Here is a 72,089-nt window from a genome sequence, read left to right as displayed (position 1 = left end):
TACAGCTGCACATGGAACACATCAGGAGCAGACACAACACGGAGGACAAATGTAGAAAGGGAGAAGTCAGTAGATGGGGGAAACAATCCCAATTTCTTTTGTCTTCCAGGAGAGCCATTGTGGAATTGGAATAGGAAATTCAGCTATCCGGAACAGGCTGTGCCTGTGAGTCAAAAAGCCACCTGATGCCCATTTTCTGAATGTTTTCCCTGTCCCACGAGGACTCTTCCTCTCTTATCTGTCTGTGTGATTCTCCTAATAAACCTTGTGTGGTGCTGCCTTTGCCTAAGTGTCTGCTTCCGGGAGGGCCACTTGATCCCCCTGGGGTGGACACCATGTGATTCACACAGCCCAAATCTGGGCAGAAACTGTGGTGCTGCAGGCTGGAGTGGGGTAGCCATTCCTGGTGGTAATGACCATGAGGGTGCAACCAGTGGTCCAGGCTTTGTCAGGAGCCTGACTTCATCTTGCCAGCTGTCCCTCAGTGGCACCAACTCCAAGAGGCCTCTAAGAGAAGCTGAAGTTGAAACAGATTGATTGACAAGCCCTGTGAGTCCCAAAGTCCTGCAGTTTCTTTATTGAGAAATGGGCAGAGGTGAATTTTCAGGGGAACCACGGACAAGACTAAAGTGGAATAGAGAGCCTGGAGGCCTGAGTCACAGAAAAGTCCAGGGAGTTGATGCAAGAGAATCCCAGAGGGAGAGGGAGGGGGAGGGAGGAGGGGGGCAGATGGAGGGAGAGAAAGGGGGAGGGAGATTGAGGGAAACATCATGGGAACAAAGATGTGTGGGGTGCAGAAAAGAAGAAATCCTAGAGTCAAAGGGAGAGAGAATGATGAAGAGAGTGATTTGTGCAGAGGAAGGGAGGAGAGACTGAGGAGCAAAAGGCAAGAAGCAGCATTCACAGGCTGGGCTTTGGGTCAGCCCAGCTCCAGCTGTTGTGGCCATTTGAGAGTGAACCAGAGGATGGAAGACCTCTCTCACTCTCTGTAACTCTTCTTTTCAAGTAAAATAAATCTTTAAAAAACCACTAAGATAACTTTATGATATATGTACCTTAGCAAAATAACTTTAAAAGAGAATTCTTCTTTTCACTCCATTATGGCTCATTTCTTTTAATTTCATGAAAGTTGTTCCTGTAGATTGCAGCAGAAATCCACATGAATAAGGCTGGAGTCTTCTCATTGATGTCAGTCATGGTGAAGGGTAGATCCATGTGCTCAGCCTTTGCAGCATGGCCACTTGGAAGTGAGCTGCAGTCCTTTCAATGGAGATAATTTAAATGAATCACACATTGACTAAAATTATGTAGTGCCTGGTGCAGATTGGAGGTTAAAATACAGTTTATGTGCATGTTGCAATTGTTATGGTCTGTGCTGGTTGTGACTTTTTCTCACATTAGTACATTAGTGAATATTACCTCTAAAACAAATGCTTCACAGGTTTTTAATACTTCTTAGCAAAATTCCATGAAGATATGAAAATTATTTTTGCTGGATATAGTCAACAATTAGACACAAGGATGGCTAATATGCCAGTATTGATTTCAATGTTTTGCTAAAGATCCAGTCTTTCATATTGGTAGCCTTGATAATTATCTAATGTATCCATGATTCCATCTAATGTAATAGAAACATTTCTTTACCCATTTCAATAATACATGGGCTCTCTAGCTCCTGTACCTCGGTCTCCTGCAGGACTGGGGATCTTCTCCATCTTAAAACAGGAATCATGTGGTGGACATCTGGCCCAGCAGTTAAGTCACTGGTTAGGACACTCATTAAACTGCCTGGGTTTGGGGCCAGTGCCATGGTGTGGTAGGCTAAGCCTCTGCCTGTGGCACCCACATTCTATAAGAGTGCCAGTTGTGTTTTGGCTGCTCCTCTTCCCATCAACCTCTCTGCTAATGCCCTGAGAAAGCAGTGGAAGATGGTTCAAGTGCTTGGGCCCCTACAACTATAGGGGAGACACAGAAGAAGCTCCTGTTTGCTAGCTTTGATTCAGCCCAGCTCCAACCATTATGGCCATTTGGGGGAGTGAATCAGTGGATGGAAGACTTTCCTCTCTGTGCCTCTCTTTTGAGTGTAACTCTGCCTCAAATAAATACAAATATTAAAAAAAAAAAACTACATTGCTGCATTCCGAGTAGCAGCCCATGAGTCTAGCTTCCTGCTAATATGGACCCAGGGAGGTTGTGGTGATGGCCCAGGCTCTTGGGTTCTTGCCACCAACATAAGAGACCTGGATAGAACTTCCAGCTCCCAGTTTCAGCCCTTGGCTGGAGGCAGGCTTTGGGGAGCAATGCAGCAGAGGGCAGCTCTTGTTCTGTCTCTGTGGGTGTGTGTCTGTCCATTGTGTATGTCTTTCTGTCTGTCAGATAAATTTGAAAAAAAAATAGGAATCAGTTTTCATTTTAAAAATTGCTACAGAGATATAGAAAATGTTGTGAAATGCAGTAGCTGAATTACCCGATTTAAATTTCCTCAACTAGAAAAGACAACTTAGCAAAAGCTTAATATTAAATCTTTGCACAAACCTGTACGTACCATAACCATCATTCCTGCCACCACCAAAATGAGGGTTCATGCTCTTCCTCTGGATTGAATCATGTTGTATTCTGGATTTAGTCATTCTTTATTTCTACCCCAAGTCTTGATTTCTAATAAACCTGGTAAATCTTGGCTTCATATGGGTGACAGGAGTGAATGTAGAATTGGGGGGGGGGGAGGCATACAATGAACTCTTGGAGCCGCTAAGCACTGGTGCTCTCTTGTTTCCCTCTCACCCTGTGTCTCAAAAATATAAACAAATCTTATTTAAAAGAATGAAAAGTGCACCCCAGGCAGGAGGGAAAACAAGTTTTTTAAAGAGGGCTTGTGTGGGGCACTGTCTTCTAACATTGCTTGGAATTCAGAAAGCATGCAACAACAGGAAGTGCTGCACACAGCAGAAGTCACCTGGGCCTGTTTGGGGGACACTAGGGTGGTTAAGTCAGCTAAGGGCTGCCTTTGGGTGACAGCTGGTGGTGTTAGCGCCACTTCATCAGGGGAGGGGGTGGGACAACTCCTGGGCAGCCGACTCCATGGCGCCCCCTGCTGGGGATGCGTCCTTTGCTTTCAGATCTGCAGGGGGTGGGTTCAACCCCAGAGGCTCAGTGAGGAGCCTGGATCCTGACTGGTCTGGTGAGGGCTGTTGGCTTCCCGGAGGGCACAGCTCTGGTTCCTGAGGGGATTCATTATTGTTTCAGTGGCATCTAATTTTCTGGTTTTGCGTTGATCTTGAAAACATATGTTGTGTAACTGCGGGGGTTAACTGAAATACTGTTTTTTTAAACAATTCAAGATTTTAGCTGATTTTCCTTATACATACTGGGGTATAATTTTGGCAACCACTTGGAGTTTTCACGAAACACCCTTTGAAACGCCTTTCTCCCCAACACTGGTCTGATAGAAGATGCGTGTTGTGGAAGCTGCTTTGACTTGCTTGTGCCTGACAACATAATCTCAGGAGCACTGAGCAACCCCAGTGGTGAGCCCCCACCCAGGAGGAGCAGGGCTGTGCATTTGCATCTGGTTCCTCCCTGTGGATGTCCCCAGCCTGGCTTCTCTTAGAGAAAGGATACATTCTTGCTGTGTGTTCATGTTTGCAGGGTGGAGTGTAGCTTTCTCTTTACAAGTCCTTGCTCCTGGTGGGAGCTGGTGGGGGTGGATTGGAGGAGTGCCCCTCTCTTTCCCCTCCAGCCCTAGTGAAGCAGAAATCAACAGGAAGAGAGAAGCCAGTTGAGGAGTTTGATTGAAACTGTTTAACTTTTGCTCTGCCTGTGGAATGCACATTCTCATGTGTGAAAACTTAACCCAGATGGTAGACTACTGAATTATAGGATGACAATTTTCAATTTTAGACTCCACTTTTAAACATTCCTCTAGAAAGAAAATATGTCCTTAAAATACAGTTGTCATTGGCCAGCACTGTGGCTCACTAGGCTAATCCTCCACCTGCAGCTCCAGCAACCTGGGTTCTAGTCCCGGTTGGGGTGCTGGATTCTGTCCCGGTTGCTCCTCTTGCAGTCCATCTCTCTGCTGTAGCCCGGGAGGGCAGTCAAGGATGGCCCAGGTCCTTGGGCCCTGCACCCTCATGGGAGACTAGGAGGAAGCACCTGGCTCCTGGCTTTGGATCGGCACATTTGCCAGCTGTAGGGGCCATTTGGGGGGTGAACCAACGGAAAAAGGAAGACCTTTCTCTCTGTCTCTCTCTCTCTCACTAACTCTGCCTGCCAAAAAAAAATACAGTTGTCATAGTTTAGGTCACATAATGTGCAGAAAGCATGTCACAAGAGGACTAGCACAGAGTCTTACTTTCCCTGCCAGATGATTTTCTGCCGTCTTCCTTCTGGTTGCTATTGCACAAGTCTGTGAGGGAATCACAGGTGTTGCTCATGTGTTTCCTAGCAGAGAAGTAGCTGAGGGTGCTGCTTATGGATTAAAGGACCTCACTGTGTGCTTCAAAGTGTTTCAGATGATTGAATCCTTGCTGCAGTCTCTCTAATGGAGGGACTGATCGTGATGAAGAGCAGCAGTGCTAGGTAAACTGTGTGAGTATGGGCAGTAGTTCATACAGTGTGAACAAACCTTAGTCATTCAAGTATATTGTTGTTTATACATTTACCTAGATGAGCCCTTTAAAATATTAACATAATAGCACTGTGAAAAAATTCCCTTATATAGTCACAGGAAGATTACAATTTTTGAACTGCATTTTACAATATGGTACAGATATTTTATACTGCACACTTATCTTCAAATCTCTGGCATTCTAAATTGGCAAGAGATATGACATTATTTCTTTACTGACAAAGTGCTTTTATTTTTATTGAAAATATTTATGAATATTTTAGGAATGGTCAAACCTTCACCTTTTTTGTTGATATTTAAATTCTTCCTGCTTATTTTGATGCTAGCTTAGATGAAATAGTGTTCATGCAATTTAAAAAATTAGAATGTATTTTCAAGATTTTGTTTTAATTTTACATTTTTGTCTTCACTGGCATTAAATTTTGGCCTGTTTTTCATTAACATATATAAACAGCTAAGTAATGAAGGGAAGTAGTCTTCAGTATGATGTGTGCTGCACTACCATATATATGGAGTGGGTGCACAAAGACAGTCCTGGGCACTATGCTAGAAGATTTATGAAAATCGGTGAAACTGCACCTATAATTGTGTTCTTAATGTCTCTAAGTCACAACTCTAATGTCTTGTACTTGATCAATGAATGTGTTTACTATGATCATAGTTTGGTTTAAATATCTAAATAATATCTGAAGGATTTTTGTGTTTGGGATTTATAGTATTGATGGGGGATATTCTTGGACCACAAGAGTTATTGTCAATGTGTTATTTGTGTTTAATAGAATAATTTCAAATGAGAAACTAATTTTATAGGTAATATTTAGAGAATTCTATAACTGTATATTTCACAAACTATTGAAATATTTTTGTATTGGAGCTTTTTTACATTGTTTAATCATGCAGCAGACACTTGGTAGTTTCAAAAGAATTCATTCATTCAATAAATGCTTCATGTTATGGACCAGAAACCACAAGACTCTTTATGGATTCACAGAAAAGACACGGTGTGTGTTGAAAGACACCTAAACATTAGAAATGGGAAATGTGAATTATCTTCTACAAATATTTCTTCCTTTAATTATTTGAACAAAAATCTTGGATTCACCCTAGAGCACAGATACAAATTGACTACGAATAATTGCTATATATACTATAATTTGACAACTGAAGAAGTGGACCAGTGGGTGATGGACACAACAGGTGAGTTCATGGACATGAAGAGTCTCCTTGGGACAAGGACACTGGTGGCCTGTCTTGTGCAGAGACACTGGAAGTGCAATCCATGGAGACACTGGACACTGTGGGCTCAGTTCCCAGGCAAGCTGTGAGCTCACAGGAGGTCAGCACAAGGAGGACCATGATGGAATGATGTGGAATTGTCAGGCAGGGGTGTACTGGGATCCAAGACTAAGCGCAGGTTCAGTGAGACCTGAATGTCCTGGCAGGAGCAGGGCTGGGATGCTTCAGGCTGTTCTATGTAGGAGGAGCTGTGTCATTTCCTTAACCCTGATGGTCACATGCCCTGGCCATGGTGTGGGGTTATCACAACATGAGTCAGGGTTAAGGAGCAGGGGGTGGGACCAGGTGGGGCCTCAGGAGGGTAGGACAGGCTGCAGGGACATGTCCACCACTACTCCCTCCTGTTTAGTCTCCAATGATGAGGGTGGATGGCAGAGGAGGGGATGACAGATGGGAGGTGCCCCCGTATGACCCCTTGAGTGACAGAAGCAATGTCCCTCAAGTGAGTTCTCCCAGTTCTCATCTTGTATTACTCAACCCATGGCCTGGTCAGCAACACCTGGTAACCCAGCTGCCCTGAGACCTTGGGAAGTGGTTCATCCTTGGAGCCCCTGAATGTGGTGATGTCTGGGGCAGGGTGGGGATCCCTGCTCTTCAGATCACACCCAGCACCACACCACACTCACCTCCACTAGCCAGAGCCCAGCTTCCTTACAGGACCATGCCCTTGGCCTCCCTCCATCCTCACCTCCAGGAGAGACCAGACAAGGGTGGTGAGGAGACTGGTGAATACAACAGCAGCAATGGAACCTGCAGAGCTAGGAACACACATGGGCTTGTGCACATGCACGTGCACACACAGGCTCACACTTGTCCCCAGTGGGATATTACAGCTCAGGCCCCCGGGACAGGGAGAGTAGTGAGGAACTTGGCCATAGCAAGACCCAGGAGGCTCCACAAATCCTGCAAGGCATTCACTGTCCCTGCAGGAGCCAGAGGTAACCATGCCCACCTGAGGAGCTGGAAGGGGCCTAGTGGTGCTGAAGTGAAGGTGTCCCCAGACATGGATGTCCCTCATCTGGGAGCCCTAGGGATTGTGGATGCTCCTGACTCCCACATGCTTACAGACACCGTCAGCCTCTGTGTGGTCAGCACCAGTGTCAGGGGCTGGTGGTGAAGTCACAGCAACTCAATCCTTAACCTCTTGCCTGTGTCCAGGACAGAGTCCCTGTCCCTCATGCAGAGAGTCTGGTCCCTGCTGGCTCAAGGTCCCAGAAAGGTGGCAGGCAGCCTGACTGACCCCTCCCCTAGTCTCTGGACTCTCTGAGGCACAACAGCAACTGCAGCAGCAAGGAGAAGCCAGGAGGAGGGCAAGAAGCACAGCCTGAATCTGCAGTGCTAGGGTAAGCCTGTCATGTGGCAGGAGGTTGTGGCCACTGGGAGTCCCCAGTTCTGGTCATTGCAAGGGTGGACAAAGTACGGGGACCTCAGGTAGTTGTATGCCAATTGTGAGGTCACCCATTGCACTCATATTAATCCAAAATGCAAATGCTCAAAAGTCAAAATATAATTGTAGAGGAGGAAAAGGAGGATGGAGGGTGGCAGGGACCTGGGACATTGTCCAGCAGGTGACAGAGGGCACCGGGACATCTGAGCCCATGACACACCTCCCACACATCTGCCCTTTTCTCTTGATCCAAGGATGACCACAGGCCCCACTGCTAGGGGATTCTGATTCCTCAGGGGGTTGGGAACCCTGACCCTGACACCTGCTGATCTAGGAGGGCGCCATTGTGACTGCACTCCATGATGTCATCATTGCCAAGCACTGCTCCTTCCATATTCTACAGCAGTTAGAGGCCACTCCTGTGTCAAGTGACTGGCTGAGCTGGACTTTGTTTTCTAGGCAAGAAGGAAGTTCAGGAGATGTGGATGGATTCAGGTCCAGGTGAGTGGGACTTGCTCTCTTCATGTCATGATGCTTTGGGGACAGGTGGTCCCAGCTGTGTGGGCCTAGACTACTGCAAAGGGCCATGCTGCCTGAGCCCCTCCCCCTCTCCCTAGCACGTTTTCCAGCTACAAAACATAAAAAAACTTGATTCTCTCTCTGAATACTAACAATCGAGATGTAGAACCTGAAATTAACTATACCACTTTCAACTAATCTGAGAAAATGAAATGCTTATGTATAGTACTAACAAAATATGTATAATGTTGTACACTCTAAATAACAAAATACTGATTTAAAAAGGCAAAGTACATCTAAAGAACTGGAAACCATACTGTGCCTATGGATTACAGGATAAACATACTAAAGGTGCTGGTTTCACCAAATTAGTTAATAACTCTAATGCAATTCCTTCATTATCCCAGGAAGATTTTTGTAGGTCTTGGTGAACTTATTCTAAAATCCATATGGATAGTTAAGACAGTCTTGGGATAGTGGGAAGAGCAAAGTGGAAAGATTCACTGCAGTCAGTGTCAAGTCTCACTATGTCGATGCAGTAATCAAGAGTTTGTGACACTGGAAAAAGGACAGACATAGACAACAGAACAGAGAACCCAAATAGACCACACAAATATGCCCAATTGAATTTTTTTTTTACTCAGTACCACAGGGAATTCAAAAAAGAAAGGATAACTTATTCAAAAAGTGGAGTTTCCCTGCCTCTGTTACACATCAGAGTGCCTGTGTTTGATGCCCAGCTCTGCTCCTGACTCCAGCTTCCTGCCAATGCAGACCCTGGGAGGCAATGCCAAGGGCCCAAGTAATTGGGTTCCTGCCACCCACATGGGAGGCCTGGAATGAGTCCCTGGCTCACTGCTCTAGCCTGGCCCTGCCCCATCTGTTGCGAGAATTTCAGGAATCTATCAGTGGATGGAACATATCTCTGTCTCTCACTCCTGTGCTGTCACTCTGCCTTTCAAATAAATATATAGATCTTTAAAATATCTTTTAAAAGAAAATACAGGACTCCAAAATGAATTTTCTCAACAGTTGACCAATGCATAATTTGTGAGTTTATTTAACATTCTATGCAATATTTAGATGCATTTGCATTTCTGATCAACTCAGATCAATTCACATGTCAGATGAATGGGAAAAAAACTTTTAACAAATATATTGCACTCCATGGAACATTTGGGATATGATTACACTAAGGGGTCATTCAATGACTATCTAGCATGCAAATGGAACTGGGCATTTGGGTGTTATTTTTTCAGGTACTTCTGTTTTTTTCTTGGCTAAATCTGGCAGCCTTATCAGGCTAAACTTGGATGTAGGGCTTTCTCTATACCAATTTCACCTATGGCAAGTGTCAGACTGTCCTTTTTCCCTCTCTGTAAAGTGGGGGTGATGACTTATTTTGCAAGGCTGCAAGCTTCCCAAATCACACAGCTCCACTAGCTGTTTTTGGTGGTGAATGCTTAGCAATCAACATGCATGTCTGGGGATGATGGTTGGATCACTGAATCTTTTTTTTAAAAAAGATTATTTATTTAAAATGGAGGGAGAGGGAGAAAGAGGGATTGGGGTAGGGAGGGATGAAGAGAGAGAGAGAGAGAGAGAGAGAGAGAGAGAGAATCTTCCTTTTGCTGGTTCACTCCTCAAATGGCTGAAACAGGGTTGAACTAGGCCTGGAGCCAGGAACTCCACTAGGGTCTCCCATGTGGGTGGTAGGGAGCCAAGCACTCAGGCCATACCTCACTGCTCTCCCAGATACACACCAGCTGGATCAGACACAGAGCATCAAAACTTGAGCCAGTGCTCTGACATGGGATGCTGGCATCACAGGTGGTGCTTTAACCTGCTGCTTCACAACAGAAGCCCCTAATTAAACACATCTTGCTTGTTACTGTATTCCTGGGTTAAAGCAAGTGCCTACTAGCAATATTATGGGAAAATTTATTTTTTACTTAAATTTTGCATGTAGACATTTATTTGAACAGCAGAGAGCCAGCAAGGTTTCATCTGATGGTTCACTCTCCAAATACCCACCACGGCTAGGGCTCGGCCAAGCCAAAGCCAGGAGCCAAGATCTCTGTTCAGGGCTCCAATCACTTGAGCCATCACTGTTGGTCCCCAGGCTGTGTACTGGCAGGAATCTGGAGTCAAGAGCCAATTGCAGTACTTTACTCAAGCACTCCAGAGTGGGACATGGGCTTCTTAAGCTCCAATTAAACACCTGCCCCATAGGTAAACCTAAATGGCCTGTGGAGTTGGCAGGGCAGTGTGATCACACCATGTGTGACATGACAAGTGATAGAAGTGGAGGAGGCAGCTCCAACATCCTGTCTTTGCCTTCACTTTAACCACCCAGCTGGCTTTTCTGGGCTCACCTGGGTGCTCATTTCCTCCACTAACTGAGCTGGGACATTTCCTAGATGCCTCCAGGCTGGTTTTAGAAGAGATGACAATGTAAGCATAGGTGCAAGTGCCTGTATCTGTGGTTACTGTTTGCTGAAATTCTAGGAATGAACTTTTGCCAACACCTGCTCAGTGTCAGGGTTTAGGCTTTTTATTATGTTACTCATTTATTATTATTATTAGAAAGGGAGACATAGATATCTTCCAACTGCTGGCTCAATATCCAATGCCTGTAAGAGCCAGGCCATGGCAGGCAACACCCAGGAGCCTGGAACTCCATCTGGGTCTCCCAGGTTGTTGAGCATAATCTGCTGCTTGCCGGGGTGTGCACTAGCAGGAACCTAGGATTGGAGGCAGAACCAGGATTCAAACCAAGGACTCCAATATGGGACATGCATGTCCCAAGCAGTGTCTTAACCTCTAAGCCAAATGCCCACCCCCAAGTGTGTCTCTTACACCACTCTAATGAGAATCAGAGAAGGGAGGTGCAAAGGAAAAAGCCTGCGTTTAGAGTGAGATGGGCGCAGGTTCTCAATTTTGTTTCACTGGTAGCAGCATCTTACCAATGTCAACTCACTTCACCACTGAGCCTCAATATCCCCATTAAATGAGACAGAAAACCTATTGGCGGGCACCTTTTTCAAAGAGTTTGTTCCTGCTTGTATGGTTTACATGTTTCAGGTGCCACACAGAACATTCTAGGTTCATTCATGGCCTGAATTGTATAGACAGGCTCTTAGATAGCCACTGTTGATCCCCACCTCCTGGTACAATCTGTTTTTTTTTTTTAATATTTGTTGTTATTTATATGAAAGACGGAGTCTTCTCTCTTTCTCTCCCTCATTCTCTCTCTCTCTCTAACACACACACACACACACACACACACAAACACATTTTCCATTCACTGGTTCACTCCCCACACAGACAAAATTGCTGATGCTGGGCCAAGATGAAGCTAAGATCCCAGAATTCCATCTGTCTTTCCCACATGGTAGGGGCCCAAGCTCTTTGGCCATCACCTGCTACCTTCCCAGAGTGTGCTTCAATAGGGAACTGCATAGGAAGTGGAGTAGCCAGGACTTGAACTGGCCCTCTGATATGGGATCCTTCTGTTGCAAATAGAACCTTAACCCTGAAGTGGGGTCTAATTTTATTCCGGGTCCTTGCCTTCTACTGAGAAAAGCATTTGAAACACAGAAACATGTACAGTACACAAAATGATAACATTTATTTAAGGGATGATAAAGTAAGGAAATATGAGCGTGGGTGGGGAGTGGGCCAGAAGGAGAAAACGGATGGGAGAGGAGTGGAGAGAGCACCTCAGCATCCGTCTCCCAAGATCAGGACACACTTCTTCCAGTGCTGGCTGCTTTTGAGGTAGAAGTGTGGTGGCTATTCACATGGCACGTGCCCCACCCAGAAGGAAACATGCCCAGTAAGGGGCAGTTTATTGGACAAGTAGGATAGAATTACATGGGGCAAGGGCTTCTGACTTGGGACTTCCAGCTCTGTGGCCCTAACCTTATCCCATCTCATCTCCCCTCAGAGATTTCCGACCCTTAATCTTTAGGGGGTGCTGAAGGATGATGATCCGTCTTCTGTAGCTACTTCCTGCTGGCCAGGGGCGTTGTCCCTACCTATCCAGGGTTCGGAAACCTCTTCTTATCTAATCGATCCATCTCATGAGCTGGAAAATGTTCATCTGTCACGGCCAATCGCTGTTGCCCCACATGGTCATCATCATTTTGAGAAGCTGTCAAATTCTGAAATAGAAAAGTTTGTCAATCAGGATGAGCATAATTGGAAAAAAGGTAAATTTAAAGTTGAATCCCCTTCAAGATAGGAGGAGTATATTCCACTGTTTCCCAAAACATGGGCATTGATAGATTGTCTTTGTCCAGATTATAAAACCATCTAGCATAGCCATAAAGACTGCTAGTATCCTTTTCAGTGAATATACAACTGTTAGAGCAGATGCCGCAGTTCCATTAATCACTGCACATGCTCCTAATTTTGCCAGTATGCATTTTATGGCCAGCTAGTTGTCCATGACTGTCTTAGAGCACCCACGGACTCAAGCAATTGCTGTAAAATCTGGCCTGAAGTGTAGGCTCTAGTTTGGCCCACACAATGAACAGATTTTTAAATGGTTTTCTATGGCCTAGCAGGATCTCCTACTATCATACTACAAGAACTATGGAGTTTTCCTCACAACAGCAGCCTCCTGAGAGAATGAAAGATAGGTAAAACATGTGTGTCATTAAGTGTAGCAGGTTCTATATAATAAAAGCAAATATTTTTACTCACCCTTTTGCCCTTTGAAGATGTATTCGAGATCTTCAATGCATTCACAAGAGTGAGCAGACTTGTTCTCTGTGTGCACCTGTGAAGACTAAAGAGGTAGAACTGAGATCCTTGACAAAGGTACCCAGCTTGGGATGCCCTGAATTTGCCTTCAGTAGGAGTGCTGGGTAGCACCTTGTAGGATTCCTTTCATTTAGGCTGCAATTGATCAGAGTTAGAGTCTTTGCTGCAAGTGTCTCTTCAGCCTTGGTCTCCTGGGGACAGGCTGTCATGACTTTTGGGACCTGGCACTGTGAGAATTTTATTACCACAGTTCATTAACCTCTTGTATAGGAAAAAGATTAATAATAAACTTTTATCTGATCCTGTATCCCTGAGTCAAAGAGAGTGTCAGAGGTGAAGAAGACCTTTTTATATAGCATTTTAGTCAGGCAGCCTTAGGTGCCACTTTGATCCTGAGGGCAATAGGTAAGAATTTAAGCCATGTTTCTGAGGTCTCTTGGCAAAGCTTAGCCAAGATTATCTTAAGAATATGACTAGCTTTTTGAGTTTATATGATGACTAAGGTCTCCAAGGGGCATGGAGATAAGAAAAACCTAAAGCAGTCACCACATGCTGAGGTATTGTCTTTATGACAGTATGCAGCCTTTACCCTCCAAACACCCAAGGAACTCGTGGCATTAAACCGCCTCTTCCAAAACAGTGAGAGTCATATATTAATAATCCTCCATTCAGCACATGGCCTTATGACTGAACGGCCACCTCCACTAGCATCCTTCATGTAGCCTGGTTGAGGAGAACATTCTATGACAGGGCTCGTGTAGTGAGGATATTTAGTGACCAAAAAGCTCAGGTACTAAAGCTATTTCTAGAACTGCTGTGCAGCAGTGACTTTTGCTGCCTTATCTGCTAGCACATTTCTCTGAATAGCATGGCTATCTGTCTTCTTGTGTCCCCTGCAGTGGATGACAACCACTTTCTAAAGACTCCAGTGCTCCTGAAGGAGAGCCAACATCTCTTCTCCTTATTTAATGGGAGAGTTCTTTGCAGTCAGGAGGGCTCTTCCTTTCAAAATGGCTCCATGTGCATGGAACTCAAGGAAAACAAACTGGAGCCTGTACATGTTAACTCATTAGCTCTTCCTCATTGCAAGGCTCTAGTTAAAGCAGTGAGTTTGGCCTTTTTCAATCAAGTGCTAGATGGCAATGTCTGAGATTCTATCACTTGAGTAAGATCCACCATGGCATAACCTGCCTTTTTAACTCCTTACTTCATGCAACTACTGCTGTCAGTAAACCGCTTTGTATCTTGATTTTCTAGAGGTTTTTTAAAACTGTACCCTTAGGAGTGAGTCCACAGGGATGAATGAGGAATCATATACAGCTGAAGTTTCTGTAGAACCTGAGAAGCCGAAAGTGATAATGGCTCTCCACAAGCCCTGTTATACTTATACATGTGATTCAGATCCCTTGTACTAGTTGTATTGGATACATTACAATGTTTTTATACCCCAATTTGAGGTTCTCAGTTTTAAGCAGCCTGCCTCCAGGGCCCCTGTGGGTTGATCTTTATCTAAGGGCATCTTCATTGCTCAATGCCCCTATTAAATTGTTTGAATGAACATGCCTTACATAATCTGGCCATGTGAAGAGTGCTGCTGCTTTCTCAATGGTGCCAACCCACTTGGCAGCAAACACATGTATAGTGGGGCATTTTCCCAGCATCCAACATGAACTTATGGGATGTCATCTCTGCAAGAAACCGATCTCTAGTGGGGCACTGTTCCTCATGCCAGGAGGAAAAGCTCCTGGGTTGTAAAAATAACACAGCTTATGCCTGAAGACCAGCTGCTAGAATTTGTAAGCCCTGAAGCTTCTGTGCCCTGGACATTCTCTGGGGCTAAGACCAGCATATCTAGAGCTTGTGACCTCAGGTGGCATTGAAACCCATACCTGGCTGCGTATTCCAGGGTAGGAAAAACCAGCATAAAGCTAAGATAAATTGTAGGGCTGCTGACTAGGTACGTGGCTTGTCCTAGCTATGGGGTCCACCATGGTCAAGTGGGGTCCATTTCCATCTTCTACTGAAAAGCTGAAGCCACACTTGAGGCTTCCATGGTTGGCAAAATCCCTCCCTCAGCTCCTGATGAGGAACTCCTGCCATGTTAGGAAGTACCGCCTGCTGACAGGGGGTGTGGCACATATACACTGCACACCTGTTTTGAGGACCATGCCAGTCAGATGAAGAGAAGTTTGCTAGCACAAGGTGAGTTGTTTGGGCCACCTGCCCATCTTAATAAGGAAAGCACCATGATTCAAAATCTTAAGACCAAACTTTTCAGCCAGGTGTATTGCATCCAGTAGAAACTAAATGCAAGTTCCAGGTTTTTCAGCAGTGAGAATGAATCTAAAATTTAAAAAACATACTACACACTAGAAACAAAGAATTTGGGCACAAGTCCACAAACTGGCCCACTCTCTTCCCGTTTCTCTGTCCAGATCCTCCTTACTAAGACATCTCATAGCCACCTTTCATCCGCTAATGCTATAACTTAGGAACAAGGTGCCCACAACTGCATCTTAACAGATCTGCCTGAGATCAACAGCAGTGAGACTGAGGGAGACACTTTTGAATTTTCACAAGGAGGTAAAAGCTTAGTACAGCTGAGACAGGGACAAATTAAATTCCACTTGCCACTGTTGCTTTTTCAGTTCCCTGTTGGGTTTTCTCAGACACCTGGATGGCTCACCCATAAGAAGTGAAGTAAGTGGGGTGGCTGAATGTGTATTCCAGGTCTGTACCTTCTATTTAGAGAGGCATTCTAAGTACAGGCACATATACACTGCCCAGAATGATGAAGTTTATTAAAAGGAGAAAGAACACACATGCATGAGCATAGGTGGGGAGTGGCCAGCAGCATAAACAGCTGGGGGAGGGGAATGGGAGAGGCAGCACCTCCTTCTGTCCTGGTCTCCAGCTGAAGAGCTTGCTTTTCCCAGTGTTGCTGGTGTATGAGGTCAGAAGGTAAGTGGCTACTCACTTGGCCCCTCACCCTCAGATCACAGGGAAAGGAGACATGTCCCAGGAAGGGTTGTTTGGTGGACAAGTAGGCTAGAACTGCATGGGGCAGGGGCTCAGTGACTTCCAGCTCCATGGTCTGAACCTGGCTACATGCTTTGTCCCATCACTTTTTCAACCCCCCACCCTTGAGTTTGTAGGACCTGGGATGTGCTCCTAACAAATATAAAACAGAAAGCTATGGGATGCAGTTCACCAAATAATCAAACATTGTGGCAGGCAAATGGGCCGAGCAGCCAAAACACTACTTGGGAGGTCTGCATCCACATCCAAGTGCCTGGACTCTAGACTAAGTTAAGGTCCCCAGTCCATCTTTCTGCTCATGTGCACCCTGGAAGGCAGCAGGTGAAGGCTCAAATACTTGAGTTCTTTTCACTCCCTTGAGGGACCAGGATGGAGATCCAAGTTCTGGGCTTCAGCCTGGTCCAGCCACGGCTGTTGTGAGCATTTGGGGAGTGCAGCAGAAGATGGAAGATACCTCTCTCTCTCTCTCTCTGTCTCCCTTTCACTCTCTGCTTTTGCCTCTGCACATTTGCCTTTCAAATCAATATTTTTTAAAATTAAATATAAATATAGATTCTGGTTATTAACCCTTTATCTGTTGCATAGTTTGCAAATATTTTTTCCCATTCTGTTGGTTGTCTCTTCACTCTCCTGTTTCTTTTGCAGTACAGAAACTTCTCAATTTGATGCAATCCCAATAGTTGATTTTGGCTTTGACTGCCTGTGCCTCCCGGGTCTTTTCCAGAAATTCTTTGCCTGTGCCAATATCTTGAAGGGTTTCTCCAATGTTCTCCAGTAACTTGATGGTGTCAGGTCGTAGATTTAGGTCTTTAATCCATGTTGAGTGGATTTTTGTAACCAACAACCCAATTAAGAGATGGGCCAAGGACCTCAATAGACATTTTTCAAAAGAGGAAATCCAAATGACCAACAGGCACATGAAAAAATGTTCAAGGTCATTAGCAATCAGGGAAATGCAAATCAAAACCACAATGAGGTTTCACCTCACCCCTGTTAGAATGGCTCACATGCAGAAATCTACCAACAACAGATGCTGGCGAGGATGTGGGGAGAAAGGGACACTAACCCACTGTTGGTGGGAATGCAAACTGGTCAAGCCACTTTGGAAGTCAGTCTGGAGATTCCTCAGAAACCTGAAGATAACCCTACCGTTCGACCCAGCCATCCCACTCCTTGGAATTTACCCAAAGGAATTTAAATAGGCAAACAAAAAAGCGGTCTGCACCCTAATGTTTATTGCAGCTCAATTCACAATAGCTAAGACCTGGAACCAACCTAAATGCCCATCAACGATAGACTGCATAAAGAAATTATGGGATATGTACTCTTTAGAATACTATACTGCAGTAAGAAAGAACGAAATCCAGTCATTTGCAACAAAATGGAGGAATCTGGAACACATCATGCTGAGTGAAATAAGCCAGTCCCAAAGGGACAAATACCATATGTTCTCCCTGATTGGTGACGACTGACTGGACACCAAGAGGGAAACCTGTTGGAGTGAGGTGGACACTATGGGAAACGGTGGCTTGATCAGCATAGCCCTGACTGTTAATGAACAACTTAATACATTATCCCTCTTAGTAGTTTTTTTTTTATCTGTTCTACTTAACATGACTGATTTAGTTCTGTAATTGATGCACAGTTATTCTTAAGTGTTGAAAATTAACTGAAATGTGATCCCTGTTGAACATGGGAGTGGGAATGGGAGAGGGAAGAGATGTATAATTTGGGACATGCTCAGGCTGACTTGCCCCAAGTGGTGGAGTTGGAAGCATACCAGGGGATTCCAATTCAATCCCATCGAGGTGGCATGTACCAATGCCATCTCACTGTTCCAGGTGATCAATTTCAGTTCACAGTTGGTCATGGTGGAGGGACTGGGAGTCAAAGGGAGCACATAGACAAGTCTAGTACCTGCTAACGCTAACCAATGGAGTAAATAAAGGGGAGAGTGATCCAACATGGGAAGTGAGATACTCAGCAGACTCATAGAATGGCGCATGTCCTAAATAGCACTCTGGCCTCAGAATCAGCCCTAAAGGCAGTCGGATCTGGCTGAAAAGCCCATCAGAGTATTTCAGGCATGGAAAGCCAAGACACTCTGGCAAAAGATCTCTGCGAGTGAGATCCCAGTGGAAAGAACAGGTCTTCAAAGAAGGAGGTACCTTTCTCTGAAGGGAGGAGAGAACCTCCACTTTGACTATGACCTTGTCTAAACAAGATAAGAGTCGGAGAACTCAGAGGGCTTCCATAGCCTTGGAAACTCATGACTGGAGCATGGGGAGATTACTGATGCCATAGACAGGAGTGTCAATTGGTAAAGTCAACAACAGGAGTCACGGTGCATTTACTCCTCATGTAGGATCTCTGTCCTTAATGTGCTGTGCATTGAGATTTAATGCTATAACGAGTACTCAAACAATATATTTCACTTTGTGTTTCTACGGGGGTGCAAACTGTTGAAATCCTTACTTAATGCATACTAAACTGATCCTCTGTAAAAAAAAAAAAGATATTATCAATTCCCAACTTGACTCTCACTGGGATTAAACATGACAATAGGTCTGCTCTGATTTCATCATCATTTAAAAAAATCATCTATTATTTTTCACTTTATGTTTCTGTGTGGGAGCAAACTGTTGAAATCCATACTTAATGTATACCAAAGCTGATCTTCTGTATATTGAGATAATCGAAAATGAATCTTGATGTGAATGGAAGGGGAGAGGGAGTGGGAAAGGGGAGGGTTGTGGGTGGGAGGGACGGTATCGGGGGGGAAGCCATTGTAATCCATAAGTCGTACTTTGGAAATTTATATTCATTAAATAAAAGTTTAAAAAAAATAAATATAAGCTATTTCCTTATAACCAAAAAAAGATTTATTGATTTGAAAGGCAAAGCCTGTGGCAGGCAGTGGGAGGAGAGTGACAGAGACAGGGACAAGAGAGAGACTCCTCCATCTACTGCTTCACCTCCCGAATGACCAGAACAGATAGGCTGGGCCAGGCCAGAGGCAGGAACTTCTGAGTTTCCCATGTAGGTGACAGGGGCCCAAGTACTTGAGACAACCTTCATGCCTTTCCCAGATGCATTAGTGGGGAGCTGGATTGGAAGTAGAGCAGCTGGAACATAAACTGACTCCAATATGGAGTGTGGGTGTTCCAAGTGGTGGCTTAACCTGCTACACGACAAAAGAGAACTGCCACCCAAATTTTTAAACATTGAATTATCAAGTAGTCCATCTAGGTATGTATACATCTAGGTGTATATATATCTAGGCATATGACTCCAAGAATTGGAAACGGGGGTGGGTGTTGAGGTGTAGCCAATTAAACTGCCACTTGGGAGGTCCACATCCCATACTAGAGTGGCTGGTTCCAGTCTTGGCTAATAGGCTTTCAATTCAGCTTCCTGCTAACACTCATGGGAAGGCAACAGATTATGGCTCCAGTTCTTGGCCTCTGTCAACTATGTGGGAGACCTAGATGGAGTGCAGGGCTCCTGGCTTTATCCTGGCCTGCCTTCATTGTTGTGACCATCTGGAGAGTGAGGCAGAGCTCTCTTTCAGTCACTGTGTCTTTCAAATATGTAAGCACATATATAATAAAAGAATTGAAGACAGGGGCTCAAGGAGTAATTTGTACCCATGTTCACAGTAGCATTATTCACATTACCCCAATATGCAAACAACCCATGGGACCATCCAAAGAAAATGAGTGTGGAAAAACAATGTGGTCCATCTGAACCACAGAGTATTATTCAACCTTTCAAAGGCAGGATATTCTGACACTTACTACTGCACGCATGAATCCTGAGGACTGGATAATACAAGCCAGCCACAGAAAGACAAACACCAAGGGCAGGCAGTTAAGATGCTTGCATACCATGTCAGAGTTACTGGGTTTCACTCTCAGCTCTGGCTCCTGACTCCAACTTTCTGCTGTTGCAGACAGGGAAGTAGCAGCTGATGGCTCATGTGATTGGCTTCATTCCATGCACATGAGAGGCCTGAATTGATTTCCCAGCTCCTGGCTTCAGCCCAGTCCAGTACTCACCATTACAGGCCTGCAAGGAGTGAACCAGCTGATGGGAGCTCTGCCTGTCTCTCTGCCTCTCAAAGACCAAATACAATGACATTTTAAAGAGAGAGCAAATACTGCATAATACTTGAGATAGAGTTGTCCCATTCATTGAGACAGGAGTAGACCTGGGGGTGCCAGAGGCTGGGGAGGGGGATGGGGAGTGTTTCATGTGGAGGAGAGGAGTGTTGGTGATGTGCACACAACCCTGTGAATGCTCTTCATGCCACTACTGTATACTTTAAAAGGGTTAAAATAGTAACATTTGTGTTTTGTTTTATTAGAATAATTTAAAAGGTAAAAGAATCCCCACCCAATATCTATCAATGCAGACCAAAGTTACTCAATTTGACTATAGCTGCCAATACTAGCCTGGACTTGACAGTGACCCCAGACTTCATATACCTAAGTGGGCCACTGGGGCCAGCAGCTGCCAGTCATCCCCCAAGCAGCCAGTGGCCCCTGCACACATCCCAAAACAGGATGGGGGACCATTTGAGTATAACCTGAGAGTCCAGTACATTCATGCTAGAAGGCAGGCTTATCTTCCACACGTACCTGGGGATGGATGCATCCAAGCAGGGTTTCCCTGAGCAAGCACATGGCTGGATTTGTCATCCCAGAAACTCCAGACCTCACTGTGTCACAAGGACTTTTCAGAGCCTCCTCCCAAACTTTTTTAGTAGTAACCAGGGCTCAGAATGTGGGAGTTACTTGCCCAGTGAAGGCAAGGTTTGTACAGCTCTTGGAAGTCCCAGGGCCTGGTCTCTTTGTTCCTTTTTTCTACTTTTTATAGAATCAGGGAGATGTTTATGCATACGGTTCCTGCTGAATGCACACAGTGTGACTCTGTCCTCAGAATCCAGATAGAGAAAGGCCCCTGAGGCTGGCACTGTGCCCCAGTATGTTATGCCTCTTCTAAAGGAGCTTCTATAGTAAGTCCTTATACGTAGATACATTCACTACAGTGTTTCAATATCAGGTGTCTGTTTTTCTGGTGGCTAGCATATGGTTATGGAGGCTAACCAATAAAAATGTCATTCTGCTGACTACTTGAACCATGTGACAACCGAGAAATGCACTGACCTGACCACTGAAATGAGGTTATGCTCACCTGATCAGCTGCTAAGCACGTGAGACACAGGACCTTGTGATGTGGTCTGGTCTCACACCTGATCCTAGCTCCTCCTATGAGACCCATTGCCTTCACTCCCTGCCTGTTATATCTTACTGCCTCCCCACAATCCCTCCTGCCAGACAGGGATCATAACTTCCTCTTGGGCATTTCCAGTGAATAAAGCCATGGGGCCACCATTCTCCTCTGAATTCAGAGGTCTTCCTCTGGGTCTGGCAGGATACAACACACCCGCAGAAGGCAGTTCACCATCCTCCTGCAGAACCCCTGGCGGCCCTTGCTCTTGGCAGCTTTAGCAAGCGAGGTCCCTGCCTCCTCGTCCTGTTGGTTTTCTGGGAGGCTCTCATTCTCTGCCACTCCCTGGGAACAGCTCCTGTCTGCCAAGTGGTCCTCACTGCTGCTGGAGCTGAGAGTGGATATGGAGGACACGGGGCTGTTGTACCTGAGGACTGGCCAGGGAATGTAGGTCTTCCTCCTTATCCCAGGTTGGGGACCATCTGTCTTCTCAGCCTCACTGCTGGTGATGCTGATGGTGGCTATGGAGGACAAGGAGCTGTTGTAGCTGAGGACTGGCCCAGGAATGTAGGTCCTCCTCCTTATGACAGGGTGGGGACTATCTGACCTGTGGGCCTCACTGCTGCTGGTGTTGAGAGTGGACACAGAGGACACGGGGCTGTTGTACCTGAGGACTGGGCATGGAGTGTGGATCATCATGATGCCAGGTGGGGAACCGTCCATCCTGCGGGCTCTGTGGCAGGCATTTAGCCCTGACGACTGGTCACCTTCGGGCAGCACTGGGGACATGGCGCTGGCTTGGAGACTGGGTGTTAGGGAGGCTGCTTTATGGCTCAGCTGAAAGCCCAGCTCCACCAGGTAGTGTTGGGCCTCAGCATCCTCCGGAGATGCTAGAAGCTCCACTTCAGTAAGCTCAGGTCTTGCTGCTCCACGGAAGCCCTCCTGGGATTTCCCCCAGCTCAGAGCAGGGGACAAGCAGCCATCCTCCTCCTCACGGCCCAGCTGGAAGAGAAGGCCTGAGAGGTATTTCGGACCTTCAATAACATGCGAAGGACCAGGGAGCCCCATGTAAATTTCACTTCCTCCTCCTCTGAGGTCAGCCTGTAGCTGGGCTTTTCCCCACAGGGGGCCGTCCTGTTCTCTGAGGCCCTCCTGGGAGCTCAGGCTCTCCACACTGTCACTGAGGTTCTCGTCCTCGGTTGAACTGAGAGACTGTTCAGCTGTGTCCTCATTCAGTTTGGGCCCTTTCTGCTCCATGCTGAGCCACTTGTGGCCCATAGCATCTGCCACCGTGGGCCTCTCAGCAGGGTCGTAGGTCATCAGCCAGTCCAGCAGCTGCTCCAGTTCCCCGCTTATAGAGGAGGGGACTAGGTAAGAGCCAGCCAAGATGGCTTCCTTCAGGCAGGCAAAGCTCTCCCCTTCAAAGGGCAGCCACCCTTTCACCATGGTGTATAGGAGCACGCCCAGGCTCCACACGTCCGCCTTGCACCCATCGAATTCCTTACCTAAGAATTCTTCCGGGGCACAGTATTGAAGGCTGCCACACAATGAATTGAGTTGTTGGCCTTCAGTCAGCTTTTGGCTTAAGCCAAAGTCAATTAGTTTAATGCACATGTTTCTGTCCACAAGGAGATTTTCTAATTTTAGATCTCTGTGGACAATGTGCTGCTTATGGCAGTATTCCACAGCTTCTAGGGTCTGACTGAAGTACCAACACGCCTCTTGTTCCTGCAGGTGACCGCGCACTGCCACTAACTTTCCAAGGTCCCCCACGCTAATATATTCCATGAACAGGTAGGCCTTTTCTGCAGTGTAGTCTACCTGCATTAGCTTGACAATGTGAGGGTGATGCAGAGAATTCATAATCTCTGCTTCTACCCTTGCCTGTGGGAACTCGGAGGAATCCCCGTGCCCTCTGGCAATGATCTTCACAGCCAACATGGTCCCACTCTCCATATGGCGGGCCAGCTTCACCTTGCCGAAGCTGCCCTTGCCAAGGGTTCTGAGGACCTCATATCCCCGGAACACCTCCTCCTCTGTGTGCGAGGATCTGTCACCACTCATTGTGGGGGTATCTTTGTGTCTAGTGTACTGGGAGTAACACTAGCTAGTCTCCTACAGCACCTACGGTGACCTGGCAATCCAATGAAAAAGAAACAAATGAATAAGTCAATATGTTAATACTACTAACAGGTAACACTACATTTACTATACTACAGACTAATTCGATTCACTATACTCATATTACTAATATAACAAGAAAAATAGAAAAATAAAAGATATTTAAATTAAATACACAGAGATAAAAAGAAAAAAATTGAGTTGGGGGAGGAAAACTAACATAAAAATTAAAAAATAAAGCTCTTAAAGAACAAATAGACAAAAAAACTGTATATGAACTTCACTGTACTAATCAATAAGACCAATTCTAATTCACTATGTGATATTATGAACACAACAAGAGAAATGAAAAAAGAAATGAGAATTTTAAATAAAGTACACACAGATAAAAAAGCAAAAATTTGAGGGGGAGAAAAGAGGAAAAACCAAAAAAAAAAAAAAAGAACAAAATAAACATTACTGAAAAGACAAAACAACAGTATATGAACGACACTAATTATTAAGATTAATTCTATTCACTATGCTAATATTTTGAAGAAACACTATATATGAATTACACTACTAATCAGTGATTCAAACAAAATAATCAAGCGACAAAACAAAAACATGGAAAACCATAACAGAAAGTAAAACACCAACTCTTATAACTAAACTTATAATACTAATCCTCCTATGTAAATAAAGTGATTATAGATGAGAAATAATTAAAAAGGTGAGATACACAAGAATTAATTAGAAAATTAAAACAGAAAATAATAGAAGAAATGATAAGAGAAATCAAAAAGAAATGATATTTTTAAATAAAATACACACAGATAAAAAGCAAAAATTTGTGGGGGAGAAAAGAGGAAAAACAAAAAAACTAACAAAATAAACAGCACTAAAAAGAACAGATAAAAAACAGTATATGAACTACACTAATTATTAAGATTAATTCTATTCACTATGCTAATATTTTGAACAAACACTATATGTGAATTACACTATACTAATCAGTGAGTCAAACATAGACAAGTCTAGTACCTGCTAACGCTAACCAATGGAGTAAATAAAGGGGAGAGTGATCCAACATGGGAAGTGAGATACCCAGCAGACTCATAGAATTGCAGATGTCCTAAATAGCACTCTGGCCTCAGAATCAGCCCTAAAGGCATTCGGATCTGGCTGAAAAGCCCAAGAGAGTATTTCAGGCATGGAAAGCCAAGACACTCTGGCAAAAGATCTCTGCGAGTGAGATCCCAGTGGAAAGAACAGGTCATCAAAGAAGGAGGTACCTTTCTCTGAAGGGAGGAGAGAACCTCCACTTTGACTATGACCTTGTCTAAACAAGATAAGAGTCGGAGAACTCAGAGGGCTTCCATAGCCTTGGAAACTCATGACTGGAGCATAGGGAGATTACTGATGCCATAGACAGGAGTGTCAATTGGTAAAGTCAACAACAGGAGTCACTGTGCACTTACTCCTCATGTAGGATCTCTATCCTTAATGTGCTGTACATTGAGATTTAATGCTATAACTAGTACTCAAACAATATATTTCACTTTGTGTTTCTATGGGGGTGCAAACTGTTGAAATCCTTACTTAATGCATACTAAACTGATCCTCTGTAAAAAAAAAAAAAGAAATTATCAATTCCCAACTTGACTCTCACTGGGATTAAACATGACAATAGGTCTGCTCTGATTTCATCATCATTGAAAAAAAATCATGTATTATTTTTCACTTTATGTTTCTGTGTGGGAGCAAACTGTTGAAATCCATACTTAATGTATACTAAGCTGATCTGTATATTAAGATAATCAAAAATGAATCTTGATGTGAATGGAAGGGGAGAGGGAGTGGGAAAGGGGAGGGTTGTGGGTGGCAAGGACGGTATCGGGGGGGAAGCCATTGTAATCCATAAGTCGTACTTTGGAAATTTATATTCATTAAATAAAAGTTAAAAAAAAAGTGACATAACAAAAACAAATGAATGAAATAAACATGATAAATAAATAAAATGAAAGAAACGAATAAGTCAACTAAGAGGTAACACTACATTTACTGTACTACAGATTAATTCTATTCACTATACTCATATTACTAATATAACAAGAAAAAGAAAAGATATTTAAATTAAATACACAGAGATAAAAAGAAAAAAATTGAGTTGGAGGAGAAAACTAACAATAAAAAAATTAAAAATAAAGCTCTTAAAGAACAAATAGACAAAAAACTGTATATGAACTTCACTGTACTAATCAATAAGACCAATTCGAATTCACTATGTGATATTATGAACACAACAAGAGAAATGAAAAAAGAAATGAGATTTTAAAATAAAATACACACAGATAAAAAGCAAAAATTTGTGGGGAAGAAAAGAGGGAAAACAAAACAAAAAAAAGAACAAAAGAAACAGCACTAAAAAGAACAGACAAAACTGAAGAGCCAAAGTGACTATTTTGAAACAATAAAAAGCAGCCTCAGTATCCCATAGCAGACCTGAGTCCTTGTACAAGCAGGCATTCATGCATTACAGAGATATCAAAGCTTAGCAAGGACAGCTAGGCCTCAGCAGACCAAGGGCAGCTCAGTAGACTACCAAATGAGGTAACTTCCTGAGCCCAAGCCAAATGGAAACCCCCCTACCCTGCCCAATCACAAAAGGCCCCACACCTTAAGCCCTTGTTGATGTATCTCCCCTTTAAAAGTGTCCCCAAAGACCTGGGCCTTTTCTCCTTCCTCCACTGCACTGGTTGGTTGGATGAGATCCCTGTCGCGGCTTTTACCTTTTTAATAAAAACCTTGCTTTTGGATTTTAGTGTGATCAGTTGCTGATAACTTCTTGGGCATATCAAATAATATCTTGGGCATATCTGGGCATAACAAAAACAACAGTATATGAAGTACACTAATTATTAAGATTAATTCTATTCACTATGCTAATATTTTGAACACTATATATGAATTACACTATACTAATCAGTGATTCAAACAAAATAATCAAAACTGACAAAACAGAAACATGGAAAACTGTAACAGAAAGTAAAACACCAACTCTTATAACTAAACTTACAATACTAATCCTCCTATGTAAAGAAAGTGATTACAAATGAGAAAAAAAAAGGTGAGATACACAAGAATTAAAGAATTAGAAAATGAAAACGGAAAATAAATAGAAGAAATGACAAGAGAAATCAAATGAGAAGTGAGGAGATAGATAAATAAAATAAAAATGCACAGATAAGAAGTAAAAGATTGTGGGGGAAGGGAGAGGACAAAATGAACAGAACAATAAAAGAACAAAATAAACAACACACTAACAAGAAATAGACAAAACAGCAAAAACAACAAAATATGGAAAAACACGTAGCTTTGTCCAAGTCTCGCCGGTCAGCATCCAACTGCTTCCTGGAAAAAAATGGACAAAATCCTCCGCCCATCCAGGGATTCAAACAGGCAGTTGGAATGACATCACAGTGTGCCTTCCAACGTCAGAGCAAGAAATGGACCAATCACAGTTGGTGATACTCCACGGCAGTTTCCAGGAGTATCTGTCCATTTGATTAAAGAGGAAGTACCCCCAAAAGATCTTTGATTAGGTTAATGATAGGAATTGATATTTATTTTTTTGCAAAATTAGCACATGTAGAATGTTCCAATTGCCTCCTAAAGTCTACACCCCAAATAGCCTTTCCTTCCTCTGTAACATCTGAGTGATAGGTCTCAACATGATGGGATCACTTTCCCGGCATCATGAAACTACCACAAAATGTTCTGTTGCCCGTGACAGCTCGGTGCATTGTTCATATCTGTAGAGCTGAGAGGGAGGTGTCTTCCATCATTTCCCCTATGTTCATGAGCAGATTGCTCATCGGAATCCCTGGAGGACCACAAGGCAATGGGCTGATGTGGTGCAGTGCAGAAGGCAATACAAAAATCAGAAACTGAGGAATCTGTAGCCTGCAAAGCTATGCTTCAAATTGTAGGGAGAAAAGCAAGACATTCCCAGAGATGTCAGTGCTTTTTTTGTTATTGTAACATGACCTTGTCTTGGGTATTTGAAAATTTTCACACTGTTCTCAAGGCTGGGGAGAGTAAAATTGAGGACAAGCAGATCCAGTAATTGAAAGGGCTCACTTTCTGCTTCTATGTTGGTGCCCTCTTCAAAAAATTGATAATGAAAGGGAAGGCTGGAGGCCTGCTATTTACCATATGTGTAAGAGTTGAAAGGGAGCATTGTACCCCTTTAAACACACCAGTATGACTGAGTTCAACATGCAAACATTAGGAAAAAGGTGGCCCCTTTTTGAAGTGTCCTCACAAGGTGGAAGAGTGAATGGACCCCTCCAAAGTCCTTGCAGAAAGTCCCTCATCCTGGGTCTCGTGTTGAGGTGCATTCCTCTACGTGCACCACATTAAGCTGCACTCTGCTGCCGGCATCTCTCTATGTGTGCTTTAAGGATTCAATAAATTGTGGGGCTAGGGAATGATACAATGAAGTTTGTGGTTTAGGAAAGTTCCTCTTGGGATGTTAATGCAGAACCTATAGGTAAAACCTCTTCAAGGAACAGGTCATCAAGGAGGGAGGTGCCTTTCTCTGAAGGGAGGAAGGAACCCCCACTGTGATATGGCCTTGACTAAACAAGTTCAGAGTTGGTGAACTCAAGGGGCTTCCATAGCCTAGACAGCGCATAGCAAGAGTCTCAGGTGATTGCTGATGTCATAAATAAGAGTGCCAATTGTTAAATCAACAACAGGAGTCACTGAGTACAGGCTCCCCACGTAGGATCTCTGTCCTTAATGTGTTTTACTATGAAACTTAAAAACAACACTACTAGTCAAACAATGCCCTATACCTTGTGTGGTTGTGTGAGTGCAGCCTGTTGAAATCCTTGCTTAGTGTATACTAAGTTGATCTTGTGTATATGAAGGTAATTGAAAATGAAACTCAATGAAGGGCGGGATGGGAGAGGGGGTGGGAGAGGGGAGGGCTGCAGGAGGGAGGGAGGTTGGGGGGGAGCCACAACAATACAAAAGTTGCATTTGGAAATTCACATTTACTAAATAAAAAAAAACGATAAAAAATGAGAAAAAAAGAGAATGCAAAATAGGGGCAAATTAATGTACAATTAAATAATGAATGAATGTCTGAAAAATGAACCACCTTATTAACATTAATTAAACAAATAGACACAATTATTCATCTGATAAGTGAGTAAAAGTTGAATTTTAAGAATAGACACTTTGGTGGAGAAAATGGCGATATTTCTAAGGTCTGGAACAAGAGGATATACACTCTCACCAATTTTATTCAGTAAAGTACTGAAAATTTTAACCACAGAAATGGAAAAAGAAAGAAATAGAATGCATGCAAATGGGAAAGTAGGAAGTGAAATCATCCATGTTTGCAGTTGATATTATTCTACATATTTAGAGAAGCTTAAAGACTCCAGTAAAATACTGTTACAACTGATATTACTGATACTATTTCAACAAATTCAGTAAAGTTGTAGAACACAAAATCAACATGCACAAATCAAAATGAATAATCAATAATCAATAATGAATCTGCTGAGATAGTAATTATAAGAACAACCCCATTCTTAATAGCTAAAATGAATAAAATGAAATATCCTGGAATAAATTTAACCAAGAATGTGAAAGAATTCTACAATGGAAATAGTAATATAACACGAATATAAGAAATCAAAGACACACACAATAAAATTTAAAGACCTTCAGGGCCTGCACAGTGGCTTAGTGGGTAAAGCCACCGCTTGCAGTGCCAGCATCCCACATGGGGGAGTTCAAGTCCCAGCAACTCCATTTCCCATCCAGCTCTCTGCTATGGCCTGGGAAAGCAGTAGAAGATGGCACAAGTCCTTGGGCCTCTGCACCAGCATAGGAGACCCAGAAGAAGCTCATAGCTCCTGGCTTTGGACCAGTGCAGCTCCAGCCATGTGGCCAATTGGAGAATGAACCAGTGGACAGAAGACCTCTCTCTCTCTTTGCCTCTCCTCTCTCTGTGTAACTCCGACTTTCAAATAAATAAATAAATATTTTAAAAATGTAACAAAAAAAACCTCTTCAAGACTGGATCCACTAAGAGGCCCTGAAGTGATAAAGATCTGGAGCCTAGGTCACAGACCAAACTGACTGAACAGAGGGAATGAGAGAGCTGGAAGCCCCCAAGGTGACTCTTTTAAAATGACTGAAAAACACAGAAGTGCACCTTAGAGAACTTTCTTTTTGAGAATGAATATTTATGAATATCCATAATGAAGAAGAAACTCAAGAATCTAAATACAAAAAATCTGATTATAAAATGGGGAAATAACCTGTACAGATATTCTGAAACCAGGATTCACAAACAACCTACAAGAATATGGAAAAAGATATGTCACTAATCATCAGGGAACTGCAAATCAAAGTCAACATCTCATTCCAGTTAGAACAGTTTGATCAAAAAGATAAAAATAACAAATGCTGGTGAGGGTGTGGGGAAAGGGGATCTCTTTGTAGGAATGGAAATGACTGTCACTATTTTGGAAAACAATGTGGCCAATCCTGAGAAATCCAGAAACGGAACTGCTATATGCTCCAGCTATCCTACTACTGGGTGTGTATCTATGAGCTGAAAGTATGTTGAAGAGACGAGTGCACTGTGTTTAGTGTTGTACTATTCACAGTGACCACAATGTAGAATCAGGTGCTCATCAGCTGGAGAATGGATAGACCAAATGTGATATACACATGCAAAGGAATGTTAAAAGGGAATGAAATTCTATCTTTTGCTGTGTAACCTGATGGAACTTTCAGGCAATGTGTTCAATGAAATAAGCCTGTCACAGAGAAAGACAAATACCACAGTTGTCACTATGTGTGAAAGTGGAAAAGTTGATCACAGATATGTGGGGAATACAACAGTGGTTACCAGAGCCTGGAGAGGGTGCAGGGTGGGAGGGAAGCAGAGGTGAGGGTTAGTGGGTATAGGGGTGCACCTGAATAGAGGGAATAACTTCCAGTGTTCTACAGCACAGCAAGGTAACTGTGGATGACCACAGCTGAATGTTTCCAAATAGCTACTAAAACAATTTTCAATGTTCTCAACACAAAAAATGATACAGGTGTAAAATATGCCAATAACCTGTGCATGTGTGCAATTGCCTGTGCAATACACATGCCCATTATCCTGATCTGATCACTTTTTAGGCATGGTATGAAATTATACTGTATTTTCATAAATATGAAAGTTACTATGTCCATTAAAAGTAAAAGTATATTTAAAAAAAACCAGATGGCCACTGTCTCCACTCTTGCTTCCTTGTTCTTACATGGCCAGGGGGCCTTCACCTGATGCCACACTCTGTGGACATGGTAGTCACCAGAATTATGAACCAAATAAACTTTTCCTTCATAAGGTGCTCAGCCTCAAGTATATTATTAAGGCAGCACAAAACAGATCAAGGTAAGGCCTGAAACCTGGCTCTGAACTCATGCAGTGGCTAGGAGTTGACCTTTATGTATACTTTCCTGTGCCCAAGCCCTCCTCTTGGTCTCCTGAAGTGCCACACAGACCTGCTGCCAATCACCAGCCCCAGGCCCCTCTGCAATACCAGGCTGCAATACATGGCCCTTCCCTGGGCCTTGCTGGTGGGTTTTCCTGTTTCCCTTTCCCTTGCATCTTTGGTTGTTTAGCCCTTCCTGAGGCTGTCAGGGTAGTGCACACAGCCATGCAGATCCCAGCTCCCTGGACATCTGTCCAGGCTGACTTCCACCCTTCCTTCTCCAAAGCTCTAAGCTTCTGCAGCTCAAGACAGTTTCTGATTCCCCTATCCCTGCCCTTTGGGGTCAAAAGCTTGCTACAACTGAAAATGCCTCAAACTCAGGGAGATTAGAAACTGCCATAGAGTAGTGAGCAGTAGCCTCTTGGATTTGCCCAGTGATGACTGTGCAGTTGGCCCACAGAAGCCCCAGGCCCACTAGGGATATCAGCCCACTGGACACTCAGCAGACAGATGCTGAAGAGCACCCCGAGGCAGGTAATGGTACAATTCCGTTGCCCCATCCTCACTGCCACCCAGCCCCAGCTGAAGATCATGTGAGCCCTTCCAGAGCACCCCCATCTCCAACAACCAGTTGTGTAGGGGTGGGTCCCTGCACCCACTTCTCTCAACCCCCAAAGATGACTGTGCACCATGCAGTGTGCACGTGCACATACTATGCAGTATGTAGTACGTAGTGTGTGGTGTACACTGCTCTCTGTTGTCTGCCATGACTTTGGGATTGAACAAGTTGACTGCCCTTTGCATGTTCAGTAACCCCCACCCCATGCATCTCATCCTTAGCTCACTGCTTCCTTAGCTATCAGGATCCCAAGGAGATATAGTATCACAAAGCTCTTTCTGTTTGTGACTGACTGTCTAAAGGTAGTTGACGTGGAAGAAAATTCAATGGCCTGGGACCGCCAGAAAGAGCAGGACTCAGCTGACATGAAATTGATTTCAGAAATAAACAGAATGAAGAAATGTACAGGATCCACCTGGCAGCAGAGGCCATCTGAGCATGTGACAGTCCCCAGTAAGACACCTGCATTCATTCACACACCTCTGAGGTGTTTCCTGAGCAACTTGAATGGGGCAGGCAGGTTCTAACAGGTAAGGACCATCATTCCCCTCCCCCTTAAGGAGCTGACATTTCACAGTAGATGGAGACAAACCAGAATCCAGTTAGCAGAAACACTAAAGCTATTTCAAACTGTGTGCTATGAAAAACATAAGCCGGGGAAATCAGATAAAGTCCAACATGTGCTTGAGTGGGGATGAGCTCCTGAAGACTCCTCCAGGAAACAACAATATGGAAGCCCAGGGCCAAACTTGGAGGGCAGGCTCTGGACAGAGGAAAGAGAGGGTGCCAGGGACTAAAGGTGGAAAAGCAACATTGGAGGGTCAAGGCACAGCCCCATTGTCCACTCAGGTGTGGAGTCAGAATCCGGGGGGGGGGGGGACAACCTTCAGGGAGATGGAAACACTCTACATCTCCACGTGGGTCAGAGTAGCACAGAGGTAGATATTTGTTCGATCTGAGGAGTTTTTATTGCACTAATTTACACCTTAATACAAGGATCAAAGTCATGAGGAATAGGTACTCAAAAGTCCCACTGTGGTAATATGGCTGTTCTCCTTTCCAGACCACTGCCATAAATTATATTGAGTTCATTTTTCCTCCCATGTTTTATGATTTTAAAACATCACATCCCTGAGATAGCATTGCAGATGAAGTGTTCAAAATGCAAACGCTGGAACAATGGTTAAGATTTTCTTTGGAACACCCTCGTTGCATATTGGGGTGCCTGTGCTCAAGTCCTAGCTCTGCTCCTGGTTGCAACTTCCGGCCAACGTTCACTATGGGATGCAGGAGATAACGGTTTGAATACTGAGGTTCCTGCCACCCTTGGAGGAGACTCAACTAAATCCCCAGCTCCTGGCTTTGGCCTAGCACAGCTTTTGCTGTTGCAGGAATGTGGGGAGTCAACCAGTGGATGGGAAATCTGTGTCTGCCTTTCAAGTAAATAAAAGTTTTGAATGCAAGCATTAAGCATTATGAAATAAAAATGTAGCAACACCTGAAACTTTGTTAGCACAGATTCCACCAAAAACTTCCCCCTCCCGATGACCAAAATGGTCCTGCACAAATGTGCATATGCATGTGCCTATGTGTATAGGTGTGCTTAAAACACTTCAATGTCCTCCTCTCTTGCTGTTGTGAAAAAATGTAGTCGCTTAAAGGAACAGAAATCTGCCATCTTACAGTTCAGCACACAGGAATCAGAAAGAACCTGGGGAGGCCCAAACAAGGCACAGGCAGAACTGGTTCCCTGTGGAGCCCTGGAGGAAGAGTTGTTTCTTCACCCTTTCAGCCCTTCCTGCACTTCAAGGCCAGGGGTCCAGCATCTCCTGACTCCAGCTCTGCTTCCACCACCTTCCCTTTGCTCTTCCACCTGCCTCCCCTTAATGAAGGTCCTGTGACCACATGGGGCCCACTGAGATGATCCAAGGGATGGCCTACCCCTCTGTCCTTAAGCATGTCTGCAAAGACCCTTCTCCCTGAGAGGTCATTAGCGCAGGTCTGAGGGATCAGGGCCTGCACATCTCTGGGGCCTCTTCAGTTCCCAAACTCACCCCTCTCCAACTGAAGAGCTGAGTGCCTCTCCCCTCCCCCTCTGCCCTTCATTGGCAATGCCATCCCTCACTCAGTTCCTTGGATGTCATTTGGTTGTGGGAGCACAGAAGATAGCATCTCATGGAAGAGCACAAGAAAATTTCAACCCGAAGGATGGTAGGGAATGGTTGGGGGAGCTGGCAACACTGAGAACTGTGCTGGAATAAGCCAGCAAGGACACCCAGGGACAGGACAGCCAGGGAGCTGCCTGGGGAAGAGAGCCATTCAGGGATGGCTACAGATTCAAACTCTGCCTGGCTCCTCTATGAGGCCCTCTCTTAGGCTCGCATTGCTCACAAGGCAGCTGTGTGTCTGTGTACAGGAGCTGGATCAGGATCCAGAGGGTTGGGGTGGGGTGACTACAGAACAGTATACAGTCTTGAGGGGGAAGCAAAGGGACATGCACCATCAGCGGACACTCAGAGGAAAGTAGAAACTAAGGGCATCTAAGACTAGGCTTGTCTCCTAGCCACTGTCTTGCCTGTTGATGGACAAACAGGAAAAGGAATGGGGGGCACTCATGGCACCTCCAGATAGGAGCTACCTTTCCTATCTTTTCCAAAAGTGTAGCCCACTTGCTGCCATCATGGCAAGGAGAGCAGTGGTGGGAATGCATTCATCACCATCCTGTTGGTGGCTGCAGATGCACAGGGTTCATCTTACAGCCCTGGAGAGTCATGAGGCCAATGTCATTTCTAGGTTTCCCTGCAGGCCCACCAGGGGTGACACCTACTCTAGGTCTTTAACCCCCATAAACCCAGGACAGTGCTGTGAGGGAAGCAAGGAGATGAACCAGGGAACACCACCTGACCCCTCAGGAAACATCTGGAGAGCATGCTCAGCAAGTTACTTCTCACTTCCTAGGACATAAACAAGACTAGGCAGTTTCCAACATGGCCTTAAATGTAGCATGGAACAACGATGCTGCTAAGGAGTTTGTAATATCAAATCAATGCCAGTGACCTCAGATACGCCTCCTCTTCTTCTGGCCCTTGAGCATTGGAAAACTGGGGGCTGGGCCATGTCTGAGACCAACTGGTCAGACCCCATTGCAAACACTTCTTTTGGTCTGCATGTTGTGGAAATACGCACAGTTTGTAGATAAGATGCGAGTCATTAATTTCAAAGTTGGGTGAGGCTCATGGGAAACCTGGCAGGACCAACTGGGGCTGCAGAGCGGCACTGCCTTACAGCAGCCGTCATCAGCAGGCTGCTACAACCTGCTTCCTCTGCTCCCAGGAGGGCCAGAAAAATCTGCCTGATAGAGGCCTTTGGTCTCCATCAAACATAAACAATATTAAATCAAAAGAAAAGACAAAATGGAAGTGATGCATGTTTCCAAAACAAAATGGGAGAAAAAATTGCTTTGTGAAGGAGAAAATTATTCTAAAACTTTAGAAAAACTATTGAGGAGGTGCAGCCCTCATCAATGCCCTTCTCTTCCAAGACCTCCAGATCACTGGCCTCTCAGCCTTACACACATATGGCACAGGACACGGAAACTGTCACACCCACCCCCACCCTGCTGGCCTTGGGCTGGTCACGCACCATAGTGCCTTCCTGCATGTACTCCATCTAAGCCCCTGGCTGGCCCCTCTGCAGCCTGATATACCTGTGTGCTTTTTCCCCTGCCTACACACAAGACTGAAGTAAGAACAAACGCTTTCTCTCAGCGTCCTCTGCACTGAAGCCTTCCCTCTGAGACCAGCATTCCCCTTCTAGCACCACCCACCCCTGCAACCCAGGGCTGTGCTGCTCAGACTCCATGCTCTCCACCTCCAGCCATTCTCAGCTCTTCCAGGGATACAGGGACTCCCTGCTGGGTAAGTTCCTGAGATCTGAGCTCCCTCCCCTGCTCTCCCTGTGAGGTGGCACTGTCCTCCATCGTGGGGAAGCACCCACAGAGACTGCTGCTCCTTGCCACCAGGTTCTTGCTCTCCAGCCTCCATGACCAGACTCTCCTGGTTCTATGCTGGCTTTTCTAATGACTCATCTTGGCCTCCACAGGGGGTTCCTCCCCTCTGCCTGAACAGCTTTTTTTGTTGTTGCTAAAAAAAGGTTTATATATTCATGTATTTGCAATGGGGAAGAGAGATGGAGAAGGAGAGGAAGGGAGAGGAGAATGAGGAGGGAGGGGGAGGAAGAAGGGGAAGGAAGATCATTCTCCAAATGGCCACATTGGCTAAGTCTGGGCAGACCAAAGCCAGGAACCAGGAGCCTCACATGATATATCCCTCTCTGGGAACCCTGCTTGCTGTCCACACAAGGAAGCTGCAGTCTTCTTTGAGAGTGAGACTAATAAGTGCCTTGCAGGAGTTACCCTGGCATTTAGCAACCTCGTCTTTGGAATCCCAACCAGCCCTATTTCAGGAAGGTTTGGAGTTCCCCTGCTGCCAGTTTTTGGGTAATTCCAGCCACAGTTCTCTGAGACAAAACAAGTGTCCAGGATGCCCCCCACAGGAAAGAATAATACAGGCCAAACACTAAAACTAACAAGGCTGGAATGTGGAACTGTATCAGCTGGGAATGAATATAATGATTTCTTTTAAAGATTTGTTTATCTGAAAGTCAGAGTTACACAGAGAGAGCAGAGGCAGAGAGAGAGAGAGAGAGAGAGAGAGAGAGGTCTTCCATCTGATGGAATTTGGTTTTGGATATTTTCTTTAGTACATTCTGTTGTTCTGTGACCTTGGGAAAGTGTTTTGACTTTCTGGGATTGCAAAAGCATGGGTAGTGAGTTCCAGCTCTCTTATTTCAAGCAATTTCTAGGCTGTGAGGGTTTGGAAATATTATGAATGCAATAATACATCAAAAAGACATATATGTATACACATATGTATGATATATGTATATATATATATACACAACAACAACATGTAATGTGATGAAGTGGGTTTTATCACAGGAATGCAAATGTGGTTCAACATCTATAAAAAAATCAATGAAATCACATCAGCAGAATGAACAACAGAAAACATGAACATCTCCACAGATGCAGAGAATGCTTCCATAGAAAGAGTCAACATCCCTTCATGATAAGAAAATTCAACTAACAAAGTACAGGAGAAACATAGCTCAAAATTATCAAAGCTATATGATAATAATAGCCACTATCATACTGAATGGGAAAAAGCTAAAACATTTCCTCTGAGTTCTGGAACAAGATAAGGACACCCCATAAACCATCCTTAGTCAATATAGTATCTCAAGTACTCACAAGAATACTCAGGTAAAGAAATACAGGGGATGAAAATTGGGAAGGAGGAAGGAAAAATATCTGTTTTTTTTTTCAGGAGACATGAGTTTAGATAAAAATCTTCAAACACTGCAGTAAAAATATGTTGGGAGTGATAAACCAATAAGTCACAGGATACAAAATCAATGTACAGAAAGTTGCATTTTTATACACCAATAATGATCTCCTGTAAAGGTAAGTTTAAGATCTTTGTAAAAAGTAAGAATGGGAATAGGAGAGGGAAGAGGGAGAAGGGTGGGAATACGGGCAGGAGGGAGGTTAGGAGGGAAAGTATGACCGTGTTCCTGAATCTGTATATATGAAATAGATGAAATTTGTGTATCCTAAATAAAATAAATAGTATAAACCAGGAAAAAAGTATTCACAGTAGCTACAAAAATATTTAGTAATAAATTTATCCAAATAAGTGAAAGATCACAACAATAAAATTATAAAGCACTGATGAAATAAATAATCAAAAACACATGGAAATAGAAAGACATCCCTGTTCATGAATTAGAAGAATTAACATTAAAATGTTCATATTCCTTAGGAAATCTACAGATTCAATGCAAGTACTATCAAAATACCAATGACATTCTTTATTCAATTAGAAAAAAAAAATTCTAGCATTCATATGGAACCACAGAATACCCAGAGCAGCCAAAGTGATCCTACACAAAAACATATAAAGCTGGGGGCATAACAATACCTGATTTCACAAATGTATAGTAATTAAAATAGAATGAAACTGGCATGAAGATGGATACAAAAAGATCAATGAAAACAGAGAAAAAATACATAAATACAAACATACATATATAACAGCTGATTTTTGATGAAAATCCCATAGTCTTTTCAATAAATGGTGCTGACAATACTAGATAAACATATATAGAAGAATGAAATTAAATGTCTACCTTTCACCACACATAAAAATCAACTCAGATGGATCAAAGACCTAAATCTGAGATCTGAAAATACAAAATTGCTGGAATAAATCATAGGGAGACATCTCTTAAAAGAGGTTGGGGCAATGACTTTTTGGTTAAGACCCCAGAAGATAAATAAAAGCTTAAAATGTACCACACTGCCTCATTTCTCTATGCTGGTATTTAGAATTCTTCTCTAAATATTAGGCAAGAACCCTCTCAGGCTTATTAATATTGGGGATTTTTTAATAAGCATGTGGTGATATATGGAACCCCAAATTTTGATGCCATATGTGGCATCCCAGATGGTGTTTCTGGGGAACTTGAAAGGGCCACATTTTGATATAATTTTAGGGTGTCATTTCCAATATCATATGGAGACCACGAAGGAACATTTAACATGTGGATTTTAAGATGGGACTGATTTTTAAGAAATTTTAAAACTAGGCAGCATGGTGGGAGTGGACGTCTTGTGGCTTCTGACCCTATTTCTCTGCCTGCACCCTCTCCCTCTCCCATCTGGGTTGGTGCTTTCCCTGCACACCTGTCCATGGAAATGCAGGGGTCCAAAGCAACACCCAGGTGGGGATGCACGCACGGCCTACGTGTGGGAGGGGTGCATCACTTTCTTTGGCCTTGGCGCTGGTCACTAGGCAGGGTACAATGGCCAGGCATGTGGCCCAAGTTTGCTCCAGGCTCAGCGCCAAATCTGGGCACCACGGGCACCCTGGATCTGGCCTCTCAGCCTTGGGTCCGCTAGAGGGCCACCCGCAGGGAGCTGCCCCTCTGGTGGACACTCATGCTGGTCCTGCCCTACATGAAAGCTTGGGGGCCGCACCAAGTTCCCCAAGGCTGTTTTGGCCCACAGCAGCTCAGCGGGAGTGCATGCACATGTACAGACCCATGCCAAGTTCCCCAAGGCCGGTTCCGCCTGCAGTGGCTCAGTGGGAGTGCCTTTTGTGTGTGTTGACAGCGCAGACTGGTGCCGAGTTCCACAAGGTCTGTTTGGTCTGCAGCGGCTCAGCAGAGGCATGAGCTAGCTCTGCCTACACGAGTGCTTGGCAGCCCACCTGGGTGGCCAGTGCACTGTTCAATTGTTAAGGTGGCAGCCGGGACATGCTCAAAGCAGGCTGATATTGGCGTGGGAAGAGGAGCCTAGTGTCCTAGTAGAACACGTGGTGTGAGGCCAGAGCCACCCTGCCCTGAGGGAGAAGAGCAGCTCGCTCACACAAAAGACAAGCAAGATTTTTTCTTTTTATTTCTTTCTCTTTCCTTTTGTTTTGCTAGTTTTCAAAAAAGGAAGGGGTTGATGGGGTTTCGGTTGCTGTTTCTGGCTTTAAGGACTTTTGGTATCATTGCTAGTACAAACAGAGATAAAACAGATTTGCATGAAGGACAAACTCCTAAGGATTCTTGAGTGGTTGTGGTGTGTTTCAAAGACGATTCACATGCTTTTCTAAGGTTACATTTTAAACTAGTACCAGCAGCTAAAGTTCAGAAAGATTTCGCTTTGTTTCTGGGCCTTATTGTTCAAGATTTTAATTGCTAATTTCAAGTTGGAGAATTGGTCTGGTTGCTTAGAAACATGTTAGAGTCAGAGAAGGAACTTTAAACATGGAAGATGCTCTACTTCCTGTAATTGAGGGTGGGACTTCCACCCCAAGATGGTGGCCCACCATGGGAACTTCTGCACTCACAGGAAGATGGGAAATAGACTCTGCCCCAAGATGGTGGCCCACCATGGGAACTTCTGCACTCACAGGAAGATGGGAAATAGACTCTGCCCCAAGATGGTGGCCCACAATGGGAACGTCCACTCTCACAGAAAGATGGGCAACAGACCCCACCCCAAGATGGCTGCCCCCATGGCCCACCACATGCTACATGAATGGTTAATAGAACTATGTATTTTAAATCATATTTTCATTATTTTGGTTTGTTATTTTCATTTCCAGAGCAGATCTTCATTAGCTATGTATTTTAAATCATATTTTCACTATTTTAGTTTGTTATTTTCATCTTCAGAATGGATTATTCTTCTCTCTGTTATTTTCACCTCTGAAGCGGGATTAAATATTTTCATTATTTTAGTCTGTTATTTTCGTTTTCAGAGTGGATCTTCCCTGTCCCCATTTGTTATTTTCATCTAAAGGGGCACCCTACCTACCAAATGGTTTTGATCCAGTTTTGCCTTTGCTAATTAACAACTTATATGTTTCAGAACTTGACTTCCGGGAGCAACTAACCATGTGGGACACAGATGTTGGCAATGACCGAGATTGCTCCAGCTCACAAAACAAATTCATTAGATAGGATTAGACAGAGACTTCCAGATCCTGGATAGGCAGGGCCTGCACTATGCCCCTCATAAGCAGGAAGCAGTTACAGAAAAGATGATCTGATGTTCATCAACTTCCCTTAGGATTAAGGGATGGTGTCTACGAGGGGGGAATGAAGTAGGAAGGCATACAGGTTAAAAAAAATTAGGTTTGTGAGCTGGAAGACCATGCTGTCACCACACCCCTGTGTGACCTCATGCCGTACCTGACACCTTTGCTATACCTCTGTGTGACCTCATACCCCTACCTGGCCACACCTAAGTGCCAATCAGGTTAATTAACCAAACCCCTTTGGAAGTGGGTTAAAAGCTTGGGACACAGTATGTCCACCCCTTTTTCTTTGCCTTGGCCCATTGACCAGGAGGGGCCTGGCTGTAGCCCAGCATCTCCAAGGCATGAGGCCTTTGGGCCACCTTCCCTAGATGCTCCTCCAGGTGGCTGGTTCCTGGTGCTTAGTATGAACCCAGATTTACCTCTCTCTCTTAGATAAAGCTCCCACTCTCCTATGCATCTTTCACACTAAATAAAAGCTTAAAATGTACCATACTGCCTCATTTGTTTATGCTGGTATTTAGAATTTTCCAAATATTAGGCAAGAACCCTCTCAGGCTTATTAATATTGGGGATTTTTTAATAAGCATATGGTGGTATCATATGGCACCCCAAATTTTGATACCATTATGTGGCATCCCAGATGGTGTTTCTGGGGAACTTGAAAGGGTCACATTTTGATATAATTTTTAGGGGGTCATTTCCAATATCAGCAGCACCTGAGTTGCAGCAAGCCATCATGTGGTGCACACAGACTCACATTCCCATGGCACACAAGGCTCTGGATCACCCAGATGGAGGTACCCATGTCTGAAATGAGCACATGAGATCAATCATATTTCTTTTTTAAAAGATTTTTATTTATTTATTTTGATAGGTAGAGTTACAGACAGTGAGAGACAGAGAGACAGAGAGAAAGGTCTTCCCTCCATTGGTTCACTCCTCAAATGGCCACCATGGCTGGTGCTGCACTGATCCAAAGCCAGGAGCCAGGTGCTTCTTCTTCATCTCCCACGTGGGTGCAGGAGCCCAAGCACTTGGGCCATCCTCCATTGCCCTCCCGGGCCACAGCAGAGAGCTGGACTGGAAGAGGAGCAACTGGGACTAGAACCCAGTACCCATATGGGATGCTGGTGCCACAGGCAGAGGATTAACCAAGTGAGCCACCGCACCGGCCCCAATCATGTTTCTTATATGCAGCTGCCAGCAACACACAACAGGCATCCGTCAGTGTAGGCCCTTCCTTAAGAAGTCTCCTGGGGAGTCTGTGTAGGGACATAGATAGCAGTGGTAAGCCAATGGGTGAATCAGTGGACTCCTTTAGCAGTGCTAGTCCATAAGTCTACTAGATGTTATTCTAATTCTCACATGGCAAACAACAGATACTTTCTGCAGGTAAGCTTTATCTTTGCCTTCTTGCATGATCTTGTATGTAGAGAACACTCAAGATTCTTCAATAAAACTGGTACAAAAACTGAATTCAGCAAAGCTGTACAATACAAAATAAACATAGAAAAAGCAGTTGCATTTATATGCAAAACTGAACAACCTTGAAGGAAAATACAGAGAACAGCTGGATTTGCAATAGCTCAACAGGAATAAATTACTTAGGAATAAACTTAACCAAAGAAATAAAATATTTAAACACCAAAAACTATAGTGTTAATGAAATGAATTGAAGATGACACACATAAAAAGAATTTTAAGAAGTTATTACTGCACCAAATGATCTACATATTCAAAGCAATCCTTATAAACACATCAACATTTAATTTTAGCAGAAAATTTTAAAAACAACATAGAATTCATATAGAATGTACGAGGACCACAAACAACCAAAATAAGTTTGAAAATGAATTACAAAGTTGGAGGTCTCACATTTCCTGAATTCAAAACTCTCTACAAATCAACAGCAATCAAAATAGGGTGATATTGACATAAGATCAGATACACAGACCAAAGGCATAGAATAAAGAGAGAACTGGTGGGCATTTGGTCTAGCAGTTAAGATGCTGGTTAAGATTCCCACAATGCAATCCCAGCCTGGGCTCCTGACTCAGGTCCCTGCCAATGCACATCCCTGGAGGCAGTGGTGATAGCTCAAATTGGGTTCCTGCCACCAACACTGGGAATGTGGACTCTGTTTCTGGGGGCTTCTTATTGTGCAAGCTCAGATTTGGCCATTGCAGGCATCTGGGCAGTAAGTATGCACTCAGGAGCTCTCAGTCCCCACCTCTCAAATTAAAAACTTAAAATTAAAAAATTAAGTTAATATTATACTCACTAGTAAAATAAAGGAAAGTCAAGATATGATAACCCCATAAATACAAGTTTTGTGTTTTTTTTTTTCTAAATCTATCTTATAGGAAAACCATAAACAAATTAGGAATTGAAGAGAACTTCTGTCAGGGAAAGGCCACCCATGGAAAATCTACAAACGCTGGGACTGGGAGCAAGAAACAAATACTGTTACCACTTCTATTCAGCATGGTAATGGAAAACTTTACTAAAAAAATCATGAAAAGAAAAAGAAAAAAGTCTTCAGATTTCAAATGGAAACAGTAAAATTGCTTTGCATTGCTCAAGACATAATCCTGCATATAAAAGAAATACTGATGAATTCACTATATATTCAAAGTAAAATCCAGTAATCTTTCAGGGCATAGAACAGATGTAAAAGTATCAATTGTATTTCTGTACAACAATGAATATTCTGAAAAAACAGCAGCATTCAAAATGGCATTGGAAGGAAGAAAAATACAAATAAAAATTTTAAGAATACCCGAATACTACACAAAAATACAAAATGCAATGGAGATAAACAATTTTCAAGTCACTTAATGAATTAAATCATGCATTTTTCCAGTAACCAGGTAAAAATATGCTTAATATTAGTCACCAGGAAATCACAAATCAAAACCTCAAGAACATACCACTTCACAGCCAGTAAAATGACTATGGTTCAGCAAGAGATGAATGCTGACAGATCTGACTGAGGATCATGAGAACTTCATGCAATTCCACTACAATGGTGCAGACACTTTGAAAAACAGTTTAGTAGCTTCTCAAAGTGTTTTAGATGAAGTTACTGTTATTGATCTGCAGTTCTACTCACAGTTTTGCCCCTAAAAATATAAAACCAACATAAACACAAAGGCCCATCCCAGCACTATTCATGAAAGCCAAATGGGAAAACATCAAATGTCTATGTATAAGGAGAAAAAATGAGTTGTGTTATCTTCACAATTAATTCTATGTGGCAGTCAAAAATGAAGTTACAAAAAAACATGTCACTAAAGAAACAAACTAAAAGAAAAACACATAAAGAAATCAGAATAAGGGGCCCACGCTGTGGCATAGCAGGCAAAGGCACTGATTCAGTGCCAACATCCCACATGGGAGCCGGTTCAAGTCCTGGCTGCTCCACTTCCTATCCAGCTCGCTGCTATGGCCTGGGAAAGCAGTAGAAGAAGGCCTTGAGCCCCTGCACTCACGTGTGAGACCTAGAAGAAACTCCTGGCTCCTGGCTTCAGATTGGTGCAGCTACAACTGTTGTGGCCAGCTAGGGAGTGAACCAGTGGATGGAAGACTTCTTTCTCTGCCTCTCTTTCTCTCTCTGTGTAACACTTTCAAGTAAAATAAATAAATCTTTAAAAAATCAATCAAAAGACTAAACACTGTTCTGTATGAATCCAATTTACAGACATGTAAGACAAGGCAAATCTCTTAAAAACTTTTAAATCAACAGTTGTCTGTGTTGGTGGAGAATGAGGAATTGCATAAAATGTCTTTTCATCAATGCAAATATGCTATTTTTCTTCTGTGGTGATCACATAACTCTCCAAAGCATGTAATAAATGTAAAAACATGTGGTAGTTATAGTTGGGCAGACACTCCTGGGTACACCATTTCTGAGGGGAGCTTGAAAACTGTGAATTTACTGTGGATGACTATAGTTGATATTTTTAAATTTGATTACTCTTTATTGTCTTTGCATACATTCTTCCTTTCTAACTCTACTGTGCTTTTGTGGGACATTAAGCCATTAAGCATAAGATAAATTAAAAATATGTATCTTCAAAATAAAATAATATCAAATTTAAGAAGAATAAAAATTCATGACTTTTTAAGATTTTTGGTATGTATATTAAGAATTGTGTACACATCAAAATGTCTGTGTATTGATTCTCAACACCAGTAAAATCTTAATTTTTAAAAATAGTCTATCATTTGATTTCACATTTTTGTATTGCTCTAATTCCATTTTTCTTACCTTAAGGGAACAATCTATAATAAATTTTCACCACCAACTTAAAATAAACCATGGTAGCCTTTCCACTCGTCTTGGTAAGACCAATTAGTTCCAGATTATGTTTGTCTCAATATTAATGAAATGTTTCTAAATACTGCAATATTAGTTGTGATATTAAACATTTTAACACCCCTTAACTTTATACACCAAATAAAATGCTGGTATTTTCATTTTTTTGTTAACAACAGCTGTAATATTTATGGGCTACAGTGTGACATTTCAATATATGTATACAAATTGAACCAATCAAATGCACATTTATCTTGTGACACTACTTTATGGTTGGAACCCTGAGCTCCTTTCTTCCATTTTCTTATAAAATACATAATGGATTACTGTGAACAATAGTCACCCAATCATATTGTGTGACACCAGGGAATCTAATTAATCTAACTGATCGAGCACTAATTGTCCATAACATTATTCCGCAAAACAGCCTGGTACTTGCACAAGAATAGATATCTAGACCAATGGAACAGATTAGAGACCCTAGAAGTTTTTATCTGTAACATCTACAACCAATAATCTTTGACAAATGAGCTAAAATCACTATCTGAAGAAAGGACAGTATCTTCAACAAATAATTCTAGAAAAAGTGGATTGCTGCATGCAGAAGTTTGAAACCAGACCCATCATACCATACACCTGATACAAACATCCACTCACAATGGATCAGAGATCTAACACTAAGACTGGAAATCATCAAATTATTAGAGGGGTAAATAAGGGAGACTGTAAGACATTGGCCAAGGCAAAACATCTTGGAAAAGACCTCAGAAACACAGGCAATGAAGGCAAAAATGGACAGTGGGTTTACATCAACCTAAGAAGTTTCTGCACTGCAATGGAAATACTCAACAAAGTAAAGAGGTAACCTACAGAATGGGAGACAATATTTGCAAACTATACACCTGATAAAAGATTAATATTGAGGATACATAAAGAGCTCAAGAAAACCAACAATAAGACAAGCAATCCAGTTAAGAAATGGGCTAAGGATAGGAAGAGGCATGTTTCAAGGGATGAGATAAAAATGGCCAATAGACAGATGAAAAAATGCTCAAGATCACTGGCCATGAGGGAAATACAAATAAAAAACCACAATGAGGTCTCACCTCACCCCAATTAGAATTGTTATCACAAAAATATCAAAAAATGCTGGTGAGGATGTAGGGGAAAAGGCACCCTAATATACTGTTGGTGGGAATGTAAAGTAGTATAATCATCATGGAAGACAGTATGGAGATTCCTCAGAAATCTGAAAATAGACCTACCATATGACCCAGCCATCCTACTCCTGGGAATTAACCCAAAAGAAATGAAATCAGCATATGAAAGATGCTGTAAGCCAGTGTTCATTGCAGCTCAACTAACAATAGGTAAGATAGGAAATTAACTCAAATATCCAACAACTGATGACTAGATATTGTGGTGTATATGCATGATAAAATACTACCTAGCCATAAAAAAGAATGTAATCCAGTCTTTCACAATAAAATGGATGCAGCTGCAGACCATTATGCTTACTGAAATTAGCAGTCCCAAAATGACAAATATGTTTTCCCTGATTTGTGGTCACTAACATAAAGCAAAGGAACATGATGTCTATGAGCAAAACTGGCATTCTGAGATTTGATTATTGTTTATAGCCCTTGTCTATACTCTGGAGGAATAGTTTTTCTACTTACTACTTGTTGAATTCTTCATAATCACAAGCTTAACCCTCCACTAAATAAAGTAAATTTAAAGTATTCATTGTAAAAATTAAAAGAAAAAAAGGAAGGAGGATCAGGGTGGGAGTGAGGGAGAGAGGAAGGATGTAATGGGAAGTATCATTATGTTCTTCTAAGTGTGTATATGAAGTACATGAAATTTGTTCCCTTGATATAAATAAATGTTTTTTTAAAAATGCAACATTATACAGAGAGAGAATAGGGAGGAAAGAGAAAAATCTCTCTTCCACTTGCTGTTTCATCCTCAAAATAGCCTCACTAACCAGGGATGGGCCAGGCTGAAGCCAGAAGCCTGGAATTCCATTTGGGACTCCCATGTGGGTGTAAGTGGTCCAAATGCTTGTGCCATCCTCCGCTTCCCTCAGAGTGCATGTGCAGGGGGCTGGATTGCAAGTAGAGCAATTAGGACTTGAACTGGCACTCATATGGGATGCCAGCATGGGCAGCAGCTTAACCTGCTCTGTCTCAATGCCAGTCCTTCAAAATTAAAACAAGCAAACAGAAGAAAGCAACAAGGTACAAACAAGAGACTCATGAGAATAAAATAATAATGATGCAAATAATATAAATGATAGTAAAAGAACAGTAATAACACAAAGCACTGTCCCATAAAATTCCCGAGTTCCACTGCAGTCTCATGGGGCTGTACTGCTGTTAACCCCATGGCCCCATTGGGGACATCGAGGCATGGAGAATAAATTAGTCACTCAGTACAGGGCACAGTCTGGAGTCAACCCAGAACCTTCAGTTTCACCTTCCAGCTCCACTATGAAACACAGGAAAACGGGGCTCATGGCAGGGTGCTCTCCTTGGAGAATCCAGAAAGCAGGTGCATCCATACAGCATATGTGTGTACCCGCAGCAACTGGTACTAACTGTGCAGAAGGTGCAAGGACTTTTACTCCACATACTTCTGGGCCATTTGTATTGGTCACATGAGGCCACAGCCATTTGATATTCAAGCCATTAAAAAAAACAGGAAGACATATTATCTACAAATAGTTCCAAAAGCATTTTCTAAAGAGCTACTAGGAATAATAAATTATTTTAGCAAGACCATGATGGGTAGAAGGGTAATGTAAAAATATCAATTGCAGGGCCAGCACTATGGCCCATCAGATAAAGCCGCCACCTGCAGTGCTGGCATCCAACATGGGCACCCACTCAAGTCCTGGATGCTCCATTTCCAATCCTATTCTCTGCTATGGCCTGGGAAAGCAGTGGAAGAAGGCCCAAGTCCTTGGGCCCCTGCACCTCCCTGTAACACCCAGAAGAAACTCCTGGTTCCTGGTTTCTGATTGGCTCAGCTGTGTCCACTGCAGCCATCTGGGGAGTGAACCTGGAAAACCTCTATTTGTCTCTGTCTCTTTCCCTCTGCCTCTACCTCTAGCTCTGCCTTTCAAATAAATAAAATATCTAAAAAAAATTACTTATTAGAAAATCAAGTGTATGTTACCATCAGTGAACAGTACCTCTAGCTCTGCCTTTCAAATAAATAAAGTATTTTAAAAAGTACTTATTAGAAAATCAAGTGTATACTACCATCAGTGCACAGGTAGATACTGATATAAAAATTAAAATAGCATAATAAAATTAAAACTTATAACTCTATGAATAAAATACAAAAATATGTTGGCTGAAGATTAAAATGCTGATGATGGAAACTAAAGAAGATCTAAGTAAATACACTGTGTATAGGACTGGAAGGTTGAATATTATTAAGATACCATTTCTTGAAAAATGGTTCTATAGGTTTAAGATAATCCAAATAAAGATTCCAGCAAGAGGTTTTTGAGAAAAAAACAAAGCTGACTGTAATCAGGAAAACCCAAGACAATTGACTATCATGTCCACAATGATAAAGAAGGAACTGGGTGAAATCACAATACTGCGTCTCAAGACTTACAATAAACCTACAATAAACAAGATGGTTTGGATTTCGTGAAAGAACAGAAGATACACATTTCAATGGAGTATGATTGTGAGTCCAAAATAAACCTCATGCCAAAATACATAAACAACAATCGTTAAAACTACAAAAGGAAATAAACGAATGCACTATTACACTCACAGACATCAAGACATCTCTTTCGTTAGCAGATCAGCAGTTAGACAATCAGTAAGGATGCAGCTGAACAGAAAAGCACCTAAATCAACCATGTGCCAAACGGATCCTTAGAGGATGCTCCATTCACAGCAACAGAACACGACACACTTTTCAGACACACATGGCACATCCACTCTGACCACGTTTGTGGGTGTAGAGCAGACCTCAACTCCTAAGAAGAGGCGCCACACAATGTAAACTCTCAAATCACAATGCAACTACCTGAGAAGTTAGCTCAAAAAAGCTGGAAAATATAAAAAACTTGGAGAAAAATCAACAAACCTCAAAATAACACATTTATAGATCTCAAAAATATTTGAAACTAAATTTTAAACTATACCCTGCCAATTTATATTAATGGATGCATATTTTAGAAAAGAAGAACCAAGATCAATGGGCTACGCTTTCACCCTAGGAAGTCAGAGGAAGAAAAGCAACTTAACCACTTAAAGCAAGGTGAAGAAAATAAATCATAAAAGTTAGAAGTACTAGTCAATGGAACTGTAAAAAGTACAACTGCAGACAAAGATCAATAAAACTAAAATTTGGTTCTTTGAAAACATCAACAAAATTCGTGAACTTCTTATCAGGACCAACCAAGACAAAAAGGTGCAAATTACTAATATTATTAATGAAACGGTGACACCATGGCCCCGTGATCAAGATAATGTAAAGGAATAGTATGAACAACTCTGTGACCAAAAATTTCCTAAGATAAATGAACTGTGTGAATCCCTTGAAAAACAGAATATACCAAAATTCACACAAAGAGAAACAAAAAACTTGAATGCTTCCATAATTACTAAATGTTATAATTTATAATAACTATAGAAGCATAATTATAAAGTATAATGAAAATTATTAAATATATATTAGTGATTAAATTCACATATCCTGTTTTTGCTCAGCTAAAAAGAACGAGTGGGCAGAAAAATACTTACAAGGACCTGCCTTGTGGCATGGCAGGTTGTGACACTGCCTGGTACAATGTCATTCCATATAGATGCCAACTGGATTCCTGCCTGTTACACTCTTTTTTTTTTTAAGATTTACTTATTAATTTAAAAAGTAGAATTACAGAGAGGCAGAGGGAAAGAGAGATAGAGAAAAGTCTTCCATCTGTAGGTCCACGCCCTAAATGGACACAACAGCCAAAACAAAGCTGATTTGAAACCAGGAGCCAGGAGCTTTCTCCAGGACTCCCACAGAGGTGCAGGGGCCCGAAAGGACTTGGGACAGCTTCTCCTGCTTTGCTAGGCCCTAGCAGAGAGCTGGAATGGAAGTGGAGCAGCTGGGACTTGAACCGACACCCTTATGGGATGCTGGTACTGGAGGCAGTGGCTTCATCTGCTCCGCCCCCCCTTCCCCTTTGTTCCACTTATGATCCAGCTGTCTGCTAACATGCCAGGGAAAGCAGAGGAAGCGGCCCAAGGGCTTGGGGCCCTGAACTCACACTGGAGTACTGGATAAAGTCCCTGGCTTCTGCTTTGGCCTGGCCCAGCTCTGGCCATTGTAGCCACCTGTGGAGTGAACTCATACATTGAAGATCTCTCCCGCACCGCCTCATGTATAACTCTGCCTTTCAAACCAAATTTAACAGAGAAAGAAAGAAACAAACAAAAAGAACTAGTACTATTCAGTGTCAGAAGCCTGGGCAGGCTGGAACAGAGCACAGAGCGATTCTTGGGGTTTGTCTCAAGCAGAAACCTGCTTTCTCCTCCGTGTGTGCAGTCTGTGAAAATTCACCAGATTGCGTGCAAATTAATTCAAACGCCCCACGCCCCTGTGTTCCTGCACACACCTTACCCTTCCGAACAACCTGGATAAGAGAGGCCGTCACGGCCTCTTCTCACTGACGCGGCCAAGGCTACTTCCGGCCAGGGATAGAAAACCCCAAAACGGAACCAAGGCTGCGGAAAAAGTTCCTCTCCCAACCTCCCGTCCCCCCCAGCACCCCGCCGCCGCCCACCAGGACTCCTGTCACTCTCCCCTCCCTTTCCTCTCCCCCACGCGCGTTTCTTCCCCTCCCTTCCTCGCCTCCCCACCTTCCCACCCCCTTTTCGTTCTCCCCCTTGGCCCCCTCTCTCCTCCTCCGTCCCCGCGCCCCCTCACACACACACCCCCTCCCCGCTTTGTGCACCCGGGGCCCCGCCTACCTTGTGACAGGATCGCCACTGCACTGAACACCCGGCAGAGAGAATGTTTCTGCTCCTTAGGGACAGAAGTTGAGTCCTGAGGTGTAGACTTCCACAGGGGCCAAAGAAGAGGACAGCGCCCAGAAATTCCCACAAGCCCAAGGAAACAAAACCGCCGCCTCCCGCCGCAGCCTCTCCTGATCCCGGCCTGACCCTGGGGGCGCTGGGTCTCCCCCAGGCTTGGCCTGCAGCGTCGGACAGCAGCATGGAGGACAGCTCCTCAGGGCTTGCGCAGGCTCTGGGCAGGTGAGAACGCGGCGCGGACTCCCACCTGAGCACCGCGGGGCAGAAGAGGCCGCCCGTGCGGCTGCACTTCCGGGTCACAGCACCGGCGCAGGCGCACTCCTCATGGGCGGCCGCAATGGCGCCGCGTGACGCATATGCACGGTTCCTCGTCCAGTGTCCGATGCCACAGGGACGTAGCCACTGTTGGCCCAGGTATTCTGGACCCTTTCTCCCTTCTGTTGTGGGAATCCTGACTGGAGCTCCTGCTTCCTGGCTTCTGCCTGGCTCAGGCTAGCCATTGAAGCCTTTTGGGGAGAGAAGCAGTGCAGGGGGCATCTTGAGCACTCTTCCTCTCTCTGAGTGATCGTCCATCTGGGGGTTCACCCCACAGGTGGCTACAAAGGCCGGGGCTGGGCCAGGCCGAAGCAGAAGCCAGGGACTTTATCCAATACTCCATGGTGGGTTCAGGGGCCTAAGTCCTTGGGCTGCCTCCCTCTGCTGTCCCAGGCATGGGCTTCACACTGGCCCAATTCTGGCTGTGGCAGGAATTCCTAAGGAAACCATGCACGCAAGATTTCTTTATCTGTCTTTGTTTCTTTGTCTTTCAAATAAACAAATAAACTAAATACTATAATCTGTCAGAAAATATTTTAAAGAAAAAGGAAAAGTGAGTGGGATTGAGACAGGTGAATGTTTAAATGTGCTCTTCATTTCATAATCTTGCCTTCTCAGGTCCTAGAACAGTTATTCATTAGTATACAGGAATTTATTAACAGGAAAGATCAGCAGATTTTTGGAATTGTAGAATCGTGTCTTTTCATAAATCATACCTCAATAAGGAATGCCAGCTGGGGTTCAAGACCAACTGGACACTTGCTGTTTTTTTTTTTATTCCAGCAAATACTATTTCCAGATATTTTTATAGTCTCATTATATTTTCAAAATAATTCCTAAACAAATGACATGTTAGAATTTTAGCTTCATGGCTTAATAAAAGTATTATATATAATGAATAAAAATAAACTAAAAAGTATGTTGGACCTAAAAAATGACACATGAAGCTAACAAAATGTCTCAGTAATGAGTTCTACAAAGTTTTATAAGACGAGCACATGGTTAGATGATATTTGAAACAGTTCTAGATTGCTGCTGTTGTGTAAATGTATCTGCCTCCTCTGACACTTGTTGAAATTTAATCCCCATTATGAGATATTAAGAAGTGGGACCAAGGTGGGATGTTATCATGACTGGGTTAACCTATGCATGTGAACGTTGGGTTAACAGATTATCTTGAGAACAGACCAGCGACAGAAGCTCCGTAGTGACTGGTGCCCTCCACCTGCAAGACGATGTCTTGACCAGCAAGAAAGCCATCACCAGATGTGGCCTCTCAAACCTGGACCACCGTCACAAGCCAGGGTAAGTCTTTTTCCTGTGTACTTTGCCCAGTCTGTTGTGTTGTTAGCAACAGAAAACACACGAAGCAAATGCCAATTCTGTTAATTTCATTCACAATTTCCATAGTATAAATCTGTGTTATTTTCTTATTTGGACTGATGGCATATGAGTCTGGCATTGTCCAAGTCTGTGGGGGTGGTTTTATGAACCCAAATTCCAAATTTATAATTTATGATTGAAAACCGAATTCCAGGCTGGTCTTGTTGGGTACTGGGTAAAGGCCACCACCTGTGGCATCCCATATAAGTGCTAGTTTGTGTCCCAGCTATATGACTTCTGATCTAGCTCCTATTAATGGCCTGGAAATATCAGTGGAAAAGGGCCCAAATTTTGGGCCCTTGCCACCCAAGTGGGAGGTCTAGATGAAGTTCATGGCTCCTGGCTTTGGCCTGGCCCAGACCTGTCCATTGTGACCATCTGGGGAGTGAATCAACAGATGAGATCTCTCTCTCTATAATTTCAATTTCCAAAATAAATAAATCTTTAAAAAAGGAGAAACAGAATTCCACCTCCAACAGGAAAATAAAATATAATCAAAACATAACATGCATAAGATAATATCAGATACAGTGGGTCAGCACCTGATACCTACTACTGCTACTATCATTCTGTAAGGAAGAGAGAGAATGGAATGAAACAGAAATGATAGAAGTTAATGGAATGAACATGAGTTTTTCTTACTCATGTATGCCAAATATGAACTTGGGACACTAGGGTCTTAAAATAAGTTTAGAAATGACACGCAATCATTGCTTGTGTTGGAATTCTAGGCACTGTTCCTTTGGTACTTTGAACATAATACCTCTCATCACAACTTACATTATAAATAACTGGGGAGGGAGAAGTGATTGTGTGGATAGTTAGGAAAAGATTGGGTTTAGTGATAGGTAAAAAAAGCAAGGTAAGCAAAGTGAGCATTTGAATCTGTCCCACAACCAAGAAGATGCCTGTAACACAGCTTCAACTACCAGACAATCTATGACATGGAAGGGGGCTTTTTCTGGGTCAAGGAGAGAGGCCATGGTTGAAAAATGACAATTGGAAAATAGAACAACTCCATAGATGTGAATATGGAAAAGAATAAATTAATTTCTTTGACATTAGGTGAAATATTACTTGTGATAATTTTGCTGCAATTATTCAGAGAGAAGTGAAAATCAATCTATAAATAAAGAAAATATATCATTGACCTATGAACAGAAATAATTACTCCTGATAAAGGCTTTTTCAATATAATTTAGTAGCAGACTAAATATCTAGATATAGGAAGTTCCTACATAGCTTCTTTATAAAGTAATCATAGAAATTGCCAATATATTAGAGTCAAGTGCCTTTTCTTTAATTATCTTTGTTTTTGACAGGCATAGTTAGATAGTGAGAGACAGAGAGAAAGGTCTTACTTTTCCATTGGTTCACCCCTCAAACTGGCCGCTAAATGCCGGCACACTGCGCCGATCCAAAGCCAGGAGCCAGGTGCTTCCTCCTGGTCTCCCATGAGAGTGCAGGGCCCAAGCACTTGGGCCATCCTCCACTGCCTTCCCGGGCCACCGCAGAGAGCTGGACTGGAAGAGGAGCAATCAGGACAGAATCCAGCACCCCAACCGGGACTAGAACCCAGGGTGCCTGCACTACAGGCAGAGAATAATCCTAGTGAACCACGGCAGCAGCCTATTTAATTATCTTTAGATAATAATTGTTTTGGAACAATATTGTTATCAGTTTCCAACTGCTTAAGATAAAAGTTTGGATGATTGCTTACAGCTGGAACAAAATCTCTCTTTATAAGGAAAAATCACCTTCTGAATCCTTGAAAACCAAAATGTTTTCTTCTTCATTAGTATTTCAGTGTGCATGTCAGTAATTATCTTTTCCAAACATATCAGATTCAACTTTGTATTTAGAGCTGCTTACTCACATATTTCACATTTTTTACTTGGATTTTCCAAAAAAGAAATCCTGACTCCTAAACCTTAATTGTGGTGAAGTCTGAGAGCTGTTATTTTTATGTTTAACTGTGCACAGGCTCATGGAATATGTGAAATAAAGCAAGCTCCCACATGCAGTGTGCTAGACAGGTCTCCAGATGGCCTTGGGTTGACACCAGTTCTTCATTTCTCGCTTCAGCTTTCAAGAATAACCATTAATTTTGCTGAGAAAAAATGAGATGGGGGAGGAAACTGGGACCATAGCTGCCTGCTTCTGTCTCAGTTCCCTTACAAACAGGTTGTCCTTCAACACTTCAAGTGCATACTCACGTGGCCCTGGGGTTCTGGAGCTCTCAAGTGGGAAATACACAGTGGAGGTCCTGTCATTCCTAGACAGCTGTCCTGAACCTCACTGGCCGGGCTTGCTCTCTGCCCTAGGCATCTGTTGTCCCTTGCTGTTTATCCATGAGTACTACACCTGCTTTATGCAACTTGTGTGCATGAGATTTCTGTGCCAAAAGGCTCAGACACTGGAAACCAAGGCACAGTGAGCCTGTCTCACACAAAGTCTGTTTGTTTGTTTTTTTTTTGAAAGATGTACATAGGGAAGCATAGCCCTGGAGAGCCTGATCATCTATGTGGACCCTGAGTGATCAGAAACATGAATTTCCCATTCTGCCAGTCCACTCTCTAGCCCTTCAAGCTTGTCATGTGGAGGTGTGTTTAACAACTTTACCAGATCCATCTAAGCACATGACGTTGAACACAGGTAACTTGAAAGAATATGCCTAAAACATGCAACTTACTTTGTGCCTGTGGACAGCACACACCAAGTCAGTTGTCCACAATCACAGTTTACATGTCTCTTAAATGGATACTTTTAAGGTTGGAGAATTCTGGTTTAATTTAATTTAATCGAAGGGCAAAGAGACAGATGGGGGTAGGGAGGAGCCGAGAGAGAGCTCCCATTATCTAGTTTACTCCCAGTGCTGGCAAAGGTCTGGAGGAGCCAGGACCAAAGCCAGAGGCAAAAACTAAATCCAGGTCTTCCACACAGATGAAAGGAACCCAGCTACTTGAGCTGTTACCTGGTGCTACCAGGGTTCTGCTTTGGTAAATGGCTGGAATCAGCTATCAAATCCTGACTGGCAGATGTGGAACTCTGGCACATAAACTGGCATTTCAATCCATGAGAACAAATACCCACTCCAGGAAGGTTATTGTGAAGGAATCCGTGGGAGGATTTCATTTTTACTTTACATTATTTTGTTTAATAGCTTTTGACTATGACATTAATTTTGAAATTAAATCAAAGTAAACAAGAAAATGGAACAGTGTTTCTTGGAGCTATTTATGCAGTATTCCTTAAAACTAGGAAGAGACAATTATTTTCCAATTCTTCATACATAAGTTAATGACTTCAATTTATGCAAGTTCACCATTTATACTCAAACCAAAAGTTAGATGGTTATGCTATATAACAAACAGTAGGTATAGAAGGTTTACAGTCACATTTGTGGACTTGATTATTATTTTTTAAAAAAAAATTAATTTGAGTGAAAGATAAATAGAATAAAAAACAGGTAAAGACAGCAGAAAATTCACTGGTTTACTCCCGAAATTCTGGCAATGGCCAAGACTGGCCTAGCCACAAACTGGGAGTTGAGAACTCTGTCCAGTTCTCCCTCATGAGTGGCCTGAATCCAGTCACTTGAATCATTTGACTTGCAGGTCTGCATTATCAGGAAGTTGGAATCAGGAGCTGGAGTTGGAAATTGAACCTAAGCACTACAATGTAAGTCACAGGGGTCTTAACAATAAGGCTAAAGGGTCACTCAGTTTTACGAACTTTCTCCCTAACATCTCCGAAGTTTTCTTTGGATTAGTCCGTAACATGTATAACTTCTACCTCTCTAAGGGACTCCATTTAAATTTTTGCAGTTCACCAAAGTTGTTCACATCCAAACTTTCTTGGTTTACATTGCAATGTGGTTTACTGAATTTGTACAGTGGTAGATCCAGCATTGTAACTGAGGTATACATGTTCATCATTCCAAATGTTCCCTGTGCCGCTTTACAATTAGCCCCATGACCTATTCCCATCACTAATCAAATCAGGGCTGGGCAATCACTGTCTAGGTTTCAGTTTCTGTATTTTTCCTCTTCCAGAAAGTCATGTGGCTACACACTGCATAAGCATTTATGTCTACATTGACTGGACTGTTGTGGATATGTGGGCTTGATGTTGCATATGCCAGTGATTTGTTTTATTTGAGTTAACACTCAAAGTATGCATAGGCCACAATATCTTTTAGTCCAAATCCAATTTATTGAGTATTTGGGCTGTTTTAAAGTTGAGGGTTGCTCTGAATGAAGCTTGTAAGTATATCACCAGCTGTTCTGTGAACTTATGTCTTCTTGTCCCCTGAGTTAATAACCAGAAGTGGTATCTCAGGGTCTTAGGGTATGTATTAATTAATAAGACACTGCAAAGGCTTTTTCCATGATTGCATTGCTTGGCATTCCAGCCAGCAATTTATGACATTTCTACAAGTTCTGAATCCATGAGATCATATTAATCTATCTGTTTTTTAAAATAATAGCTATTATGGTAGTATGTCATGATAACTTACTGTGATTTTTAAAAATTTATTTATTTATTTGAAAGAGTTACACAGAGAGAGAAGGAGAGGAAAAGGTGGGGGGAGGTTTCCCCTCCACTGGTTCACTCACCCATTGGCTGCAACAGCAAAGCTGTGCCAGTCTGAAGCCAGGAGCCATTAGCTTCCTCTGGGTTTCCCTCTAGGGCACAAGGTCCCAAGGACTTGGGCCAACTTCCACTGCTTTCTCAGGCCACAGCAGAGAGCTGGATTGGAAATGGAGCAGCCATATGGGATGCTGGCACTGCAGGTGGTGGCTACACATGCTATGCCACAACTGGCCCCCTTATTGTGATTTTAATTAAGATGTTCAACAGGTATTTATATTCTTAGTTCTAAATCTTCTCTTCTTTGATGAGTTACCTATTCACGTGAGTTATCTAATTTTTAATTGGATGATCTCTATGTTATGTTTTCCATTTATTGCAGATAAAAGATCATTACCAAAAGCATAATTGAGAATTACGTTTTCTGTAATTCTATGACATGGCTCTCTTAATTATGTTTCAAGATGAACAAAAGCATTGAATTTTGACAACTTCATTTATTAGTGTGTGTTTCATTATTGATTCATTGTTCATGATTTTTCTGTCATATTGAAAAATAAACTGCCCTCTAACCCAATTGTAAAATTATTTTTCTTTCTTATTACTTCCTAAGGAAACTTTATAGTGTTTGGCTTTCCATTTAGGTCTGTCATCCATTTAATATTGGATATTATATACAGTCAAGATATGAGGTGAAGTTACTTTTATGTTAATTTTAATTGAACTAGCACGATTTGTTTAGAAGACTTCATTTAATTTATTTTGAAAAATTGGTACTTTTAACTTTGTAAAAATTAGCTGAATATGTATTGTGAGTCTACATCTGAAGTCTATTAATTAGTTTCTATTAAAGTAGTTTTATTAATCCACATGTCTATTTTTTGGCAGTTCTATGCTAACTTGATTATTTTAGTTTTAGAAATTTATTAAAAGATGGTAGGCTAATGTAGATTCTCTATATAACGATACAAACTTTAAATCAGCTTATTAATGTCTTCAAAAACTCTGCTGTTGGGGCTGGGGCTTTGGCATACTGGGTTAAGCCTCAGCCTAAAATGTTAGCATCCCATATGGGCACCAGTTCAAGTCCCATGTCCTCCACTTCCTATCTGCCTCACTGATAAGGAATCTGGGAAAGCAGTAGAAGATGGCTCGATTACTAGGGTCCCAAAATCCATGTGGGAAACCCTGAAGAAGCTCCTGGCTTAGGCCTAGCCCAGCCCCAGCCATTGCACTATTTCGGGAGTGAACCAGCAGATGGAAGACTCTCTCTCTCTCTGTTTCTCTGTCTCTCCTTCTTTTTGTATCTCTGCTTTTTGAATAAATGAAATTTAAAAAAATCTGCTGTTGTTTTGATTGTGATTGCACTGAATATAGATATTTATTGAGAAAATTGCTTCTTTAACAATGTAGATTTTCAGCCCATAAACACAGGACCAATATTTGTCTATCTGGGTATACTTAAATTACTTTCATCAATCTTTTGTAATTTGATAAATATAATTATTTCAAATATTTTCTTTGTTTTCACTACTAAGATTATTAGTGCTATCATCAATGTTATTTTTTCTATTACTTTTCAATTGTTATTGCCAATATTTAGATATACACTGGGTATTTATATTGATCTTTTATCCTGAAAGCTGAATCAATTTACTTATTAATATTTATTGTTGTTTGAATTTCTTTTCATTTAGTCACAAAACACATTTTGGCATGTTTCTATATTGTATTATTAAGATTTAACTGCTTAGAATATTTAGAGGTTGTTCTTTTTTTCATATTTGTTTTTCATCAGATGTAATTCATCTGGATTAGTTTTGAAATTAATTATTTCAACTTCTTTGCTGTGTAAACCCAAATAAGGCAAACATCTTTCCTAAATGGACATTATAAGCTGTGTCATATTTGACTTGATGGATTGATGTATCCTTGTGATCAAGGATTAAGCTATTTATTGCTCTTGTAAAGAAAGAAAGCTATTAAATAGACCATAACTACAATGTTATGTAATGAAGGTCAGGATCTCTAACTTGTACTCAGCAATTAGTTATGTGACCTTGAACAAGTCACTTCATCTTTTTTATTTCAAGTCATTATCTATATAGCAAGGACACCAGTTACCTCCTTGGGTTCTAGGTGGCAGGGACCCAAGTTCTTGGGCCATCTTTTGCTGCTTTCCCAAGTGAATTAATGGAGAGCTGGATCAGAAGCAAAGAAGCAGGGACTTGAAAAGTCATCTTGATATGAGTTAGCAGTTTAACAAAAGGCAGCAAGACTTGCTGCTCCACAGTGTCAGTCCTATGGCTCAGAAAGTTCTACCTTACTGGTGCTAACAGCTGAATAATCTTTAGTCTTATATTTCTAGCACCTGAAATATTATAAGCTGAGTTAAACTTCTCAAGTTTGCTTTGCATAATTTCTTTATCAAACTGAGGTATTGAATAAATCTTAAGGAAAATTTGTATTTTTGACATATAAATATTTTTGTATAATGTAAAGTAAAAAATAGGGAGAATCAAAATTTCTGAGGTCTGCCCTTTATTTGGCTGCAACTGATTTGCTGGGTGGCCCCAAGGCAAGCTGATCAAGTTACTATTTTGTAGATCTTGCCAAGTATTGTCAGGATTTTGGAGGAGGTAATGAAACCCTAAGTGTAAAATGTTCTACAAAAGAAAGGTCAAAGACAAGCATATGTGCAACACATTTTCTTTCTTAATGAGCAGTTGGACACTTGGTAGGAATTGCCAGAACTACTTTTGAAGGGCCACTTTGCATTGGAGGAATCAACTGAGAAGTGGCAATATTTAGTAAGATCGTTGCACCATTACTTGAGTGTTTTGTATTTACAAATAAAGGTTGAATCATTTGTATTACAAATAAAACATGAATAATGTTCAGAGTAATACTAATAGAAATAGCTCATAAAATTTTATTGATATGTATTACAAAAATCAGAGACTGAGGAATGAGAAGAGCTAGGTTTAAACTAAAAGTTACCATTCATTGGCTTGGTGAATCAAGTTTTTCTGACCTTCTTACTCAGCTGACAGGGTGGTAGAGTTTTAAAACAGTAGTTTTCCAAGAGGAAACGTAGCTTTACCATCTCTTCAATTCAAGGCAGACTGAGAAGTGGCTCCTTCAAGCACAAATCATCATTCGCCTTTGAATCTCCTCTGAAAAGGTCTCTACTTTTCTCCCTTGCTGCTTGTAATACAATTGTTTTTGTGAGCCTCTTCTTAACTGGCATTGTATAACAATAGTTAATGAAAAATTAACAAAATAAAATCTCACACTTAGTATAGGTCAAGAGTTGTCAATATCGAGTTAAATGAATTTATTTATGTGAAAATATTCCCCCGTAGGAAGATATGTATCATATTACCTTTTCCTCTGTTAACCTCAGCCATTCCCTCGTAGTTGTACACGTTGTACTTGTACAATAATGGCATTCTACATGCATTGTTGTATATGAATAGCATTTTTATGTAAATTAACCATCTTGTGTTGATGCTGTTGCTGTAGATTAAACCACTCAATAAACAAAACTTTAATAAAGCAAAAGCCCATTAAACTTATATTAAATGATGTATTGAACATGATGTGCAGCATTAGCAAGACTTCAATGAAAATCTTAGACAATCTCTACTGACTTTAGTCCCAGGATCAGTTGCATTTCGTCATATTCCATTTTTTTTGACAGGCAGAGTGGACAGTGAGAGAGAGAGACAGACAGAAAGATCTTCCTTTGCCGTTGGTTCACCCTCCAATGGCCGCTGCGGCCAGCGCTGTGGCCGGCGCACTGCACTGATCCGATGGTAGGAGCCAGGTACTTATCCTGGTCTTCCATGGGGTGCAGGGCCCAAGCACTTGCGCCATTATCCACTGCACTCCCTGGCCACAGCAGAGAGCTGGCCTGGAAGAGGGGCAACCAGGACAGAATCCGGCACCCCGAGCAGGACTAGAACCCAGTGTGCTGTTGCTGCAAGGCAGAGTATTAGCCTAGTGAGCTGCAGCGCCAGCCATATTCCATTTTTTTGACACAATGAATCACAAGATGTGCAATATTTTATTTTTCTGATATTTTTTAGAAAAATTTGTGACTGCATAAAATTGAATAGACAAATGTTATGGTATATACTTTCTCTGATGTTCAGCTCTCATCAATATTCCCTCACTCTCGCTTTCATCTTTTCTTTCTTGTAATATTCTCTATAGCATATCACTCTGTCATATTTCTAAAGTTTTATTCTTAGCTAGTAATTCAATAATCCTCCCGGAAAAAGGTAGTATATAAGTCAATAGGTTAATTACTTATATGATACTGAGGGAGTCAAGATTTTTTGTAGTGATCTTACGTAATGTCACAGTGGGTGGATCCAATGCTATGAAGATTCATAAAGTAGAAAAGTTATTGTAACTGGTAGAACTATGAGTATTTACTTTAGCTCTGGTTGACATTTCTTATGATAAGCAAACTTATCTAGAAGGCAAGAGAATTTGCTGTAGAATTTCATACTGTTTAAAATTAGGGCACACTGGACAAAGAGAAATGTGTGGAGTAGATTTGGAAGACCAAATAGAGGAAATCCAGATCAGAGATAGTTTGAGGCAATAAAAGAAAGTCATTATTCATTCTTCCTTACTAAAAAGTGATTTCAGCCCTGTTTCAAACCAAAGGATACTATCAGAATTTACTGCCATATTTTAGCTGCTTATAATATTTTGTGACACCAAGAGCATATACTAGGAAAGGTTGGGAGTAGGAAAGACAGTTGGAGACTCAAAGCAAGGATGAATCAGACTCCACAAAGGGATAAAATCCTTGGCTTTACATATCCCATCAGGAGGCCCATAGTTTGTATGCTTCACCCATGAACTCCCAAAACTGACTCAGAGGTTCCTCCAGTGATTTATTCACCTCATTTTTCTCCCTACACAGTTCCCTCTGCATGCTTGCACCCAGAAATGCAAATGTAAGTCTTCACCTATGGCTCTCAAGCCCACATAGACAGGCAGCCTAACTCTGCATACCAGGGCACCATGTCAGTGAAAACTAATAGAAGTCTCAGGATCTCACACAGCTCATTTGGATCAGGGAAAGGCAAAAGACCTTATGAGTATCCCCCCAAGAGGAAACATGAGGGTAGAGTTGGCATATCCCTACAAAAAGTCAGAGAAAACTCCAAAAATCCCTAAGAAGACCGGATGGTGAAAGGTCAAAGTGTTTTTCTCAGGAAGTTCATAACTACAAGTGATGAATACTTCCTCAAAAGAAAATATAACAAATATATACATCAAAAGAATAAGAAAATAATAAATGTGGCAAACTAAAAAATATAATTCATATATTGTCCATGTCAAAGAAAAGAAATTTGAAAATTGTTTGACTAAGAATTCATAATAATACCCTAAAAGAACCTAAGAAAACTAAATGAGAGCATAGGCAACAAAGTTAGGAAGACAATGCATGAACAGAATGAGAAATACAATTCTCAAAATAGACCCAAACTGCAATTCTGGAACTAAAAATGTAATGAATTAAATGAAAAATTATGCAAAAAGGTTCAAAGAAATCTTGATTGAGCAGAAGAATTTGTAACTAAAGTCACATCATTGAATTTATCCCTCTGAGGGAGAAAAATGCGTGAAAAATTGATGAAGAAAGATTACGGAATTTACAAAACAATATCCAGAAAAAAAAATATATATAAAAGAACTCTATGATGGAGGAGAATGAGAAACAAGTGAAAGTTTAATGAAAGACATAATGGCTGAAAAATATCAAATCTTGGGATAGCTATGATTGCCCAGGGATGTGAAGTATAAAAGTCCTCAGAGAACTTCAACCAAAGAGGACTTGACCAAACACATGATAGTTAAATGCCCAAAAATGAAAGACACACACACACACACACACACGGTAAATTGTGTTAGATTAATGGTGGATTTTTCAAGAGAAATCTTGCAGGCTAAGAGTAGGATGATATTCCCAAAGTGCTGAAAGAAATAATCTAATACCAGTCAATGTTGTTCTTCATAAAAGAAGGAGTGATAACTACTACCTAGCTCAACAAAAGCTGAGAGAGTTCATCACCAGTAGATCTCCCTTATAAGAAAAGACAAAATGAGTGATGTTAGCTAAAATGAAAGGATGCTAGTAGCGCTTCAGTCCCTGAGTGCCGGTTGGGTTCACAAGCATGGTTGACAGTTTGTGTAGGCGACAGCAGCATAGGCCGTCCTTGATGATGGCCTGCCACCTACAACCTCAGCTTTCGCATTAAATCTCTCTTTATCCCGGGCAGCCCAGCGTCTCCTGGGCTCCAGAGGGACACCCTGCCCATCGGATCCAGATTGTTGATGTTATTGTTGGAAAAGACGAAAAAGGCAGAAAGATCCCAGAATACCTGATCCATTTTAATGGTTGGAATAGAAGCTGGGGTAGATGGGCAGTGGAAGATCATGCACTTCATGATACTCATGAAAATCACAGATTACAGCAGAAATTGGTAAGAAAAGCTGTAGTTTGCCTGAGAAGCACAGGAAGAAAGAAGAAGCGCTGCAGATTGCCTGGTATTGACTCTCTTAAAAAGTCTCCCTGTTGAAGAAAATGATGAAAACTCAGTAAGCGGTTCTTCTGGTGACAGTGCGGAAGAAAAGGATGAATAAATAAGTGAAGAAAGTGGTATTGAAGAGAAGGCTGAGAGAGAAGAACTGGAGCTGCAAACAGAGAGAAATGGAAGAAAGAACAATAACTCTAGAAATCCCTGAAGTTCTGAAGCAGCTGGAGGATGACTGTTACTGTATTAACAGGAGGAAAGGGTTGGTGAAACTTCCATGCCAGACCAACATCATAAGTATTTTGCAATCCTATGTGAAGCATTTTGCTATCAATGCAGCCTTTTCTGCCAACGAGAAGCCTTGTCACCATCACACTATGGTGCACGCCAGCATGAATGTGCACTATATCCCAGCAGAAAAGAATGTTGACCTGTGTAAGGAGATGGTGGATGGCTTAAGGATAACCTTTGATTATATTCTCCCATTGGTTTTGCTTTATCCATATGAACAAGCTCAGTATAAAAAGGTGACTTCATCTAAATTTTTTCTTCCAATTAAGGAAAGTGCCACAAATAGGAACCAGGAGGAGCTGTCGCCTAGCCCACCTCTGTTGAATCCATTCACACCACAGTCCACAGAGAGTCAGCCAGTTGCGGGTGAACCAGCCACCCCTAAAAGGCGCAAAGCCAAGCCGGAAGCCTTACAACCTCTGAGATGATCCACGCGTCACAGCACTTACTGTGACAGGCTGTCTGAGAGCAGTGCCTCACCCAAGCGCCGACAGCTGGACATGTCCACCAGCATGCCCAAGCTGTTCCTGCACCTGGAAAAGAAGACACCTGTGCATAGCTAGCAAGGAAGGCAGTGGTGTATTTGCTGGCTTTGAAGGGTGAAGAACTAATGAAATAAATGAGGCTGTTTCTGGAAGCTTGTTCCTGACAACTACCCACCAGGTGATAAGCCACTTCCACCCTCTTACATTTATGGACACAACATTTGCTGCTCTTGTTTGCAAAACTTCCAGAAATCCTTGGAAAGATATCCTTTTCTCATAAGAATCTGAAGGCTTTACTGAAGCACTTTGATCTCTTTCTGAGATTTTTGGCAGAATACCATAATGACTTCTTCCCAGAGTCAGTTTACATTGCTGCCTGTGAGGCACACTACAGCACCAAGAACCCCAGGGCAATTTATTATTATGTTGCTGGTAACAATAAGCTTCTTCGCTTAGAGTGCAAATGCCATGACGACCCAGGGAGCTCTGGCAGAGGCAGGCCTTGTTATTTGAGTTACTGTAGTTATTTCTGTTAAGATTTACTTCTTGTGTGCCTGAACGTGCTCTGACACTGCAAACACCATCTGTGAGGGCAAGAAATGAGCAGCCATGTTAACTGCAAAAGGTTCATGAAAGTATACTTGTATTAGGCTTTTTTGGTACGTATTGCAATTAGTTGTTAGCAAAGACCAACTTTTTAGTTACTTTTTAGCATTAAAAACATTTTTGACAACTATTTTTATTCTTGGGATGAGGCTGAATAATTCTAACAAATATTAGTTTGTTTCCCCTTTGGTGATCAATACACAATTATTAAGTGCTGAAACTTAACTTAAAAGTGATCGCTGTTAAATATAAGAGGGGGAATTAGAGAGGGAAGAGATGTGCAATTTGGGACATGCTCAAGCTGACTTACCTCAAACGGTAGAGTTAGAAACATACCAGGGGATTCCAATTTAATCCCATCAAGGTGGCATGTACCAATGCCATCTCACTAGTCCCGGTGATCAATTTCTGTTCACAATTGATCATAATAATAGGACTAAGAACCAAAGGGATCACATAAACAAGACTAGTGTCTGCAAATACTAGCTGATAGAATAAAAAAGGGAGAGAATGATCCAACATGGGAAGTGAGATACACAGCAGACCCATAGAATGGCAGCTGTCCTAAACAGCACTCTGGCCTCAGAATCAGCCCTTAAGGCATGTGGATCCGGCTGAAAAGCCCATGAGAGTATTTCAGGCATGGAAAGCCAAGACACTCTGGGGAAAAAAAAACCTAAATGAAAGATCTCTGCAAGAGAGATCCCAGTGGAAAGAACGGGTCATCAAAGAAGGAGGTACCTTTCTCTGAAGGGAGGAGAGAACTTCCACTTTGACCATGTCCTTGTCTAAATATGATCAGAGTCGGTGAACTCAGGGGGCTTCCATAGCCTTGACAGCTCATGACAAGAGCCTAGGGTGATTACTGATGCCATAAACAAGAGTGTCAATTTGTTAAGTCAACAACAGGAATCACTGTGCACTTACTCCTCATGTAGGATCTCTGTCCTTAGTGTGCTGTACATTGAGATTTAATGCTATAACTAGTACTCAAACAGTATTTTTCACTTTATGTTTCTGTGTGGGAGCAAACTGTTGAAATCTTTACTTAATATATGCTAAACTGATCTTCTGTATATAAAGAGAATCAAAAATGAATCTTGATGTGAATGGAAGGGGAGAGGGAGTGGGAAAGGGGAGGGTAGCGGGTGGGAGGGATGTTATGGGGGGGAAGCCATTATAATCCATAAGCTGTACTTTGGAAATTTATATTCATTAAATAAAAGTTAAAAAAAATTAGTTTGTACCCGAGGCCAAAATATAATCTCAAATATTTCAGAGGGAATTGCTATTGATGGCAAATGTGCAGTTATACCTTTGCTTTGTCTTGATTGCATCTCTGGGAGACATTACTTTTGGTGACCTAAATTAAGCATTCCCATCTAGTTTGAGGTTTTATAGCCATACTTTGCTGTGTAATATTATAGTTCCCTTTCTATAACATGTTATTTTTGGTGATTAAATAAAGCATTACATTATTTGACAAAAAAGAAAGGATTCTTTCTTATATGAAAATATAAGTAAAATCAACCTTAGTATAAAGGTTAGAAGCCCAAAGTGTTAAAAATAACCCTAGCAACAATAAATTGTTACTGGATACCCTAAATGGTATGAGCCCAAAGACAATGTTGAGTGCCATAATCTTGAATGCTGAAACATCAGGAGATCAGATTCCTAATCTGGGGCTGGTGCTGTTGCATAGTGAGTAAAGCCACAGCTTGCAACACCAACATCAAATAAAGGAGCTGGTTTGAGTCCCAGCTGTTCCACTTCTGATCTAGTTCCCTGCTATTGTGCCTGGGAAAGCAGTGGAACATAGCCCAAGTGTTTGGGCCCCTGCACCCATGTGGGTGACTCAGAAGAAGCTCCTGGCTCCTGGCTTTGACCTGATTCAGCTCTGACCATTATTGCCATTTGGGGAGTGAATCAGTAGATGGAGAATATCTTTCTCTCTCTTGTCCTCTGCCTCTGCCTCTCTGTAACTCTGCATTTTGGGTAAATAAATACATTTTTAAAAATTTCTAATATTTATAATTTCAAAATATAAAATGCCAAAATATGATTGTGTAATAAAGCTTAAATATTTATTATATTTATTGATATTTTGCAAAGATAATTTATTTGATAAACATAAAAAAGATCATTTCACTGACCACTTTATACAATAAAAAATCATAATGTGTATTTGTGCAAGAATAAAAACAAATATAAATAACTATGATGGGCAATCCATTTCATAAATAAATAGGGTTACATAGTTGATGGAAGTATAAATTACTATAATTATTATAAAAAAATAGTAAGATTTCCCCAAATAAAACTGCCATAGGACCCTACAATTCCATTTCTGGCACATATTCAAAAGAAATGATATCAGTACCTTAAATATATATCAACACTCTCATGTTTCATAGCAGCTTTATGCACAATAATTTATATAAGTAAACAAACTAAATGATCATCAATAGATGAGTTGGTAAAGAAAATGAGATAGACACACATGTGTGTGTGTGTAATGGAGTATCATCCATCATTCAATAGGAAGAATATGCTGCTATTTGCAGCAATATGGATAGACTCAAAGCAAATTGCAATAGGCAATGTTAGCCAAACATAAAAATACTTCATGATATCACATATTTATGGAATATAAAAAATTTTGAGCTTACAGAATCAGAACAAAATATAGTTAATAATATTGGAGAGAGGGGAAAATGAGATTTCCATCAAAAGTCACAAATTTCCAGTGATAAGAGCAATGAGAGGCCGGCACTGCAGCTCAATAGGCTAATCCTCCACCTGTGGTGCTGGCACCCTGGGTTCTAGTCCCGGTTGGGGTGCCGGTTCTGTTCCAGTTGCTCCTCTTCCAGTCCAGCTCTCTGCTGTGGCCCGGGAGTGCAGTGGAGGATGGCCCAAGTCCTTGGGACCTGCACCCGCATGGGAGACCAGGAGAAGCACCTGGCTCCTGGCTTCGGATCAGTGTGGTGCGCTGGCTGCAGCACACCGGCCGCAGCACACCGGCCGCAGCGGCCACTTGGGGGTGAATCAATGGAAAATGAAGACTTTTCTCTCTGTCTTTCTCTCTCACTGTCCACTCTGCCTGTCCAAAAAAAAAAAAAAAAAAAAAGAGCAATGAGACTGGGAAATCTAATGCATAGCGTGGTAGCTATAGTTAACATTAATGTAGTTTATACTTGAAATTTGTTAAGAGAGATTGTAACTATTATCACAGAAACAAAGAGGAGTGACTATGTGAGGTAATGAATATGTTAATTACTTTGACTCTGGTAATGATTTTGCTATGCATACATAAATCATCACATCCTACATTTTACATATATACAATGTTTACTTGTCAATCATGTATGATTAAAGCTTGGAAAATTAATATTCTAATGTGACTTTGAGGGGCTAGTCATACTTTAATTTTTAAATATTTGTTTTTTCACTCTATGTTGTGCATATTTTTTCAGCTGGAGAAAAAATGTGAGGTGGATATGGATGTGAGCTATTATGCATGCATTTATAGAAACACAAGCTAGACCTCTCAGTGTTATGTAGGTGAATCGTTACATGAAAGGTTCATGAACAAATATGTCAGAAAAATTTAGAATAGTAATAATTCATTGAAGAAAATTGATGTGTGTGCGTATGAGTGTATTTGAAATGTTTGTGGAAAATGGAGTTCAAAAATAAGTTAATTTTGATAGCCTATTATGATCTGATAGCATTGCCACTTATTCTCATACAAGTTTTTCTATGTTAAAATTAAAAAATCAATTCTATTTTGAAACTAAAGTGGGCATATTGTACCGCTTATTGTAATTTCCCTGGATACATTATTTATCCAGTGGTTTTATTTTATTTTTGTTTTAGTATAAATTGGTGAAGTGAATCTTTATATATAGTTCCTGTCATATGAATGTGCATTCTCATAGTTAAACATAGTTTATTCTTACATAGCTCTTCGGAAGTACAAAATACTTTCTGATTTCACAAAGGGATTAAAGATAGATAAAAGGTTATTATTTTTCTGAATCAGCATTCCAGAAATGATACTTCAGTTGTCAAGGATCAAATGTCAACGATAGTCCCTCTTACTCTTTAAAAACCTCAACTTGAAGAAAACAGTTCTGTAGAAATTCACTCAGATCTGCATATCTCAACTTTATTTTCTGCACCTTTATGTGGGAAAAAAAAATTGAAGGACCTGAAGATACTCAGCATCTATGTGTTCTTACTTGTCTGTCACTTCTATTAACTACTATCCCAATCACCTCAAGGAAATGGTTCTTACGAATTTCACCCATGACTTCCACATTGCCTGATGGCAGGCACCCTTCTGTTAACACTAGCCATTAGTACAAAGGCATGTGGCAACCTACCCTGTGTTGTACACCATAACACACTTTATTTTTATTCCTATCACTATTCCTCAATTGCTCTGAATAGATTTCTTTGTCCATCCCAACTCCTTAGGTGAACAGATATTATCCTTGGTTTTACATATTATATGCAGGCTAATTTTTCTCAATACCAAGATTCCTCTTTCAACTACAGCCTTATAAAACCAATGTTCATGTACCCTTTCCATTTGTAAAATATCGAAATTACTGTATCTTGAACCAAATTATTAATGAAAACCCACATTTAAGCCTCCACTAATTTCTTCAGTGTAATCATATATTAGTGACCACACCTGCCTGAGCTGGCTGCTCCCCACCTCCACATCTGTATCCCTCTACAACTCTTTAAACTTAGTCAATGCAAGGGTTTTCTAATTGTTCCATGAATACTTCATTTGCTTCTCATTTTTAAGGAAAATTTTCTTTCCATTAATGACACCTTCACATCTCCAGGTATCCACTTCAGTGGCAGAGAGGCTTTTTTTAAACATGTCTTTTCCATCCACCTCTCCATAAGTTTCCATTTATCTTCATCAAATTTTTGTCTAGTACATATGATTATTAAAATAGAAAGTCAGAAGTGTCTGAGATTTTTACCTTGTTTTCAAGATGACTAGATTTTTAGGGTGTTACACACACACACACACACACACACACACAACAGATTGAGATACTTGAATCAAAAATAGGCCACATGGGGCTAGCATTGTGGTGCAGTGGGTTAAGTTATCACCTGTAGTGCCAGCATCTCATAGGGACACCAGTTCAAATCCTGGCTGCTCCACTTCCAATGGAACTTCCTGCTAATGCACCTGGGAAATCAGTAGATGACACAAGTCATTTTCCCCTGCCTCCCTCCTGAAAGGCCATGATGGAGTTCCAGGCTCCTGGTTTTGGCCTGGCTCGCCCTAGGCTGTGCAGAGATTTGTGGAGTGAACTATTGAATGGAAGACTTCTCTGTCTCTGTCTGTCTCTTTCTCTCTGTTCCCTTTCTGTCTGCAACTTTGCCTTTGAAATAAATAATCTTTAAAAATATTTTAAAAGGTAGGTCACAGGCACAGTATCAAAAAGAGTTGCTCAATCAGTTTCCTATATTCATTCTTCACACCTTGATTCTCAGAAATAAACTTATGAGGACTAGAGATTTACATGTATGAGCAGTGAGTTTTGTGCAGAAGTATGAAAGTAAGAAACCCTATGATTTTACCTGGCTGCCTGTGAAACTACCCAACCTCAATCTTGAGAGAAGGATGAGTCATTTCTTTGGAATGTGAGTAAGTCTTCTCCTGAAGGGAATGAGAGACACGTCTAGGTTTATTATCCTGAAATATAAGCAAATGCCTCTGGAAAAAAAAACAGGGAGAACTTTACCACCATGGACATTTCCAGGAGGAAATATTTCTCTAAATCTATTCTGCAGGAAATGCCATCTCCAGCTTCTAATGTCGTTTGCAATTCAAAACATATATTTTGCTCACAAGGCCCAACCTGGGCAGATACTGGAGAAATGCCAACAAAATTTCTCCCAACAATGACACTTTCTGAATATCCAGTTTATTTATTTGCTTGTTTTCTTTTTTTTCCCTAGAAATGTTGGCTGTGTGAATAAACATATGGCTCCCAAGTGCTTGAAATATGCCATAGTATGTAGTAAATAATCACATTATACTTAAGTATGGTGTGTGTGTGTATGAGGGTATTTCAAAATATTCATGGAGAAATGGAATAAAAAATAACATTTTTGGTTCAAAGACACATATCTCATGAGCCTTGTGAAGACCCTTCTCTGCATAGATTTTTAAAATTTTGGCAACAAAATAAACTTAACATTGTATTGATTTTTGAAGCACTTTCCTCTAAATTGAAAGGTTAAGCAAATGGAAGAAGACATTAATGAGTTTATGGGAAAGTGTTTTTAAATTCTGGATCATTTTGTTTTTATTTGTTTATTTTACTAGGTTATATTTACTGGTTTTTTGAATCATGACTTTGATTTCTCAAGCTCCCTGAGGTTTTAGTAATTTGTCACCATTGATAAGTATGTCTCACATCTGAGGAATGTGTAATGCTGTATAAAAAACTCAGTATATTGCTTGAATTATTTTTAAGTAGTGTTACTTATGGAAGTATTTAAGGCAAAAACACACGAGAAAAATATGAACACGGATTTCTCTTTTTGAGATATTTTAAGAAACCCCAAAGGGTCAAGCGCAAGGCAGTCTTGTGTTTGTGAAAGGTAGTGGTCAGAGCCATTCAGAAAAGGAGGCAATTGCTGTTGTTTGAGAAGGGAAGACAAAATAAATTTTTGATCATTTGCAAGGTGAGAGAAGTAGAAAATAGAATTATTAGCAAACAAATTATTCATTTTGTAGTACTGAGATGGTGATAATAACAGTACTTTTGCATAAAAGAGAAAAAAGTAAAAATCTGCCACTGACTGCTTCTTAAAATCTGAGAAGAAATACGGTAAAATCATCTTATTCAGATAATTTTAAACATATACTTTGGAAGAAAGCAAAAAGTTTCAGATCAACATTCTATCCCTGAAAACCACTGAATCTAGTTGAAAGGAAGAAGGATATAGGAAGAAAACAGAAGGAGTATTAATGGGTTGAAATCTATCATCAGTATATGTGAGTCTGAATTCCTGATTCTGATTCTTATAGAATGTATCATATAGGGCAAGATACCAAAGCCCTCTTACCTTGTGTTAATTGTTGAGCAAAATAGAAAGATTTTGAATCTGAAATAATACTTGAAACTAGGAAAACTTGTAACTATTAACTCATCAATAGATAAAATGTGCTTACCATAACATCTAGAAATATCCATGTTCTAAAATGATAGGTGTAAATTAAAGAGCAGAAATACAAACTTAATGCTATGTTGAAAAAGTCTCTTAAAAGCTAAAGATACAGAAATACTGATGATATATATATATATACACAATATATATGCATATCTGTAGTTAAATACAAAAGCATGTATTTATATATTATAGAAGAGAAAGATGTAGATAATTAATAGCAGTAGGATTATGTAAATGTTAATATTCTGATTTTATGGTTTATTAAAGTTAGTAATAGAAAGTCACAGTGAGTAATTTTGGGGTAAATGGTATAATTTCAGTAACATTTTCTGAGAGTGTAAAGTATAGATTTTATAGAAAATGAGAGAATGACATATCAAATATCACTTCATAAAATGTTTAAATTTGGGTAATGTAGATGAAGGATTTATAGGAATTATATTTCTTCTTTTTTCAATTTTTCTGTAAGTGAAATTCCACAGCAATTTTAAAATGATTCTTTTCCACACAATG

General features: G+C 41.6%; 1 protein-coding gene and 1 pseudogene across 1 annotated transcript; one reads left to right on the top strand and one right to left on the bottom strand.

Moving 5' to 3' along the window:
- Positions 1-11,448: 11,448 nt before the first annotated feature.
- On the bottom strand, positions 11,449-50,536 carry LOC149120580 (uncharacterized). The gene is made up of 3 exons (XM_089322014.1): positions 50,066-50,536; positions 12,543-12,627; positions 11,449-11,998 (listed from the first exon to the last, which is right to left on the bottom strand). Exons 1-3 carry the CDS (start codon positions 50,309-50,311, stop codon positions 11,976-11,978), a joined length of 354 nt encoding a protein of 117 aa, XP_089178140.1. The 5' UTR covers positions 50,312-50,536; the 3' UTR covers positions 11,449-11,975.
- A 1,173-nt stretch (positions 50,537-51,709) lies between these two features.
- LOC149120579 (MSL complex subunit 3-like) lies at positions 51,710-64,291 on the top strand (annotated as a pseudogene).
- Positions 64,292-72,089: the final 7,798 nt, after the last annotated feature.

The sequence above is a fragment of the Oryctolagus cuniculus genome, chromosome 19 (assembly GCF_051225735.1).
Source record: "Oryctolagus cuniculus isolate XC-2025 breed Fujian yellow rabbit chromosome 19, ASM5122573v1, whole genome shotgun sequence".
NCBI lineage: Eukaryota > Metazoa > Chordata > Mammalia > Lagomorpha > Leporidae > Oryctolagus > Oryctolagus cuniculus.
The sequence above is the reverse complement of the archived record's forward strand: the minus strand, read 5'-3'. Positions and strand labels throughout refer to the sequence as shown.

Coding starts and splice junctions, on each gene's coding strand:
- LOC149120580 (XM_089322014.1), bottom strand. CDS start 50,311: ATGCTGCTGTCCGACGCTGCAGGCCAAGCCTGGGGGAGACCCAGCGCC. Junction 12,628..50,065: donor AGTGGCGATCCTGTCACAAG/GTAGGCGGGGCC, acceptor CTACCTCTTTAG/TCTTCACAGGTGCACACAGA. Junction 11,999..12,542: donor CATCTTCAAAGGGCAAAAGG/GTGAGTAAAAAT, acceptor TTTCTATTTCAG/AATTTGACAGCTTCTCAAAA.